Raw genomic sequence first — 71942 nt, 5'->3', positions numbered from 1 at the left:
GTCGGAAAGGCTAACTGATCTCTGTCTCTTTTCCCTCAGACAGTGCCCCAATGATTGCCCACACAGCTCCCAACCAGTCCCTGGTAACGGCTCCTAATCTCAGCGCAGTCAACAGCTCCAATGGCTCACTCATTTGCCCCGAAGGTAATTTCTGGGAGTGGATGTACACCTTTCAGCCGATTTACATCATGGTGGTGTGTGTCACTGGCGTTGTGGGGAACTGCTTTGTCCTGATCGTCCTGTGTTTACAGAAAGGACGTTGCACGAGGCCAGAGGTCTACCTGGGGAGTCTGGCTGGGGCTGACCTGCTCCTATTGGCTGGCCTCCCCTTCTGGGCTGTTAACATTGCCCTCCACTACGAATGGCCCTTCGGAGATTTCCTGTGCCGTTACGTCAACTCGGTGATCTATATGAACTTTTACAGCAGTGTCTACTTCCTGGTGATGGTCAGCATTGACCGCTACCTGGCTCTGGTGAAAGTCCTTCATTACAGCAGAATACGGACACTCTCATGTGTCAAGATCAACTGCTTCATCATCTGGATGTTCGGCTTGCTGATGAGTAGTCCCATCATCATATTCCGAAGAGTGATCTATGTGGAAGATTTGAACATCTCTGCCTGCTTACTTGATTACCCTAATAAGTATTGGGTTCTGAATATGGACATTCTGATGGTTGTCATTGGTTTCCTGATCCCTGCGCTCATCCTCAGTTTCTGCACATTTCAGGTCCTGAAGGTCCTGAGAAACAACCAAATGCAGCGCTTCAAGCAAGTGCGAAGGGAAAGCAAGGCAGCCATCTTGGTGCTCGCTGTCCTTTTGGCCTTTGTCATTTGCTGGCTGCCTTTTCAACTGCTGCGGTTCCTCAGGATCTTTGTGTTTTCAGACATCCTGCAGGGCTGCTCATTAGAAAGAGCGATTAGTAACGGCAATCAGATTGCGAGCTTCCTGGCCTGCACCAACAGCTGCATTAACCCCATGCTCTATGTCCTTGTGGGAAAGCAGTTCAGGAAGAAAGCACAGGAGGTGTGGGTCCGAGCTAGGAGCAGGTCGTTACAGACTTTGAATGACTCCCTCACAAGCCGCACCACAACAGTAAAGAGTTAACATCTGGATATGAAGCAGAGATGGAGCCGCCTCTCCAACTGTGAACCTGTCTTCACACATCAGCTGTGGTTGTCATGCTGTTTCTCTTTCTGCAACTGATAGGAAAGGCTGCTGCAAAATGCATGTCAAGATTCTCAATTATATAAAGGAAGGAATGGGATGTATTACATACCAGTCTGTCCCTGATCACTTTTGCTTCAAACCAGGGCATCACCAGATAGAGATGTGGTGATGTCCAGGGGCTCTGGGAGAAAGGGAAGTAAACTGGACAAGAGCTGTGTGGCTCCTGGTCAATGATCATCTGCTAGGCTCTGGCTGAGGGCGACATCAAGATCAGCTACTGCGCCAACAAGAGGCTTTAGGGCGGCCCGGTGACTCAGTGGTTAGAGCTGCTGTCTCACTGCGCCAGGGGCCCGGGTTCCATTCGAGACTCAGGCAATTGTGTGGAGTTTGCAAATTCTCTCCGTATCTGTGTGTTCAAAGAACAAAGAAAATGCTGTGCAAATCCAAGGAATAGAATTATAAGGATATGGGACAAATCCTTTAGGACTGAGCTGAATAGAAATGCCTTCACTCAGAGTGGGGAATCTGCCACTGAAAGCAGCTGAAGCAAAAACCATTGAATGTTTTCGAGAAGGAGTTAGATCGAGCTCATAGGGACAGATGGGGTTGGAGAGAAAGCAGATTCTATGGAATTGTCACAAGGCAATTGGACAGTCCTGGAAAAAGCCAGTTTTGCAGGATAATGAACGTAAAGACTGATTGATAGCATAGAGCCCAGTTGTGGAACAGTGGCAGTGTCTCTATTGCTGGAGGTCAGGGTTCACGTCCCACCTACTCCAGAGGTATGTAATTACATCTCTGAACATGTTGATTAGGAAAATAGTTTAACAAAAATCTAATTGTATACCTCTTCCAAAAAGCTAGCTCAGGCAGGCCAGGGCACATGGTTTTAAAGAGAGATCACTATTGATTTGAAACATAGTAAATCACCTGCAAGGTAGATAAATGGGAAAACAGGTAACATGGGAGAGTTATAACTCAGGTACTAGAACAAGGTTCAGTGCAGTTTAACAATGTGGGGTCTTCTCAAGAATATTCCAGAAGGCTGGATAAACTTGTTAAAATGATTCAGCAACACAAATAATTTGTAATGTATATAGTACCTTTGATTATAAATTTGGCATGGTATAATGACAGTAATCCTGTGTTCAAGTGATGTTGAGATGATACAATGCTCTGTTTGATCTCATAATTAATAAAATATGCCAAAGTATGTAGGGTAACATTAATCCTTGCTGTTATGATATGATGTGTGTTATCACAGATGTGACAATAAATGAATGATGCTTCATATTTACCTGATTCCTGACTGTGTCTGAGTTCTTTGACAAATCAGTGGGTATTGATCAACTAGGCAGAAGTACAAAGTTAAAAATCACACAACACCAGGTTATAGTCCAACAGGTTTAATTGGAAGCACACTAGCTTTCGGAGCAACGCTCCTTCATCAGATGATAATGGAGGGCTCGATTGTAACACACAGAATTTATAGCGAAAATTTACAGTGGATGTAACTGAAATTATACATTGAAAAATTGATTGTCTGTTAAGCCTTTCATCTTTCACCGCAGGGGCGGTATGGTGGCGCAGTAGTTAGCACTGCTCCCTTACAGCGCCAGCGTCCCAGTTTCGATTCCACTCTTTGTGGGCGGCACGGTGGCACAGTGGTTAGCACTGCTGCCTCATGGCGCCTGAGACCCGGGTTCAATTCCCGACTCAGGCGACTGACTGTGTGGAGTTTGCACGTTCTCCCCGTGTCTGCGTGGGTTTCTTCCGGGTGCTCTGGTTTCCTCCCACAGTCCAAAGATGTGCGGGTCAGGTGAATTGGCCATGCTAAATTGCCCGTTGTGTTAGGTAAGGGGTATGGGTGGGTTGCGCTTCGGCGGGTCGGTGTGTACTTGTTGGGCCGAAGGGCCAATTTCCACACTGTAAGTAATCTAATCTGTTAGAATACAGTGATAGTTTCACTTCTTTCATGTGTAAATCACAAAACCTTTTTTTAAAAAAGTTGCATTCTTGATTAGCTGTTAACAATGAATGATAGCTAGACAATATGTTGAAGGTGTTAGCCCCCTGTGTTTCTATGTCTATACTATGATGTTTAGATTGATTCTAATCTAAAAAGTGAGATAATGGAGTTTTACATGAATGCATGCAGTTTTTGAGCAAAGTACAATGTAACCCTGCAAGTACAAATTCACCCCACAAATATATGTGTGCATGTGGGTCTTTGTCTGTGTGTCTGTCTGTCTGGGTTGGGGGTTGTGAGTGTGAGAAAGTGTATGTATGTGTGTAGTGAATGCAGAGTGTCTTAAGTCTGAGAGGGGGTGCATGTGGGAGTGTGGGAGTGTGTGTGTGTCTGTAAGGGTGTGTGTGGGTGTCTGTGTGCGTGTCTGTGTGTATGTGTGTCCGTGTGTATGTGTGTATAGGGGTGCCTGTGTGTGTGAGAGAGTGTGTGTGTATAGGAGTATCTGTGTGTGTGTAGTGCAATGGTGGTCACCTGTAATGTGACATGAACCCAAGGTCCCGGTTGAGGCCCTCCCTATGGGTACTGAACTTAGCTATCAGCCTCTGCTCGGCCACTTTCCTCTGCTGCCTGTCCCGAAGTCCACCTTGGAGGATGGTCACCCCAAGATCCAAGGCTGAATGTCCTGGACCACTGAAGTGTTCCCCAACTGGGAGGGAACCCTCCTGTCTATTGATTGTTGTGCGTTGTCCATTCATCCGTTGTCGTAGCCTTTGCTTGGTTTCCCCAATGTACCATGCCTCCGGGCATCCTTGCCTGCAATGTATAAGATAAACGACATTGGCTGAGTCACATGAGTACCTGCCATGTACAAGGTTGGAAGTGTCCCCATGCGCAATGGTGGTATCTATGTCCACAATCTGACACGTCTTGCAGTGTCCACCGTGACAGGGTTTATGGAGTTGCCCTGAGAGCAGGGCAGTTTTCTACGAGCAACGAACTGTTTGAGGTTTGGTGGTTGTTTAAAGGCAAGTAGTGGAGATGTGGGGAAGGTCTTGGTGAGGTGCTCACCCTCAGATACCCTCTCTCCACAGATACTGCCAGACCTGCTGAGTTTCTCCATCCTCCAAGGTGGACTTCGGGACAGGCAGCAGAGAAAAGTGGCCGAGCAGAGGCTGATAGCTAAGTTCGGTACCCATAGGGAGGGCCTCAACCGGGACCTTGGGTTCATGTCACATTACAGGTGACCACCATTGCACTACACACACAGATACTCCTATACACACACACTCTCTCACACACACAGGCACCCCTATACACACATACACATGGACACACATACACACAGACGCACACACAGACACCCACACACACCCTTACAGACACACACACTCCCACACTCACACATGCACCCCCTCACAGACTTAAGACACTCTGCGTTCACAACACACACACACACATACACTTTCTCACACTCACAACCCCCAACCCAGACAGACAGACACACAGAGACAAAGATCCACATGCACATATATATTTTGTGGGGTGAATTTGTACTTGCAGGGTTACATTGTACTTTGCTCAAAAACTGCGTGCATTCATGTAGAACTCTGAGCTCAAAAACTGCATGAATTTATGTAAAACTCTGTTATCTCACTTTTTAGATTAGAATCAATCTAAACATCATGGTGTATTCAGAGAACACAGGGGGCCAACACCTTCAACATATTGTCTAACTATCACCATTGTTAACAGCTAACTCGAGAATGCAAAGTTAAAAAAAAACGTTTTGTGATTTCCACATGAAAGAAGTGAAACTATCACTGCATTCTAACAGATGAAAGGCTAAACAGACAATCAATTTTTCAATGTATAATTTCAGTTACATCACACTGTAAATTTTTCTATAAATTCTGTGTGTTAGGATTGAGCCCTCCACTATAACCCGATGAAGGAGCATCGCTCCGAAAGCTAGTGTGCTTCCAATTAAACCTGGTGTTGTGTGATTTTTAACTTTGTACACACCAGTCCAACACCAGCATCTCTAAATCATAGGCAGAAGTAGGTACTGCAGATGCTGGAGATTAGAGTCAAGATTAGAGTGGTGCTGGAAAAACACAGCAGATCAGGCAGCATCCGAGAAGCAGGAAAATTGACATTTCGGGCAAAAGCCTTTCATTGTTCCTGATGAAGGGCTTATGCCCGAAACATCAATACTCCTGCTCCTCGGATGCTGCCTGACCTGCTGTGGTGTTCCAGAACCACTCTATTCTTGACTCTGTGAGTATTGATACAACTGTGACAAGAAAGTGCTGGAGAAAGAGGCCCATTGGGTCTGTACTGTGCTGTAAGGTCTGTTTCCATGCTGTACATCTCTATGACTCTATGTTCTAAACTCAGGCAGTGGAGAGAGAAAGCCATGTTATTTTCGAATCTAGAATCATTCTTCATCATAAGGTTCTGATGAAAACTCAATGGACATGAAATGTGAATTCTACCCTCTCTCCACAGATATTGCAAGACCTGCTGACTTTCTCCACCACTTTCTGTTTATCTATCAGATCTTCGGTGTCTGAAGTTCTTTGTTTTATTCTCGTGTTCCAAGGAGGCTGCCCTGTTTCTGTTTTTGAGATTTGGTAATCTATGTTTTACACTGAGTAACAACACACTTAAGACATCAAATAAACCTTCAACAGGGGATCTAAATTAACGCTGCTCTTTGATGTTGAGGTGAAAACTCAGCTGCTATTTTATTGTCAATGTTTCTTGCCCGTTATTACACAAGGTATCGTCAAAACCTGGGATCCCTTTCCTGAAAATCGGACACTGCAAAAGACCACCTGAAATTTATAAACCTGAGGTTGAGGTTCTTTTGTTGGGTAATGTATCATGAGATATGGAGTGATGGCTTAGACAGATATTTAGTGGACAAGGAGCAGCACGGTGGCTGAGTGGTTAGCACTGCTACCTCACAGTGCCAGTGACCCAGGTTCGATTCCAGCCTTGGGTGACTGTCTGTGTGGAGTTTACATACTCTCCCCATGTTGGTATGGGTTTGCTCTGGTTACCTCCTGTAGTCCAGTGATGTGCAGGTTAGAGTGGGATTGGCTATGGGAAATGCAGGGTAATGAGGATAAAGTAGAGTGGAGGGATGGTATGGACCTGTCAGCTGACAAGGAAAGTTATCAGTTGTATTTTTATACAGCCCATGCACCATGGGGCACAGTGGTAGTGTCCCTACCTCTGAGTCAGAAGTCCCACCTGCTCCAGTGATGTATAATAACAGCTCTGAACAAGATGAGCGGAAAGTATGTCCCTTAAGACGCAGAGGGAGACATCCCATTTCAGCTCATCAAACAGTCTGAGGGAAGTCAAAGGATAGTGTTATGGACCAGGTCAGACCTCCTCAAAACATTTCAAGAAAGTCGCCCAGACTCGAAGCTTGCTGGTTGTTTGAAGCAGGTGTAAAGCAGATATTCCAGGAGGGATGCAGTTGGCTAGACCATGCTTTTTAAAAATAGGCGAGGAGACGAGGACCTGTGGACACAGCCTTAAAATTAGAGGGGGTCAATTCAGAACAGAAACGCGGAGACATTTCTTCAGCCAGAGAGTGGTGGACCTATGGAATTCATTGCCACAGAGTGCAGTGGAGGCCGGGACGCTAAATGTCTTCAAGGCAGAGATTGATAGATTCTTGATGTCACGAGGAATTAAGGGCTACGGGGAGAATGCTGGTAAGTGGAGTTGAAATGCCCATCAGCCATGATTGAATGGCGGAGTGGACTCGATGGGCCAAATGGCCTTACTTCCACTCCTATGTCTTATGGTCTTAAAATGGCATTAATTTACAAGATTACCGAATGAAACACAAACAAAAGGGAACGGAATACAGGATAACCTAACCTGTCAGAAAACCAACCAGATCATCTCAACTTAATGATGTTGTTCCAAATATTTGCAACAATCCCCATAAACATCCCTTGGCACAAAAGGTAAACTCAAACACAGGGTCTTCCAGGAGAGATGTCCGAGGAGGTAGGATTAGCCTGGACTGGCTTCTTTGGTTCCAGCAGCTTTTTCACTGCCTGACAGCCTTCAGTGAACAGCCAGTCTGCCAAACCAGAGGAAAGCTGAGCTAGAAGCACTGGTCACTCCTCTTTCATTCTACAAGTGTTTTTTTTTAACTTGAAAGCCTTCTTTTTCTGTGGCAGTATCTGTTAGCTATAATCGAATTGGCCATAAAACCCTTCAAAGCCCAGACTTTTTGGAGTCTGTGTCTTTTACGACCCCTCGGAAGAAAACAAGGACAGCATAACCTTGTTAAAAGAGCCGCAGCATCTCAGTCGATATGACACTTGAGTGGATAGAAAAGGAAAGGGATTCACAGAATTCCGTCAAAGTGGGTCACCCACAGAAAGGATAACGATCACAGACTGCTTTGAGCTCAGCTCCTGGCATGGCCGTAACAAGGTGATCAGTGCAGATCAGCAGGCTGGAGGGAGAGGTGCTGTCTGGGAGGAATAAGCTACAGGCCCAGCCCAGACACAATTAGATCAATCTGAGTGTGATTATGGTAAAAACAAATGATTCCTTGAAGTAAATAGAGAGAGCAGATCAGACAGGAATATCAAATTTCACTAATACATTCACATCATTTCATCATAATAACAAAAGGGGGACTTTGACCAAAGAAGTATAGAGAGACAAGTCATTGTTCACTTGTTCTCTCAGAAAGAGAATCAAAAAAGGGTCTGAATTAGGGAAGGGAACACATCATGTTCCAGTTGAAGAACTAACAGTCATCTTATATTCAGAGAAACATTGATTCTCCCTCTCCTTGGATGCTGCCAGACCTGCTGTGCTTTTCCAGCACCACTCTCTTGACTCTGATCTCCAGCATCTGCAGTCCTCACTTTCTCCTAACATCCTCCTCAACCTCTTTTGCAATCTCTCCAAAGTCTCTACATCCTTTCTTTCGTGTGGGGACCAGGACTGCACACAATACTCCAAATGTGGCCTAACTAAAGTCTTAGACAGCTGTAACATGATTTGCTAACTTTTATACTCAGTGTCCTGACCAATGAAGACATTTTTGCCAGAAGCCTTCTTTACCACCTTATCCACTTACGATGCCACTTTCAGGGAGCTATGGACTTGTATCCCAAGATCCCTCTGTATATCTATGTTTCCAAAGGTCCTGCATTTAATGTTCACTCTCCTCTTGCATTTGACCTCCCACAATGCATCACTTCACACTTGGCTGGATTAAACTCCATCTGCCATTTCTCTGTCCAACTGATCTGCATCCTTTGACAGCCTTCCTCACTATCCATATCTCCACCAATTTTCACATCATCTTCAAACTTACTAATCAGACCGCTTACATTTTCATCTAAGGGATGTTTATATTTATTACAAATAACTGAGGTCTCAGCATGAATTCTTATGGAACACAACTGACCACTTGAGTTAGAAAACATCCTTCCACAATTGCCCTTGGTCTTCAATGACCAAGCCAATTTTGTAGTTTACTCTGGATCTCGTGTGACTTCATCTTCCAGCCCAACCTACTATGACAGATCTTGTCAAACACTTTAATAAAGACTGAGTGGACAACATCCACAGACCTGCCCTCATCAATCACCTTTCTCAAAAGCAGCAATCAAATTTGTGAGACAAAGCCATGCTGACTATCCCAAATAGGTCCATTCTTTTCCAAACATGAGCAAATCCTGTCACAGAGAATCCTCTCCATCAATTTCCCTACCACTGGTGTATAGCTCACCAGCCTATAACTTCCGGGATTATCCCTGTTGCCCTTCTTAAACAAAGGAACAACATTGGCCATTCTTCGATCTTCTGGGACCTCTCTGGTGACTAAAGAGGATACAAAGATCTTTGTTAAGGCCCCAGCATTCACCTCCCCTGCCTCCCTCAGTATCCTTGGATAGATCCCATCAGATCCTGGGATTCTTTTTAACCTTAATGTTTTTCAAGACACCCAACACTTGCTCCTTTGTAATATCGACATGTCTTAGAATATCAATATGCCTTTCCGTAATAGCATCATAGAGACATACAGCACAGAAACAAACCCATAACTTATCCACGCCAGCCAGCTTTCCTAAATGGAACTAATTCAATTTGCCTGCATTTGGCCCATATCCCTTTGAACCTTTTCTATTCATACGTTGCCTTTTAAATATTATAAAAGTACCCATCCCCACCACTCAGAAAAAACCATCAATTTATACAGGTTCCACGTTTCCCAGAAGCTGTCCCAATGATCCAAAAGTGCAGAGCCTTCCCTGTTCCACCATCCCTTCAGCAACATATTCATTTTCCTATTCCTATACTCTGTAATAGTGCGCAGAACTGGAAGTAATCTGGAGGTTACAACATTAATCCTCTTTAATCCACTGCTTAATTCTAAATTTTAGTTGCAGGACCTATTTTCTTTCTGACCTGTAATATTGGTACCAACATGTACTACGAGCTTACCCTCACCCATATCCTTCGCGTTGGTGAATATTGATGTGGAATATTCTTTAAGGACCTCGCTCACTTCATCTGGCTCCACACATAAATCCCCTCCTTTCTCCTTGACTGGAGCTATCATTTCCAGATTAGAGTAGCGCTGGAAAAAGCACAGCATGTCAGGCAGCATCCGAGAAGCAGGAGAATCGACGTTTTGGGAAAAGCCCTTCATCAAGATTCCTGGGCCTATCCTTTCCCTACTTATCCTCTTGCCTTGGGATTCTTCTTAATCCTACTTGCCAAAGATATTTCTCGACCCTTTCTCACTTTCCTAATTCCTTGATAAGTTTTTTTCCCTACTTTCTCTATATTTTCTAAACAATCTTGTGCAATTTCAGTTTCCTAAACCTTACATATGCTTCCTTTTCCTTTTTGACTAAACTTCCAATATCTCTTGTCATCCAGGGTTCCATAAGACCATAAGATATAGGAACAGAAATTAGGCCATTTGGCCCATTGAGTCTGCTCTGCCATTCCATCCCATTTTCCCATTTTCTCCCTGTAACCTTTGCCCTTGGCAATCAAGAACTTATCTATCTCCATCTTCAATATACTCAATGACCTAGCCTCCACAGCCTTCTGTGGCAGTGAGTTCCATCGATTCCCCACTCTCTGGCTGAAGAGGTATCGCCATTCTAAAAGGTCTTCCCTTTACTCACAGGCTGTGTCCTCAGGTCCCAGTCTCTCCTACCAATGGAAACATCTTCCCAATGTCCACTCTGTCCAGGCTGTTCAGTATTCTGTAAGTTTCAGTCAGATCCCCCCTCATCCTTCTAAGCTCCATCACGTATAGTCCCAGAGTCCTCATACACATGTTAATCCTTTTATTCCTGAGACCATTCTCATGAGCATCCTCTCGATCTGCTCCAGGGTCAATACATTCTCCCTGAGGTAAGGATTCCCGAGTCTCACCATCCTTATCTTTCATCCCTACAGGAACATGCTGGGCCTGGACTCTGATTAACTGGCCTTTAAAAGACTCTCACATGTCAGATTTGGATTAACTCTCAAACAGCTGTCCCCAATCTAGTTCCAGGCTAATACCGTTGCAACGAGTCTTCCCCCCCAGTTTAGCACTTTCACCCATTGGTCAGTTTTATCCTTATCCAAAACTGTCTACTTCTGTGATGTAATTGTCCTGTAGTTACTATGGGACCTGCATTAGAAACTATATTGGAAACTGTATTGCATCAACTATTTGTGTGCAACTGGAACAGACCCTGTGTGCATTTTCCCTACCCTTTGTCTTCACGATGTACCTTTTTATTTCAAACAGCATGAAAGCTATTTCTATATTTTTTTCACTGTAATGGAAAAGGTCATGGACATGGATGGAATGTACTGCCAGTGGTGGGAGTAGAGTCAGAGATATTAAGGACATTTATGTGACTCGTGGATAGGCACATGGAAGATAGTATAATGAAGGGTATGTAGGTTAGACTGTTGTTCGGTACCCATGGGGATGACCTCAACTGAGACCTTGGGTTCATGTCACACTACAGGTGGCTCCACTGCATTACACACACACACACACACACACACACACACACACACACCTAGACTCTTGTAGACACACATGCACACAGACACACACACACACACACACACACACACACACACACACACACACACACTCCTAGACTCTTGTAGACACACATGCACACAGACACACACAATCCTACAGACCCATACACTCACGCAGAACCTCTCTCATACACAAGCTCTCTCTCATCCACTCACACATGCACTCCCACCCTCACACACACACACCCCTTCTCACAGACTTATACCCCTTGACACTCATACACATGCACACACTCTCTCACAAACACTTATTACCCCGCTCCCAAACACACACCCGCATGCACACACACACACACACACACACACACACATGTTTGTGAGATGAATTTGTACATGCAGAATTACATTTTCTTTTGCTCAAAAGCTGCTTAGATCAATGTAAGATTCTGTAAATCCATTTTTTAGATGAGAATCAGTCTGACCAGTGTGGCACAGACAGCCTCACACAGGGAAGCTCACACCTTCAATGCATTATCTGGGCTGACATGGCACCTATTGTTAAAGTTCACTTGAGAATGTAACTCCTAAAAAAAGGTTTTGTGATTTACATATGAAAGAACTGAAACCAACATGGTCATTCCAAAAGATGAGAGATTTAACAAACAATCCAGGTCTTTTTCAATATATAATTTCAGTTACATCACACTGTAAATGTTTGCTATCAATTCTTTGTTTTACGATCTCATATTCCACAACCTGATGAAGGAGCAGCGCTCCGAAAGCTAGTGCTTCCAAATAAACCTGTTGGACTATAACCTGGTGTTGTGTGCTTTTTAACTTAGTACACTCCAGTCCACCACTGGCATGTCCAAATCCAGGTTAATCTCACTTTAGAGTAGTATTAAAGGTTGGTACAACATTGAGGGCTGAAGTGCCTGTACTGTGCTCCGCTGTTCTCTGTTGTATTTTCTATGTATCTCATGATAATGCAGGTTTTGAAGCACATTTAAAAGGACATTTCCATTTTAAAACTCTGCACATTGGAATCATCTTCAATCATTTAAAACACACCTCTCCAAGATTTGGAGACTGCAGCAGGTCATTGCCTGTTGCAGAAGAATGTCTTCAAGAGATTTCCACAGGTTCCTAGTCTCATATCACAAAAGGAAGATGTGGGAATACAGCTAACCTGTCTGAACATTGGAGAAAGAATAGGCTATTCAGCCCCTTTAGCTTAGTCACCACTCCTGCCCCAAAGCCATACTCCTGAGCTATCCACACAACTTGCCGTTCCATCCTCACGGGACTGTGTACGGGCTTTTGGGCCAGGCCTCACCTACTCCCATCTGCTTTCTTTTCCATTTATTATTGCTCTTTGCTGTTCTCCTGTTTCTTGTTCATTTTCTCTTTTCTTTAAAGCCTTTTGATGAGTCGGGTTAATCAGTGGCTCCAGGAGACCAGAGACAGCAGGCCATGTGTAGGACAGCGGGCAGCTTCCCAGTGATTGGCAGCGGGAAAGGGAGCCTCCCGGGGTCAGGAGTAAGAGGATCCTCCCAGGATCAGGGGTAAGGGGATCCTCCCAGGGTCTGGGGTAAGGTAATCCTCCCAGGGTCAGGGGTAAGGGGATCCTCCCAGGGTCTGGGAGAAGGTAATCCTCCCAGGGTCTGGGAGAATGGGATCCTCCCAGGGTCTGGGAGAAGGGGATCCTCCAGGGTCAGGGGTAAGGGCAACTTCCCGGGATCAGGGGTAAGGGGATCTTCCCGGGGTCAGGGGTAAGGTAATCCTCCCGGGGTCAGGGGGAAGGGGATCCTCCCAGGGTCATGGGTAAGGGGATCCTCCCAGGGTCAGGGGTAAGGGGATCCTCCCAGGGTCAGGGGGAAGGGGATCCTCCCAAGGTCAGGGGGAAGGGGATTCTCCCGGGGTCAGGGGTAAGAGGGTCCTCCCAAGGTCAGGGGGAAGGGGATCCTCCCAAGGTCAGGGGGAAGGTAATCCTCCCAGGGTCTGGGAGAATGGGATCCTCCCAGGGTCTGGGAGAAGGGGATCCTCCAGGGTCAGGGGTAAGGGCAACTTCCCGGGATCAGGGGTAAGGGGATCTTCCCGGGGTCAGGGGTAAGGTAATCCTCCCGGGGTCAGGGGGAAGGGGATCCTCCCAGGGTCATGGGTAAGGGGATCCTCCCAGGGTCAGGGGTAAGGGGATCCTCCCAGGGTCAGGGGGAAGGGGATCCTCCCAAGGTCAGGGGGAAGGGGATTCTCCCGGGGTCAGGGGTAAGAGGGTCCTCCCAAGGCCAGGGGGAAGGGGATCCTCCCAAGGTCAGGGGTAAGAGGGTCCTCCCGGGGTCAGGGGTAAGGGGATTCTCCTAGGGTCAGGGGTTAGGGGATCCTCCCAGGGTCAGGGGTAAGGGAAACCTCCCAGGTCAGGGGTTAGGGGATCCTCCCAGGGTCAGGGGTAAGAGGATCCTCCTGGGGGCAGCCAGTGTGTGGAGGACTGCATACTGAGGAAGTCAATCCGTGTGTTCCCCACAGGAAACCCTGGATGAATCAGGACATACAGAACCTGCTAAAAGCCAGGCGTGAGGCCTTCAGATCAGGAGACCCACTCAAATATCAGGAATCCAAGTAAGACCTTCGCAGAGCCATTAAGACAGGCAAGGGTCACTACCGATCCAAACTAGAGACCCAGACAGACACCCGCGACTATGGCAAGGACTGAATGACATCACAGGTTCTTAAAACAGACAGTGCAAGATAGCAGACAATGACACATCCCTCCCAGATCATCTCAACACCTTCGATGTTCGCTTTGAGCAGAATTTCAGCGGAGAGGTTACACCTATTCCGACAAGTCCTGACGAACCTTTCCCAACAGTCACTGCATCAGAGGTCAGATCAGTTTTCTTTCATGTGAATCCAAGGAAAGTGATGGGACCAGACGGAGTACCAGGCCGTGCACTCAGAGCATGTGCAGATCAACTGGCAGAGGTCTTCTCAGACACCTTCAACCTCTCCCTGCAGCAGGCCACTGTCCCTGCCTGTTTCAAGAGGGCCAGCATCAGCCCTGTGCCTAAGAAGGCTCATGCAGTATGTCTCAATGACTACCATCTGTGGATGAGTGCCATGCCTCTAGGAATTCCCTGGCTGTTCTCTGTTTGGCTTGTCCTGTAATAGTAGTGTTGTCCCAGTCGAACTCATGTTGCTTGTCATCTGCGAGTGTGGCTACTAAGTATAGCTGGTCGTGTCGTTTCGTGGCTGGTTGGTGTTCATGGATAGCTGTCTTCCTGTTTGTTCTATGTAGTGTTTTGTGCAGTCCTTGCATGGGATTTTGTACACTCATCCACAGATTCAATCAATAAGCACATCGACCTGGACCCAATATACCGACCACTGCAACGGACAGCTGGAACTGACAATCGGAAGCGGCAGATTCAAATCACTACAAATGCCGGAGGAAAGATCACAGAAGCGCTTCACAGGAGGCTCCCAAGCACTGAGGATATCACCTAGACAGGAGACGAAATGTCTGCAACACAAATTCCCAGCTCGGCGAACAGAACCACAACAACCTGAGAATGAGTCACATAAGCTGGCTCTCAGCTGTTAACCAATCCTCAATCCATGTTGGTATATTGCCCTCGCAAACCTATTGAAATTGTTCACGGACATCCAGTGTCATGTATCAGCACAGTCTTGATGGGCCGAAGGGCCTGTTCCAGGGCTCTACTGTTCATTATTTTTATTGAAAGTCTTTCTGACAATCCAAATACACAACATTTCAATTTAGATATAGGTTTAGATTGAAGTTGTACTGTCATGTGTTCTCAAGTACAGAAGTATAGCCAAAGGTGTATAATATCAAACACACACCGGACCAGCATAGGTAAAAAGGTACAAAACATCACTCGCTCTGAGGAATACATACTCAGGGAAGTCAAGAACAGCAACTTCAAACTTACATTTTCAAACTTACTCTACAGGGATTGTAACAAAGTTACTAATGGAAGATGTATCCTCTGAAATGCTAGATGTAGTTGATGTATTCTGGCAATTCTAATGAGTAGAGAGCAATTGTTGATGGCCTGGATTAGAACTGAAAATGTGTTGCTGGTTAAAGCACAGCAGATCAGGCAGCATCCAAGGAACAGGAAATTCGACGTTTCGGGCCAGAGCCCTTCCTGATGAAGGGCTCTGGCCCGAAACGTCGAATTTCCTGTTCCTTGGATGCTGCCTGACCTGCTGCGCTTTAACCAGCAACACATTTTCAGCTCTGATCTCCAGCATCTGCAGACCTCACTTTTTACTCGGCCTGGATTAGAAACCAAGGGTGTGACAGGCGCTAGTACAAGTCCCTTGTTTAACACAGAAAGGAGCTCAGGCAGAAAGTGAATCATTGTTGCTTCCTGCTCAAACTCAATCTTTGCAAGTTGGAACGGCTCAGCTTCCTTGTTCTTCCACCCAGTCAAAGCCCCCAGGGGTGTTCAAACACTTTGAGCTGTTTTTTATTCTTTGCTCAAATCTGGCAGTGTCCCAGTTTTGCCACAGACCGTCTCTGAGGGAGAGCTTGCTGCCTAATTCTGAAACATCTGTTCTTGAGATCAGGATGCTTAATGCCTTGCTATTTTCCCTGAGCACTCGATAGATAACATGACACAACAAGGAGCTGCTGAAGGAATGAGCGCACTGACCACAGGGTGCAGCCATTTCCAGAAACTGGAAACTTATTGAATTGTTCACTGTCATCTTTGAATTTATGACTGACTTCCTTCCATTCAGAAGGTCATGTCTGGGAAGCATTGAAGAATGCATGCTAGGTAGTTCATCAGCTGTACTTAAAGTGACGACGATCTGAACATTTTACAATCCATGCACAGGATCTGGGTGTTCCTTCACCATCTCTACTTCCATAGGCTGAGGTGCAGAGGGACGACAGCGTCAGGTGCCTAGGTGTGACCATCACCAACAACCTGCTCTGGGCCACTCATGTAGACACAATGATCAAAAAGGCACAACATTGCCTCCTGTTCCTCAGGCAACTCAGGAAATTCCACATGACCATACGGACCCTCCCTAACATTTACAGATGCACCATCGAGAGCATACTGTCTGGGAGCATAACAGCCTGGTACAGCAGCTGCTCTGCCCAGGACCGTAAGGAACTATAGAAGGTTGTGTGCACAGCCCAGACCATCCCGGAAGCCAACCTCCCATCCATGGATTCCATCTGCATTTCCTGTTGCTATGGAAATGCTGCCCATATCATCAGAGACTCCTCCCGCCCCGGTAATGCTCTCTTCCAACCTCTTCCATCAGGCAGGAGGTGCAGGAGATTGAACACACGCTCCAACCGGTTCAAGAACAGCTTCTTCCCCGCTGTTATTAGACTGATGGATAGATTTCCTGATGAAGAGCTTATGTCCGAAACGCTGATTCTCTTGCTCCTCGGATGCTGCCTGACCTGCTGTGTTTTTCCAGCACCACACTCTCGACTCTGATCTCCTGCATCTGCAGTCCTCACTTTCTCCTGATGAATAGACCTCTCTAAGTTCAAATCTAATGTTGATCTTGGTTTTGTGCACCTCCTGTGCAGCTGTAAATTTGTGAGCCTCACACTGTTCGCCCTTTGATCTGTATGTTCTTGTATGTTACGATCTTCCTGTACTGCTCAGCAAGCAAAACTTTTCGCTGTACTTAGGTACATGTGACAACAATAAATCAAACCCAGATGTAAGACGTAGGAGCAGGAGAAGTCCATGTGGTCCAGTGAGCCAACTCCACCATTCAATAAGATCATGGCTGATCTTTCTTGTGGACTCAGCTCCAGATTGTGCGCGTTTTGAACAAGCTAGAATGCATCCACAAATACTATTTTGTTCATAAAGCGCACAGTCTGTTGGCAGTCAGTCCATGTGACATTTTATAAATTCCTACTTTGGAAATAGCGCCAGTCTGACTCCAGCTTGGGATACAGACCAAGTCTAACCTCACACCTTTAATGCATTGTCTGAGCTGAGATGTCACCTTTTTTTAATAAAACCCTAAGTTATCTCAGGAGTGTGACTTGACAGGAGTTCTGGGATTTAATATAAATAAATCGAAACCTGTATCCCCATTCTAACTGATTAAAGAGTCAACAGCAATTTAGGTTTGTTCAATAACGCACCAATTGTATGATACTTTGACCTTGTACTATAAATTCTGTTTGCTATGATCCTGCCCCACTAGCTACCTGATGAAGGAGCAGCGCTCTGAAAGCTTGTCCTTCCAAATAAACCTATTGGGCCATAACCTGGTGTTGGGTGATTTTTAACTTTGTCCAACACTGACTCCTCCACACCATGGTTTATGTGCAGAAACAGTGCCCACTGGCTTTAAAGGACAACAGGGCACAGATTTAAAGTGGAGCTGAAAAACTAAAGCGAAAACTAAAGCGAAAATTGCTGGAAAAACTCAGCAGGTTTGCAGTTATCTGTGAAGTGAAATCTGAGTGAATGTTTCGGGTCCAGTGACCCTTCTCCAGAACACAGAATAGATTTAAAGTGAAAAAAAACCAAGTTGACATGAGGGAAAACTTTCTCTCACTGTGAGTAGTTCGGGTCTGGAATGCACTGGTGGAAGCATGTTCAATGGAGGCATTGAAGATGAACATTGAAAACCATATGGATAAAAATAGTGCGTAGGGACATGGGGCAAATGCAGGAGATTGGCTCTAGGGGATAGAAGCAATGTAGACTCTGTGGCCCGAATAGCCTCCTCCTGCAGTGTAGTCGTTGGTGATGACTTGGTGCAGTCCATATATATAGGAGGTATATGTCAGGTATAGGCAACTGGGATCAATTGAATCCCAAAAAGATTAGAAAGACAGTAGGAGCATAATTAATAGGGAATTCAGGAGGGAAAGAAGGAGACATTAGATCGGCTTTGCAGATAAGGTTAAGGAAAATCCAAAGAGATTCCAAAAATACATCAAGGGAAAAAGAGTAATTAGGGGAGAATAGGACTTCTTAAAGATTAACATAGCTGTCTATGTGTGGAAGCACAGGAGATGGGTGAGATACAAAACATGGATTTCCTGTCAGTGTTTATTGCAGAGAACAGTATAGACGTGAGAAAACTTGGGGAAATAGGCAGTGACATCTTGCAGAGTGCTCATATTACAGAGGAGGAGCTGTTGGATGTCTTCAAATGCATTAAGGTGGAAAAGTCCTGGTTCAGTGTATCCCAGATGTTTGTGAGAAGCTAGGGAAGTGATTGCTGGGCCCCTTGTAGGATATTTGTATCATCGATAGCCACAGGTGAGATGCTGGAGGAGTGGATGTGGCTAACATGATGCCACAATTTAGGAACGGTTGTAAGGAAAAGGCAGGGAATTACAGGCTTGGCTTGTTGGAGAGAATCCAGGGGCAGGATTTACATGCATTTGGAAAGGCAAGGACTGATTAGCAAAAGTGAACATGGCTTTGTGCATGGGAAATACTGTCTCACTAACTTGAGTCTTTTTGAAGTGACAAAGAAGATTGATGATGGCAGGGTGGTTGGCATTGTCTATATGAACTTCAGTTAAGCATTCAACAGAGTTCTGCATGGTAGACTGTTAAGAAGTCAAAGGCATGTACTTTACCTTTAAGAGAGATTGAATACTGTTCTGAACTAAGAGTTTATATGGATCTGTGAGGTGACGAGATGGCAGTCCCAGAGTATAAAAGAAAATTGAAAATACAGAACATTTGGCTGTGAAACAAATACCTGAATTTTGGTTGCTATGTTTTCACAACAGTTTAAATTTAACTAATTAATTTAAGTTATGCCCCAGGATACTAAAACCCAATCAAATTTGAATTTACTGTTTTGACAACATTGAACCAATGAGACGATCCAATGTTTAGGGTGTCAAGAAGCTGGCATTTTGAGAGTTAACCAGAGACAGAGTGAGTAAACTGCTATCTGGAGAGAGATTTTCATTCAAAACACTCTCTATCAAAGGTACCTTTTCATATGAGACATCTTTGCAGCAAGAGACTGGAGATGATCCAGGGAGATCGAGAGCCAGAGAAAGGAGGACACTGGAGACAACAGCTGCTGTGTGGTTTTGAAATTAACTTGATGTAATATTAACATGGGCTCTATTTAGAACAGTATATTGTTATAGAGTTGGAGATAGATAACAAACCTTGAAGCGAAAGGAGACTTAGAGTTGTAAATATTGTTGTTTAATGTTCACTTTTAGGGTTAAAGAATAAATTGATTTTTTTTCTTTAAATCATGGAATTTAGGAGTTCTCTGTCACTCATACTTTAACAGATTAAGAGGCGGGGTGAGCTTTTATGGGGCTTTGGTTTAATTAGCAGAAGAGTTCACCGCAGTGTTGTAACGAGATTGGTTAGCAAAGCTAAATCACATGGGACCCAGAAGGACCTCGCCATTTAGATACAAAATTGGCTTGACAGTAGGAGACAGAAGGTGGGAGGGGGGTTGCTTTTCAGACTGGAGGCCTATGACCAGTGGTGTGCCACAAGGATTGTGCTGGGTCCAATGCTTTTTGTCATTTATATAAATAATGTATACGTGAATATAGGAGGTTTGGTTAGTCAGTTTGCAGATGACACCAAAATTGAAGATCTATTAGATAGTGAAGAAGTTTATCTCAGAGTACAATGCTACCTTTGGCAGATGGAGAAAGTTAAAAATCATATAACATCGGGTTATAATTTATTTGGAGGCACTAGCTTTTAGAACGATGCTCCTTCATCAGGTAGCAGATGGATCAATGGGCCAAGGAGTGGCAGATGGAGTTTACTTTAGACAAATGTGAGGTGCTGTATTTTGGGAAAGGCAAATCAGGGCAGGACTTATTCACTTAATGGTAATGTCCTGGGGAGTGTTGCTGAACAAAGAGACCTTGGAGTGCAGGTTCATAGCTCCTTGAAAGTGGAGTCGCAGGTGGATAGAATAGTGAAGAAGGTGTTTGGTATGCTTTAATTTATTGGTCAGAGTATTGAGTACAGGAGTTGGGAGGTCATGTTTCAGCTGGATAGGACATTGGTTCGGCCACTTTTGGTATACTGTGTGCAATTCTAATCTTCCTACCGCGGGAAAGATGTGAAACTTGAAAGGGTTCAGAAGAGATTTACAAGGACGTTGTGGAACTGAAAGGTTTGAGGGAGAGACTGAATAGGCTGGGGCTTTTTCCCTGGAGCATCGGCGGCTGAGGGGTGATCTTAAAAGCTTACAAAATCATGAGGGTCATGGATAGGGTGAATATCCAAGGTCTTTTTCTTCCCACAGTAGGGTAGTCCAAAATGATAGGGCATAGATGTTAAGATGAGGGGCAACATTTTCATACAGAGGGTGGTGTGTGTATAGAATGAGCTGCCAGAGGAAGTGGTGGAGATGGTACAATTACAACATTTAAAAGGCATCTGGTCGTGTATATGAATAGGAAGGGTTTAGAGGGATATGGGCCAAATGCTGGTAAATGTGACTAGATCAATTTAGGATATCTGATGGAACAAAGGATATATTCTGAGCTGTATAACTCTATGACCCTATGACCCTATGATTCTACATGGTGGAAGTGTTGCCCCTGTGCCGTTGCAGTCAGTCCCTGTGATCTTGAAGGGGCTATGAGACATTAGGGCAGCACACTGGCTCAGTGGTTAGCACTGCTGCTTCATAGCACCAAGGACTTGGGTTACACCACGTTCCTCCAACAGCCCAAAGATAAGCAGGTTAGAGAGGACTGGTCATGCTAAGTTGCCCCTAGGGTCCAGGGATATGCAGGTGAGGTGGGTTAGCCATGGGACATGCAGGGTTACAGGGATGGTATGGGTCTGGGTGGGTTGTTGTTTGGAGGGTCAGTGTGGACTTAATGGGCCGAATGGCCTGCTCCCACACTGTAGGGAATCTATAATTCCAAGTCAAAATATTCTGTATGGTAGGAAATGATGCTGTTCCTGTGCCCCTTGGCCATGTTTATTAGAGAGGCATTGTCCCATTTCACATCTGTACCCTCCCCTTTCTTTGAGGGCTGGATGCTGCCACTGACAGTGACTTCCTTTTTTCACTGAAGGGGAAGTGCTTTGTACAAACTCCGCACAAAACAACAGCTCGTGAAGAGCCAGCAGTGAGAGTGTGTGGAGCTACAGGAGAGATTCCTGTTTCAGCAGCCTCTCTCCCCCGGGGGGAGACAGCACTCCCCACTCCCTCTCAGTCTCCTCGCCTCTGTCTGGCCTCAGCAGCTCTTTCACAGACCCTGGAGTCCCTCACTCGGTAAGTGTCCGCTCATCTCTCCCTGATTACTGTCCATTGTCCTGGCTTCCAGTCCCATGGGACCCCCTCAGCCAGATTCCCAACACCGGATGCAGTGGAGACCCCAGCATTTCAGAAATTTGGGGAAGACTTGCCTTTTCTCCTCCCAGGGTGGGAGAGCAGTAAGACCCCCTGAGAGAGAGAGAGAGAGAGAGAGAGAGATAGAGAGGGGGTGGAGGGAATAGCAAGCAGTGAAATGATCAGTCAGGGCAGGTTTCCAAAAGAGAGTGAGGATCTGGTTCTGATTGAATGAGGGTTTCCGGAGAAGAGTTGCTCCCGTTTCTTCCGCTCCTGCCAGAATTGCTGAGTTGCTGCGTTTTGGATTTCCAACATCTGCAATACTTTGTTGTTGTCAGGAATGTGTCTGAGAAAGTACTTCAGGAAAGGTTGCTTAATGACACAAAAACATGCCATAGAGTCACAGAATGGGGAAGCATATCCTTCAGTCCAACTTGTCCATGCTGTGCAGACATGCTAAATTAATCGAGGGATATGGGCTAAATGCTGGAATATGGCACTAGATTAATTGAGGATATTTGGTCGGCATGCAGAAAATGGACCGAAGGGCCTGTTTCTGTGCTGTTTATTTCTATGACTCTGTAAGTTGATGAAAGTGGTAGTTCAGCCCAGACAGGGTGAGGAAGACAGAGACTAACTGAAGAAGTTGGGAATATGTACTGACCGAGTAACTGCCGCTGGGCCTGGACTGACATTGTCCACAATGAGCTGGGGATGTTCTGCAGATGTGGAGACTATTGGGGGAGGCCGGGCTGAGGGAAATCCCATTGGTTGGCTGTTGCTCTCAGTTCGGAATCAAGTTATTTCAGAGAAGGAGATTTTCTATGATCAGCAGGAGGTTTTCTTGCATGCGTTTTGAAAGATGTTTTTAAGTGATTTATACGCTTTGTGAATTCTTAAACCAATTTGTAAGGTCTGACTTAGCTGTATCTGCCTTCAACATATAACTTATAATTTACTGTCAACTGGAATCTGCCTGTGCAGTCATGCTTAACTGGGGGTGATTCTGGGGTTTAGAATGTAGGGGGTTATCAGGGAGATTCTTCTCTCTGTTCAACGGTTGAAGAATAAGTTTATTTTTAATTCATTCAGGGGATGTGGATGTGACTTGCTGGGTCAGCATTTATTGTTCGTTCCTAATTACCCAGAGGCCAGTTAAGATTCAACCACATTGCGGTGGGTCTGGAGTCGCATGCAGGCCAGACCAGGTCAGGATAGCAGATTTCCCTCCCTCAAGGCCATTGGTGACTCCAGTGGGTTTTTCCAAAACTCAGTGATGGATTCCAGATCATCATTGGAACAGCTCTTCACCCCAGGTATTTTTAAGTTTTTACTTCACCATTTGCCACAGTGGAATTCAAATCCCAGTCCCCAGGACATTAGCGAGAGTTTCTGGATTTTAAAGGGAAGAAGAATAATTCTTCAAAATCTGATTGAAGATTTGTAGCTCGGGTATCCGTTGTTGTGGTTCTGCTCGCCGAGCTGGAAGTTTTTGCTGCAAACGTTTCGTTCCCTGGCTAGGGAACATCATCAGTGCTGTTGGAGCCTCCTGTGAAGCGCTGCTTTGATGTTTCTTCCGGTATTTATATTGGTTTGTTCTTGCTGCTTCCGGGTGTCAGTTTCAGCTGCAGTGATTTGTATGTGGGGTCCAGGTCGATGTGTCTGTTGATGGATGTTCTTGCCGTTTCCGGGTGTCAGTTTCAGCTGTAGTGGTTTGTATATGGTGTCCAGGTCAATGTGTCTGTTGATGGAGTTTGGGGATGAATGCCATGCCTCTAGGAATTCTCTGGCTGTTCTCTGTCTGGCTTGTCCTATGATAGTGGTGTTTTCCCAGTCAAATTCATGTTGCTGGTTGTCTGAGTGTATGGCTACTAGAGATAGCTGGTCGTGTCATTTTGTGGCTAGCTGATGTTCATGGATGCGGATTGTTAGCTGTCTTCCTGTTTGTCCTATATAGTGTTTTGTGCAGTCCTTGCGTGGTATTTTGTAAACTACGTTAGTTTGGCTCATGCTGGGTATTGGGTCCTTTGTTCTAGTGAGTTGTTGTCTGAGCGTGGATGTTGGCTTGTGTGCTGTTATGAGTCCTAAGGGTCGCAGTAGTCTGGCTGTCAGTTCTGAGACGCTCCTGACGTATGGTAGAGTGGCTAGTCCTTTTGGTTGTGGCACGTCCTCGTTCCTCGGTCTATCTCTTAGGCATCTGGTGATAAAGTTGCGTGGGTATCCGTTTTTGGCGAATACCTTGTATAGATGTTCCTCTTCCTCTTTTCGCAGTTCTGGTGTACTGCAGTGTGTTGTGGCCCTTTTGAATAGTGTCCTGATGCAGCTTCGTTTGTGTGTGTTGGGGTGGTTACTTTCATAGTTTAAGACTTGGTCTGTGTGTGTTGGTTTCCTGTGTACCCTTGTGGTGAATTCTCCGTTGGGTGTTCTCTCTACTAACACGTCTAGGAATGGGAGTTGGTTGTCCTTTTCCTCTTCTCGTGTGAATCGGATTCCTGTGAGTGTGGCGTTGATGATTCCGTGTGTTTTTTCTATATCTGTGTTTTTGATGATTACAAAGGTGTCATCAACATATCTGATCCAGAGTTTGGGTTGGATTTGTGGTAGGGCTGTATGTTCTAACCTTTGCATAACTGCCTCTGCTATGAGTCCCGAGATTGGTGATCCCATGGGTGTTCCGTTGATTTGTTCGTATATCTGATTGTTGAATGTAAAGTGTGTGGTGAGGCACAGGTCCAGTAGTTTAAGTATGCCGTCCTTGTTGATAGGTTCGGCCTCCTGTGTTCTGTTATGTATGTCCAGTAGGTTGGCTATTGTTTCTCTGGCTAGGGTTTTGTCAATTGAAGTGAACAGTGCCGTCACGTCGAATGATACCATGGTTTCTTCTTTGTCTATGTGTGTATTCCTGATGACGTCCAAGAATTCCTGTGTTGATTGTATGGAGTGTTTGGATCCGCTGACTAGGTGTTTCAGTTTTTGTTGTAGTTCTTTGGCCAGTTTGTATGCTGGTGTCCCTGGTAGTGATACTATGGGTCTGAGTGGGATGTCTGGTTTGTGTACTTTGGGTAGTCCGTAGAATCTGGGGGTGTTGTTGCTTTCAGGTTTCATTCTTTGCTGGTCCGCTTTGGTTATCTGTCCGTTTTTTTGTAGATTCCTTAGTGTGTTGTTTATTCTATTGGTGAGTTGTGGTGTGGGGTCGGAATCCTTCATTTGGTAGGTGTTGGTGTCTGCGAGTAGTTGTTGTGCTTTACTGATGTAGTCTGATTTATCTAGGATGACCGTCATTCTGCCTTTATCTGCCGGTAGTATGATTATGTTTTTGTCATTTTTCAGTGCTTTCAGTGCTTCCCTCTCCTTGGTGTTGAGGTTATGTGTTTGTCGTTTTCTTATCATCATGGGTACTACCGTTTGTCTCACTGTTTGTTGTGTCTCTTCTGTCAGTCCATTGTTCCTGAGTGTGCTTTCTAGTGCTGCTAGGAAGTCTGCTAGGAAACGGCAAGAACATCCATCAACAGACACATCGACCTGGACCCCACATACAAACCACTACAGCTGAAACTGACACCCGGAAGCGGCAAGAACAAACCAATATAAATACCGGAAGAAACATCAAAGCAGCGCTTCACAGGAGGCTCCAACAGCACTGATGATGTTCCCTAACCAGAGAACGAAACGTTTGCAGCAAAAACTTCCAGCTCGGCGAGCAGAACCACAACAATAATTCTTCATTCTGTTTGTAAATAACTGAGATTTCTTGACTGTTTCTATTTTGTTTTACCAAGTATTACTAGTCTCTCCTGAGATTGGAACATGCAGTTGAGTGCTCAGTTCGTTGAAAGAGAAGAATACATGCCAGCAGGGAGTTACAGCTGAGGCTTCTTCCCCTTTGTTTAAGGTCCCTATGGATAATATAGCTGTGTATCCCTGTGTGGTGTTCTGATGGAGTGATGCTCCATGGTCTGGTTACAATTCTCTATCTTTGTCAGAAAGGCTAACTGGTCTCTGTCTCTTTTCTCTCAGACAGTGTCCCAATGATTGCCCACACAGCTCCCAACCAGTCCCTGGTAACGGCTCCTAATCTCAGCGCAGTCAACAGCTCCAATGGCTCACTCATTTGCCCCGAAGGTAATTTCTGGGAGTGGATGTACACCTTTCAGCCGATTTACATCGTGGTGGTGTGTGTCACTGGCGTTGTGGGGAACAGCTTTGTCCTGATCGTCCTGTGTTTACAGAAAGGACGTTGCACGAGGCCAGAGTTCTACCTGGGGAGTCTGGCTGGGGCTGACCTGCTCCTATTGGTTGGCCTCCCCTTCTGGGCTGTTAACATTGCCCTCCACTACGAATGGCCCTTTGGAGATTTCCTGTGCCGTTACGTCAACTCGGTGATCTATATGAACTTTTACAGCAGTGTCTACTTCCTGGTGATGGTCAGCATTGACCGCTACCTGGCTCTGGTGAAAGTCCTTCATTACAGCAGAATACGGACACTCTCATGTGTCAAGATCAACTGCTTCATCATCTGGATGTTCGGCTTGCTGATGAGTAGTCCCATCATCATATTCCGAAGAGTGATCTATGTGGAAGGTTTGAACATCTCTGCCTGCTTACTTGATTACCCTAATAAGTATTGGGTTCTGAAGATGGACATTCTGATGGTTGCCATTGGTTTCCTGATCCCTGCGTTCATCCTCAGTTTCTGCACATTTCAGATCCTGAAGGTCCTGAGAAACAACCAAATGCAGCGCTTCAAGCAAGTGCAAAGGGAAAGCAAGGCAGCCATCTTAGTGCTCGCTGTCCTTTTGGCCTTTGTCATTTGCTGGCTGCCTTTTCAGCTGCTGCAATTGCTCGCTATTTTTCTGTTTTCAAACATCCTGCAGGGCTGCTCATTAGAAAGTGCGATTAGTAACGGCAATCAGATTGCGAGCTTCCTGGCCTGCACCAACAGCTGCATTAACCCCGTGCTCTATGTCCTTGTGGGAAAGCAGTTCAGGAAAAAAGCACGGGAGGTGTGGGTCCGAATTGTGATCAGGAGAGAGCTGAAACACAATCGCAGTGACTCCCTGTAGACCCACGACACATTGCCCACACATAAGGAGCTGTTTCGTTTGCAGATATAAAAACATCCACGAGTTCTTGTAAATGAGATTGATTGCACTAACCTGTCTGATATGACAATGTTTTTTGTGATATGTGGAAGTGCTCTAGTTAGCAGCTGGAATGATGGGAAAATGAATCCAATCTCTGTATAATGCAAAAGAATGGAATAAAATGTATCAGAAAGCAAGGAGCACTCCCAAGCCTGTCCCTGATGTTTTGAAGTTTAAGGCATGTACTGTACCTTTAAGAGAGAGAATGAATGTTGTTCTAAACTGAGAAATTACCAGCCTCTGTGTATGTCATGAGATGGCAGTCCCAGAGTGTACTGGAAAATTGAAAATGTGTAACATTTGGCTGTGAAATGGATATCTGAGTTTTTGTTGCCATTTTGTTAGCAATTTGAATTTAGCCAATCAGTTTAAATTATGCCCCAGGATATTAAATCCCGCTCGAGTTTGAATGTATTATTTTGCCAACATTGAACTGATGAGATGATCCGGTGCTGTGGGGTGTAAAATGCGGAACTTTTTAAAATTGGTTAGAGAACAACAGCCATTGACACAGAAACATAAGGGGAGCTAATATCGAGCTCGCCAAGAAATTAGGAACCACTCTGTATCAAAGGTACCTTTTCCCATGAAACATACTCACAGTAAAAGGTAAGAAGATGGCCCAGGGAGATCTTCAGTGGAAGACTGAAGTCATAGAAGAAGGCAGCAGCTGTGTGGTTTTGAAATTAAGTGGATGTAACTTTAATAAATGTCTTATTGGAACAGCATATTGTTATAGAGTTGGAGGCGTACAATAAAGTTAAGGGGGGGGGGCTTTGAGTTGTGAATAGTTGCTTAGTGTTCACGTTTGGAGATAAAAAGTAAATTAATGTTATTTTCTGAAAAAGCATGAAATTTGCTAGTTCTCTGTCCCTCCCAGTTTTAACAGATTACAAGCTTTTCTGGGAGTTTGGTTTAATTAACAGAGGAATTCGCATCTGTGTCATAACAGTTTGTGGTCTTGAGTCCGAGATTTGGACAGGTTGAGACAAATTCAGCAGGGATTTGGGAAGTTTGAACTGACTTGGGATACGAAAGACCCCAGCAGATTTAAAAATGTGCTGATTTTTGCCCTAATCGCGAAATAAAACTTGGGTGAGACAACTTGTAAAATTTTGGTTACTTGTGAGTGGTTAAATTAAAAGTGAGGGAAATGGCTCTTAACATTTCCAAGAGCTTCTGGGGTGTGAAGGTGGTTCTCAAATTTGCCAAGAAATTTAAAAAGACAGAAGAAGTGCACACATTTAGAATTAGCAAATAGATTAGAATTGGGTTTAACCTCAGATTAAAGGAAAACTGAAATTGTAATGGAGTTGGTCAAGCACTTTGGTGTATCAGAGAAACAGACAAGTGCAGTAGGGTTAAAAAAAACTTAAATTGCAATTGCAGCAAATGGAGTTAGAAAATTGAGAGAGGAAAAGAAGAGCCATGTTAGAGGAAAACGTGTGTGTGTGTGTGTGTGTGTGTGTGTGTGTGAAAGAGAGAGAAAGAGAAGAAAGAAAGAGAGAGAAAGAGAGAGAGAAAGACAGAAGGAAGAAAAAGAGAGAAGAAGGAGAGAGAGAGAGAAAGACAGAAGAAAGAAAAAGAGAGAAGAAGGAGAGAGAGAAAGAGAGAAGGGAGAAAAAGAGAGAAGAAGGAGAGAGGGAAAGAGAGAAGGAAGAAAAAGAGAAAAGGAGAGAGGGAAAGAGAGAAGGGAGAAAAAGAGAGAAGAAGGAGAGAGAGAAAGAGAGAAGAAAGAAAGAGAGATAAGAAGGAGAGAGATAAAGAGAGAAGAAAGAAAAAGAGAGAAGGAGAGAAAGAAAGAGAGAAGAAAGAAAAGGAGAGAAGAAGGAGAGAGAGAGAGAGAAGGAAGAAAAAGAGAGAAGGAGAGAGGGAAAGAGAGAAGGGAGAAAAAGAGAACAAAGAAAGAGAAAGGACAATGAAGGGGAAGGCAGGCTCTCAGCTGAGCAAAGAAAGAGAAAAGGAAGTGAAAGAGAAGGGGAGGGAAAATTTGAACTTCAGAAGTAGTGAATTAGTCAGCAAAGTCAACTTAACAGGATAGAGATGTAGGGAGAAGATAGTGACGTATCTAAAGACGTTAAAGCATTGCCACATTGTGATGAGAAAGATGTCAAAGCTTTCTTTATTTCATTTGAAAAATTGGCGAGGCAGCTGGATGGGCTGGAGAACATGTGGGTAATACCAGTTCAGACTGAGCTGGGTAGGCAGATCCAGAGTTATCTGTACTGCTGCCAGGTAAGGGGTGGAGAGATTATCCACATGTCAAACAGGCTATTTTAGGTGCTTATGAACTGGTACCAGAAGCAAACAGGCAACCGTTCAGAAACATAAAGAAAGAACCAGCTCAGTCTTACATTAAGTTTGAAAGAATTAAACATCATCATTTTGACAGATAGGTGCAGACCTAAAAAATAAATAGTTGTTAGTTAGTTATTCTATGTTGTGGTTCTGTTCGCCGAGCTGGGAATTTGTGTTGTAGACGTTTCGTCCCCTGTCTAGGTGACATCCTCAGTGCTTGGGAGCCTCCTGTGAAGCGCTTCTGTGATCTTTCCTCCGGCATTTGTAGTGGTTTGAATCTGCCGCTTCCGATTGTCAGTTCCAGCTGTCCGTTGCAGTGGTCGGTATATTGGGTCTAGGTCGATGTGCTTATTAATTGAATCTGTGAAGAGTGTACAAAATCCCATGCAAGGACTGCACAAAACACTACATAGGATAAACAGGAAGACAACTTACGATCCGCATCCATGAACACCAACTAGCCACAAAACGACACGACCAGCTATCCTTAGTAGCCACACATGCAGATGACAAACAACATGAATTCGACTGGGACAACACTGCTATTATAGGACAAGCCAAACAGAGAACAGCCAGGGAATTCCCAGAGGCATGGCACTCATCCACAGATTCAATCAATAAGCACATCGACCTGGACCCAATATACCGACCACTGCAGCGGACAGCTGGAACTGACAACCGGAAGCGGCAGATTCAAACCACTACAAATGCCAGAGGAAAGATCACAGAAGCGCTTCACAGGAGGCTCCCAAGCACTGAGGATGTCACCTAGACAGGGGACGAAACGTCTGCAACACAAATTCCCAGCTCGGCGAACAGAACCACAACAACAAGCACCCGAGCTACAAATCTTCTCACAAACTTAGTTATTCTATGTTATACTTTAAGAAATAAAGTTGTTAATTTTTACTTTAACTAGATTTTGACCTATCAAATTTTCACAGATTACTGCACAGGATAAATCTTTTCTATGTTGTTGGCTTTAAATAAGTCGGAGGGATTACCCCATGTCATAGAGTCATAGAGATGTACAGCATGGAAAGAGATCCTTCAGTCCAACCCGTCCACGCCGACCAGATATCCCAACCCAATCTAGTCCCACCTGCCAGCACCCGGCCCATATCCCTCCAAACCCTTCCTATTCATATACCCACCCAAATGCCTCTTAAATGTTGCAATTGTACCAGCCTCCATCGCTTCCTCTGGCAGCTCATTTCATACACATGCCACCCTCTCGTAATAGTTTGGGGCTCGTCATCGGGAATTGAGCTGGTTTAGATTGATTTGAATAGATATGGGGGTACAAAAAATCCCAATAGGTTTAAACATTTGCAGGTTCGTGTCCTAGATCTTTAAATAAAATGTAGGTGAGATAATTTGTTTAGTTTTGGCAACTTGTGGTTGATTACATTAAAAGTGAAAGAAATGGCTCTTAAAATTGCTAAAAAGATTCTGGGATATGAAGATGTTTCTCAAACTTGCCACGAAAGGTTATAAGGAAAGATAAAGGCCATTCTTTTAGAATTAGCAAATAAGTTAGTTTTGGGATTAACCAAAGACAAAGGTGAACCTGATATTGCCAGGGAGTTACTCACACACTTCGGTGTGTCAGAGAAACAGACAAGTGCAGTAGAGATGTAAAATCTTAAATTACAATTGAGGAAAGTGGAGTCAGAAGATAAACAAAGGGAGAGAGAAAGGGAGAGAGAGGAAAAGAGCGAGAGAGAGAGAGAAAGTTCTTAGCTGAGCAAAAAGAGAGAGAATTTGAACTTGAGAAGATGGTGAGAAAGATGTTGAAACCTTTTTTATTTCATTTGAAAAATTGTTGAGGCAAATGGAGTGGCCCAGGGATTCATGGATAATGGTAGTTGAGACTAAACTGGTAGGCAGAGCTACTGAGGGATTTGCTGCACTGTCAGACGAGGGGTCAAGAGATTATGAAGAGGTTAAACAGGTTATTTTAAGTGTTTATGAATTAGTACCAGAAGCATATAGACAAGCGGTTCAGAAACACTGAGAAGGAACCAGGTCAGACTTACGTTGAGTTCAAAAGAATTAAACATTGTCATTTTAATCGATGGGTGCGTGCTTTGAAAATAGATAGGACCTTTGAGGCACTGAGAGATTGTTTAAAACTCACTTCCAGAGATGGAAAGAATTCACATAGAGGAACAGAAAGTTCAGGCAGTGAGAAGGGCAGCAGAATTAGCAGTCAGAAGACAAGCTTTTGGCCAGAATATCATCCTGTGAGGTATAGAAGTTGGGAGAAGGGGAGATCCGACATTCCGAAAGAACGAGTAGAGAACATTGGTAATAATTTGCCACTTGTTAAAGAAGCCCAAGAGGGTGAAAAGGAGGTGTAAGGCTTCAAGTATTTTCACTGTAATGGAGTAGGACACAGAAAATTACAGTGCCCGTGGTTTCAGGAGGGCACTGGGAAAAAGGTGTTTCCACTGTGAGAAGGTGGGACACGTAAAGTCACAGAGCTGGTCATTAAAGAAAGGCACTGTGGGAAAAGATGTGGTAAAGAGGCTAAGCCGATGGCATTAATGAATGTAGTAAAGGACCCCAAGAAGAGCTGAGGAGCTGCAGGAGAGTGCACAGCCCAGGCAGGGGCTGGGTATGGAGTTAGTACCTGGTCTCTATAAAGAATTCGCCTCTGGGTAAAGTTTATTCAGGAAGAACAGGGGGAGAAGGTCAAGAAGTTACAATTGTGAGAGATACAGGATCTAACCAGTCATTGATAGCAAGGGATGAACGAATATCCTCTCTTTCTGATGTGTTACCCGGGAGTGTGGTAATTTGTGGGATAGATGGACTGACATTTAGCATTCCCCAATGGGAGATCAGGTTAGAATGCCAGCTCCAGACTGGGGAAGTTACAGTGGGAGTGACTGACAGAGTGTCAGTTCCAGGAATTCAGTTTGTTCTTGGGAATGATTTGGCAGGATCCAAGGTGGGAGTGACACCCCTTATTGTGGAGAAGCTCAAGGAAGACCAAGAAACTGAGGACTTAAAACAGAAATATCCTGGTATTTTCCCAGACTATGAAGTAGCCAGATCCCATGATCATAAACCATAGCACGAAGCAAAAAGTAAAGAGAAAGATGAAGGAATTGAGGTTCAGTTAGTGGACACCCGGTATAATGTAATGATGCAGGAAAAAAATGTATTTTTTGCCATTAGAGATGCCTTAAAGAAATCTACTCAGTTCACTCCCTTCGAGTTAAAATTTGGGCATGAAGTGAGAGGCCCTTTGAAATTAATTAAAGAAAAATTGACAGGATCAAACTCGGAGATCTCACACTTACGTTATGTATCAGAGGTGAGGGAGACACTAAATCGAGTAGGTGAGTTAATTAAACAGTACCTAAAGAGGGCACAGTGTAGAACGAAGCAGGTGGCAGATAAAAGCTCTGAGACTCGGGCGTTTTTCCAAGAGAATGACGTGTTAGTCCTGTTACCAGTGATAGGAGATCCCTTCAAAACCAGGTTTAGTGGTCCCTATCAAATTGAGAAAAAGTTGAGTCGGGTGAACTATCTAGTAAAGATGCCAGATAGAAAAAAATGTATCCGATATGTCATGTGAACATGTTGAAACTGTACTACATTAGAGAGAAAGAACTAGAGAAACAGATGTTAGTTACTACCCCGCAGAGTGAGGAATCCAGTCCAGATGATGTAGATATTGATGTGCCTCAAAATAGATTTAAAAATGAAGAAGACCTTGAGGAGTGGGATAGGTTAGAAAGCTGTCTGTCTCAGGAGCACAGAACACAGTTGAAAGATTTGTTACTGCTGTATAAGGACATTTGTAAGAATCAGATGGGGAGGACTAATGCTATTGCACATGAAATAGATGTCATGAATACTGCTCTGATAAAACAACACCCCTATCGGCTTAATCCTCTCAAAGCCAGACAGGTCCAGATGGAGGTGGAGGTCATGCTCAACCTGGACATCATCAAACCGAGCCAGAGCGAGTGGGGTTCACCGATCGTCTTAGTTCCCAAACCAGATGGGACTCAGCGATTACTGAAGGTCAACACCATTACAAAATCTGAGAGGAATTGAGTTCCGGAGTCCTGGGGTCATGTTGCAGTTGTATAAGACTCTGGTGCGGCCTCATCTGGAGTATTGTGTGCAGCTTTGGTCGCCATACTATAGGAAGGATGTGGAGGCACTGGAAGGGGTGCAGAGGAGGTTTACCAGGATGTTGCCTGGTATGGTAGGAAGATCGTATGAGGAAAGGCTGAGGCACTTGGGGCTGTTTTCATTGGAGAAAAGAAGGTTTAGGGGTGACTTGATAGAGGTGTACAAGATGATTAGGGATTTAGATGGGGTTGACGATGAGAACCTTTTTCCACGTATGGAGTCAAATATTATGAGGGGGCATAGCTTTAAATTAAGGGGAGGTAGGTATAGGACAGATGTTAGGGGTAGATTCTTTACTCAGCGAGTTGTGAGTTCATGGAATGCCCTGCCAGTAACAGTGGTGGACTCTCCCTCTTTATGGGCATTTAAACGGGCATTGGATAGGCATATGGAGGAAAGTGGGCTAGAGTAGGTTAGGTGGGCTTGGATCGGCGCAACATCGAGGGCCGAAGAGCCTGTACTGCGCTATATTTTTCTATGTTCTATATTCTATGTTCTATGTCCTATAAAATCAGACTCATGCTCAATTCCTAGTTTGGAGGACTGTATTGAGAAAGTCAGACAAGCCAGTTACATCACCAAGTTGGACTTACTGCGTGGTTACTGGCAGGTACCTTTATCAGAGACGGTGAAATAAATTTCTGTGTTTGTAACCCCAAATAGGCTCTATCAGTTTAAAGTGATGCCCTTTAGACTCATGAACAGAATTGTGGCTGGATTAAGGAACTGTGCAGTCTATTTGGGTGATGTAGTGATCTTTAGTAAGTCCTGGGAAGATCACATAGTACACTTGGCAGAGCTGTTTGAAAGACTAGAAGAAGCAAACTTGGTAATAAACTTACATAAAACGGAATTTGCAAAAGCAAACGTAACATTCTTGAGACATAACACCGGTCATGGAAGGGTGACCTCATGGAACTCAAAGACAAAGGCCATTGAGGAATTTCCATGATCAGCCTTGAAGAAAGAGGGGCTTCGATTCTTGGGACTCAGAGGATTCTATCAGAAGTTTGTTCCAAATGTCAGCAGGGTAGTGGCACCGTTAACCGATTTGGTGAAGAGGAACACAACGTTTCGGTGTACAGAACCAGGCCAGGAGGCATTCGACCATTAGAAATCGATATTAACCACCAAACCAGTTTTAGCTACTCCAAACTTTATAAAACCTTTTAAAGTCGCCGTCAATGCCAGTGACATAGGAGTTGGAGCTGTACCCCTGCAGGAAAATGAGGATGGGATTGAACCGTCAGTTGGTTACTTTTCGAAGATCAACATCCACCAGAGGAAATAGTGCCCGATTGAAAAGGAACAATTGCGTTCGGTACTGGCCTTACAGCGTTTTAATGTGCATGTCACAAACAATGTGTCAGAGATGGTTGTATACACGGATCTTTCTTAGAACGCTTTAAAGACAAGAATGAGACTATTTCATTGGAGTCTTATGTTACAACTTTTAATTTAAAAATTGTACATATTGCGGGTCGTAAGAATGTCATTGCAAATGTGTTATCGCGGATTTAACAGATAGAAATTTGTCTTTATTTAATGTTATGTATTTACACTTATGTGGGAAGAAATTAAGGTGAACTTATATTAAAGTTATCAGTATGTTAGGGTAATGTGTTTAAAAAGTAGAGAAAAAAATGAAGCCATCTTTTCATTATGATGGTTCATTTTTTCTTAATGGGGAGGTGTTATGAAGATATGGGTGTAGAGTAAAAGCTAGCAGTGACAGCACCAAGTGTTCTCAATAAGCACAATGTAACGTGTACCCCAGCTACTGGGGTAGCTAGTTGCCTGGAAATGACAAACAGATTTGAATTAGGCCAATCAGTTTAAATTATACCCCCAAAATTACCAAACACTAATCCATCTGAATTGAGTATATTGACAATCTTAAAATCGAATGACACAGTCCGATGCCTTGGGGTATAAGACTGGGCAAAATTGAACAGTTGAGAGGAGAACTGCCAAGCTACCAGAATGTAAAGACTGCATGAAAAATACGTCTCTTAAAGGTACCCTTATCGATCAATAGCCTGTAAAAGAGAACCCCAAGAAGAAGAAAAGAAGATAGGAATACAGAGAAAACTGAAAACTGCATGGTTTGGAGACAAAATGTTTTATTTTGTAAATCTTAATCGGGACTTTTATCAAACCAGTATGACAGAAAGGAAAGTAAAAGGTAGGTTAGAGGAAGGAGTTCTAAATAATTGTTCGTTAGTTATTATCTGTTATACATTAAGAAATAAAGTTGTTAATTTTTATTTTAAATAGTTCTTGACCTCACAAATTTTCACAGATTATTGCAAGGGATAAATCTTTTCTGTTTTGTTGGTTTTTAAATAAGCAGAAGGGTTTCCCCTGTGTCATAACACTTATCAAATGGAGAAAAAAAATGTTGAGTCAGGTAAACTGTCTGATAAAGATGCCAGATGGAAAAAATTGTGTTGGGTATGTCATGTAAATCTGTGAAAACCTTACTATGGTAGAGACAGGGAACTGGAGAAACAGGTATTAGTTACTGCCCCACAGTGTGAGGAATTAAATTCAAATGTCAAGGAGTTTGATGTGTCTCAAAATATGTTAAATAATGAGGGTCCTTGAGGAGTGGGATAGATTCGTGAGCTATCTGTCTCAGGAGCAAAGAAACATGCTGAAAGGTTTGTTGCAGCATTATGAGGACCTGTGCAGGAATGAGTTGGGGAATACTAATACTATTGCGCATGAGGTAGAAGTTGGGAATGCTGTTCCAATAAAACAATATCCCCAACAGACTTAGTCCTCTCAAAGCCACAAAGGTCCAGAAAAAAGTGGATGTGATGCTTAACGAAGATATCATCGAACCAGGTCAGAGTGAGTGGAGTTCGCCAATTGTATTAGTTTCCAAACCTGACAGGACACAACAATTGCACGTGGACTATCAGAAGGTCAACTGTGTAACAAAATTGGACTCCTATCCAATCCCAAGATTGGAGGCATACATAGAGAAAGTTGGACAAGCCACTTAAACCACAAAGTTGGATTTACTGTGTGGTTATTGACAGGTACCTTTATCAGAGAAAGTGAAAGACCTTTTCTGCATTTGTAATCCCAAATGAGCTATATTAGTTTAAAGTGATGCCCTTTGGAATGGAGAACGCCGCATCCACATTCTAAAGGCTCATGAACAGAGTTGTGGCTGCGTTAACTGACTGTGCAGTCTACCTAGATGATGTCGTGATATTTAGCGAGTCATGGAAAGATCACATGGTCCACTTGGCAGAGCTCTTTGAACGGATTACGAGAAGCAAAATGGGTAATAAACGTAAAGAAAACAGAACTTGCAAAGGCAGAGATGATGTCCTTGGGACATGACATTGGTCATGGAAGATGGACCCCACGGAATGCCAAGCCGAATGTCATCGAGGAATTTCCATGACCATCCTCGAAGACAGAGGTGTCTCGATTTTTGGGACTATGTGGATTCTATCAGAAGTTTGGGGTAGTGGCACCGCTAACTGATTTACAAAAGAAGAACACACAATTTTGGTGGGCAGAACAATGCCAGGAGGCTTTTGAGATTTTAAAAGCAGTATTAACTATCTCAACAGTTTTAGTTCCACCACATTTTTTGAAACCCTTCAAAATTGCAATCAATACAAGCAATAAAGGAGTTGAAGCTATACTGATACAGGATGGCGATGATGGATTGGAATGGCCAATTGGCTACTTTTCAAATAAGATCAACACCCACCAGAGAAAATACTTTTACCATTGGAAAAGAGTTACTGAGTTTGTTCCTGTCCTTACAATATTTTATTGTTTTATAATTTCATATTTTTTTTTGATTTACAACATTTTATTGTTTATGTGACGAACAATGTGTCAGAGACAGTTGTGCACACCGACCATAATCCTCTTATGTTTTTGGAATGACTTAGACAAAAATATGAGACAATTTAATTGGAGTCTTATGTGTCTGACTTTTAATTTGCAAGTTGTACATGTTGCAGGTTGTAAAACTGTGATAGCAGATGTGTTGTCATGGATTTAAAGGCTAAAGTAAAGAGGAAGAAGGCGGCTTATGCTAGGATGAGACGTGACGGCTCAGTTAGGGCGCTTGAGGGTTACAAGGTAGAAAGGAAAGACCGAAAGAGAGAGCTAAGAAGAGCCAGGAGGAGACATGAGAAGTTGTTGGCAGATGGGCATCAAGGAAAGCCCTAAGGCCTTCTATAGGTATATCAGGAATAAAAGAATGACTAGAGTAAGATTAGGACCAATCAAGGACAGTAGTAGGAAGTTGTACGTGGCGTCCATGCAGATAGGAGAAGCACTAAATGAATATTATTCGTTGGTATTCACACTGAAAAAAGACAATGTTTTCGAGGAGAATACTGAGATGCAGGTTACTAGACAAGATGGGATTCTGGATCAGTGGTGCTGGAAGAGCACAGCAGTTCAGGCAGCATCCGAGGAGCAGTGAAAATGATGTTTTGGGCAAAAGCCCTTCATCAGGAATAAAGGCAGAGAGCCTGAAGGGTGGAGAGATAAGCTAGAGGAGGGTGGGGGTGGGGAGAGAGTAGCATAGAGTACAATGGGTGAGTGGGGGAGAGGATGAAGGTGATAGGTCGAGGGCAGGGGGAGGGTTGAGTGGATAGGTGGGAAAGAAGATAGGCAGGTAGGACAAGTCATGGGGACAGTTCTGAGCTGGAAAGATGGGATTGAGGTTCACAAGAAGGAGGTGTTAGCAATTCTGAAAAGTGTGAAAATAGTTAAGCCCCTGGGCTGGATGGGATTTATCCAAGGATTCTCTGGGAAGCTAGGAAAGAGATTGTCGAACCTTAGGCTTGGATCTTTATGTCATCATTGTTTACAGGAATAGTGCCAGAAGACTGGAGGATTGCAAATGTTGTCCCTTGTTCAAGAAGGGGAGTAGAGACAACCCTTGTAGACCAGTGAGCCTTATTTCGGTTGTGGGTAAAGAGTTGGAAAAGGTTATAAGAGATGGGATTTATAATCTTCTAGAAAGGAATAGGTTGATGAGGGATAGTCAACACGGCATTGTGAAGGGTATGTCGTACCTCACAAACCTTATTGAGAAGGTGACCAAACAGGTGGATGAGGGTTGATGTGCTGTATATGGATTTCAGTAAGGCATTTGATAAGGTTCCCCACAGTAGGCTATTGCACAAAATATGGAGGCACGGGATTGAGGGTGATTTAGTGGTTTGGATCAGAAATTGGCCAGCTGAAAGAAGACAGAGGGTGGTGATTGATGGGAGATGTTCGTCCTGGAGTTCAGTTACTAGATGGTGTACCGCAAGGATCCATTTTGGGTCCACTGCCATTCGTCATTTTTATAAATGACCTGAAAGAGGGTTTAGAAGGATAGGTGAGTAAATTTGTGGATGACACTAAGGTTGATGGGATTGTAGACAGTGCTGAAGGATATTGCAGGTTACAGAGAGACATAGATAAGGGGGATACATGCAGCAAGTACTTTACACAGAGGGTGGTAGTTGTCTGGAATGTTTTGCTAGCAGAGGTAATAGAGGCAGACACAGTAGATTCATTTCAGATGCATCTGGACAGATGCATGAGTAGGTGGGGAGCAGAGGGATACAGATCCTTAGGAATTGGATGACAGGTTTAGACAATAGATTTGGATCGGCTCAGGATTGGAGGACAGTAGGGCCTGTTCCTGGGCTGTAAATTTTCTTTGTTCCTTTTTCTTTTTAAGCTGCAGAGTTGGGCTGAGAGGTGGCAAATGGAGTTTAATGCGGAAAAGTGTGAGGATTACAGAGGGACAGAGATAAGCTGCAGAGTTGGGCTGAGAGGTGGCAAATGGAGTTTAATGTGGGAAAGTGGGAGGTGATTCACTTTGGAAGGAGGAACAGAAATGCAGAGTACTGGGCTAGTGTTAAGATTATTGGTAGTGTAGATGAGCAGAGAGATCTCAGTGTCCATATACATAAATCCCTGAAAGTTGCCATCCACGTTGATAGGGTTGTTAAGAAGGCATACGGTGTGTTAGCTTTTCTTGGTAGAGGGATTGAGTTTTGGAACCATGAGGTCATGTTGCAGCCTATACAAAACTCTGATGTGGCTGCACTTGGAGTATTGTGGGGAGTTCTGGTCATTGTACTCTTGGAAGGACGTGGAAAGGGGTTAGAGGAGATTTGCACAGCAGGTCAGGCAGCATCCAAGGAACAGGAAATTCGACGTTTCGGGCCAGAGCCCTTCATCAGGAATTTCCTGTTCCTTGGATGCTGCCTGACCTGCCGTGCTTTAACCAGCAACACTTTCAGCTCTGATCTCCAGCATCTGCAGACCTCACTTTTTACTTAGAGGAGATTTACCAGGATGTTGCCTGGTATGGAGGGAAGATCTTATGAGGAAAGGCTGAGGGACTTGAGGCTGTTCTTGTTAGAGAGAGCAAGGTTGCTTAATGACTTAATTGAGACATACAGGAAGTCCTGGGGTTACAAACGTCCTGTACGTATGAACAAACCTCAACTTCTCATTTATAAAAATTAGTTTAGAAAATCTGACTTACCTGCAATGTTTCATCCTAACGAATGGGTAGACTAACCCACTTACCCATATCTGTTCCAACTTACACATAAAGTTAGCTAATGAACAGCGGAAAAAATGGAAGCCTGGGGAGTTCCGGTATAAGATAATCAGAGGGTTAGATAGGGTGGACAGTGAGAGCCTTTTTCCTCAGATGGAGATGGCGAGCATGAGGGGACATAGCTTTAAATTGAGAGATGATCGATAGAGAACAGAGGTATTTTCTTTACTTAGAGAGTAGTAAGGCCATGGAATGCTCTGCTTTCAACAGTACTAGACTCGTCAACTTTAAAGGCTATTAAATGGTCATTGGATAGACATATGGAGAAAAGTAGAATTATGTAGGATAGATAGGCTACACATTGGTTCCACAAGTCAGCGCAACATTGACGGCTGAAGGGCCTATATTACACTGTAATGTTCTATGTTTTATAAGATTGGACAGATTCCAATGTAATATATATGTGTGTGCAGAAATTAATATGAACTTAGATTAATGACCTATGTATTTCATTGTAATGGGATTAAGAATTGGAAAACAATTGGGCAGCACAGTGGCACAGTGGTTAGCACTGCTGCCTCACAGCGCCAGAGATCCGGGTTCAATTCCCGCCTCAGGTGACTGACTGTGTGGAGTTTGCACGTTCTCCCCGTGTCTGCGCGGGTTTCCTTCGGGTGCTCCGGTTTCCTCCCACAGTCCAAAGATGTGCGAGTCAGGTGAATTGGCCATGCTAAATTGCCCGTAGTGTTAGGTAAGGGGTAAATGTATGGGTGGGTTGCGGGTCGGTGTGGACATGTTGGGCCGAAGGGCCTGTTTCCACACTGTAAATAATATCATCTAATCTAAAACCTTTTCATTCTGATGGTTCATTTTTTTCTTAAAGAGGGAGGTGTTATAAAGTTGAAGGCATGTACTATACCTTTAAGAGAGAGTGAATGTTGTTGTGAACTGAGAGATTACGACCACCTGTCTATATGACTATATGACTATGTCCCAGAATGCACCGAAAAATTGAAAATATGTAACATTTGGCTGTGAAATGGATACCTGTGTTAATTTCTGTTTTGACAACATTTTGAATTTAACCAATCAGTTAAAACTATGCCCCAGGATGATAAAACCCAATCGCGTTTGAATCTATTGTTTTGCCAACACTGAACTGATGAGATGATCTGATTTCGGGGACATAAAAATAGGGGCATTTTGAAAATTGAAGATAGAGCAACTGCCATCAAGAGAGAGAGCCAAGAAATTAGGAAACACTTTTTCTCAAAAAAGGTACCTTGTCATATGAAACATATTCACAGTAAAAGGAAAGATGATGACCCAGGGAGATCATCAGCTGGAAGAAGAAAGACGCAGAAGACATCAGTGGCTGTGGTTTTGAAATTAAGTTGATGTAATTTTAATAAGTGTTTTACAGGAACAGTGCACTGTTATGGAGTTGGAGGCGGGTAATAAGCAGTAAAGAGAAATGGGGGGGGTGCTTAGAGTTATGAATAGCTGTTGTTTAATGTTCACTTTTAGAGTTACAGAATAAATTGATGTTATTTTCTTTAAAAAGTGGAATTTGGGAGTTCCCTGTCATTCATATTTTTAACAGATTACTGGGTGAAGTGAACTTTTCTGGGTGTTTGGTTTATTTAGCAGAAGGGTTAACCGTTGTGTCATAACACAAGCTCAATTCATTGATTCCAAGAAAATGCTGGAATCTTTTATCATTATAAATTCCAATTAACTTTCAAGACATGAATCCAGTTTCCTCCCACAGTTTGGCGATGTGCAGATTAGGGTAGATTGACCATGCAAAATTGTTCATTGTATCCAGGGATGTGCAGGTTAGAGGGAGGATTTAGCCATGGGGAATGCAGGGATATAGGGATAGGGTGGGTCTGGGTGGGACGTTCTTTTGAGAGTCGTTGTGGACTCAGTAGGCCAAACGGCCTGGATCCACCTTGTAGGAATTCCACAAAAGAAATAGCAGACTATGGGATAACAAGACCTGGTGTGTGGGTTTAGAGTAAAGACATGGGAGAGCTCAGGCACCAAAGTTACTGAACTCGATATTCAGTCCAGAAGACTGCAGGGGATTTGTTTTCCAGTTGGCATTGAACTTCACTGGAGCACTGCAGCAAACCTGAGACAGAGATATTGGTCAGGGAACGGGGGAAGGGTGTTAAAGTGGCAGGCAACTGGAAGCTCAGGATCTTTTTTGCAGACAGAGCGTGGATGTTCCATGAGGCGGTCTCCCAGTCGACACTTTGCCTGCCCAATGCAGAGGAAACCACATCGTGAGCAGTGAATGCAGTAGAGTAGATGATGTGAAGTCAAAAAAATGTGCTACTGGAAAAGCACAGCCAGTCAGGCAGTATCTGAGGAGCAGGAGAGTTGACATTGAGAGCATAAGCTCTTCATCAGGAATGTAACATCTGTTCCTTGGATGCTGCCTGACCAGAAGTGTTTTTCCAGCACCACCTTTTTTGACTCTGATCTCCAACATCTGCAGGCCTCCCTTTCTCCTCGATGGTGTGGAGGGCAGGTAAAGTGCTGCTTCACCTGGAAGGTGTATTTGGGCCCTTGGGTACTAAGGAGGGGGGAGGTAAATGGCCATGGGATTCAGAATGAGCTGGCCAATTGGCTATATAATTAGCTTAATAACAGGAGACAGAAAGTAATGGTGGAGTGTTGCTTTTCGGACTGGAGGCCTGTGACTAGCGTTGTTCCACAGGGATTGGTCTGGGTCCTCTTTTGTTTGTCGTTTATATAAATGATTTGCATGAGAATATAGGAGGCATGGTTAGTACTTTTCCAGTTGTCACCAAAATTGGTGGCAGTGTGGACAGTGAGGAAGGTTTTCTAAGATTACAAAGGGGTCATAATTAAATGGGTCAATGGGCTGAAATATGGCGGATGGAGTTCAATCTGAATAGATGCGAGGCATTGCATTTTGGTAAAACAAACAAAGGTGGGGCTGATACTAATAATGGTACTAATAATGGGTAGTGTTGTAGAACAGAGGGACTTAGTGGGACAGCTACATAATTCGTTGAAGTTTCCTCGTATATAGACAGGGTGGGTAGAGAGTTGAGCTGGAAAAAGCACAGCAGGTCTAGCAGCATCAGAGGAGGAAGGGAGTCAATGTTTCAGGTTGGAATGTCTCATGAGGATCATCGCAGAGAGACAGTTTGATTAAAAGGGCAGTTAGCATGCTTGCCTTAGTTACTCAGTCCGTTGAGTGCTGGAGTTGGGGCGTCATGTTGAGGTTGTATAAGATGTTGATGAGGCCTCTTCTGGAATACTGTGTCTAGTTCTGGTCGCCCAGTTATAGGAAGGATAGTATTAAGCTGAGGAGGGTTCAGAAGAGATTTCCCAGGGTGTGGCTGGGTATGGAAGGTTTATAGACTATAAACAATAGACAATAGGTGCAGGAGTAGGCCATTCTGCCCTTCAAGCCTGCACCACCATTCAATATGATCATGGCTGATCATCCTTAATCAGTATCCTGTTCTTGCCTTATCTCCATAACCCTTGATTCCACTATCCTTGAGAGCTCTATCCAACTCTTTCTTAAACGAATCCAGAGACTGGGCCTCCACTGCCCTCAGAGCATTCCACACAGCCATCACTCTCTGGGTGAAGAAGTTTCTCCTCATCTCTGTCCTAAATGGTCTACCCCATATTTTTAAGCTGTGTCCTCTGGCTCGGGACTCACCCATCAGCGGAAACATGTTTCCTGCCTCCAGAGTGTCCAATCCTTTAACAATCTTATATGTCTCCATCAGATCCCCTCTCAGTTTGAGTTATAAGAAAGGCTAGAGAGCTCGCGACTATTTTCATTGAAGGGTAGGAATTTCAGAGGCGATCTGATCAAAGTTTATAAAATAATGAGAGATATAGATCGAGGTAATGCTAGTTGTCTTTTCCCTCGGATGGGGTTTTTGAAGACTAGGGAGTACATTTTTCAGGTGAGAAGCGAGAGATTTAAAACAGCATTAGAGGAAGATGTTTACACAGAGTGTGCTATGTCTGTGGAATGAACTACCTGAGGACATTTGATGGATGCATGAATCAGAAAAGTTTGGAGGGATATGGGCCAGGTGTAGGCAGGGGATACTAGTTCAGTTTAGGGTCATGGACTGGTTCAGCATGGACTGGTTGGACCAAGGGTTTGTTTCTGTGCTGTATGACTCTACAATTCTCTGACTCTATGGCAGATGTTACACCTTTGGCGATTGTAGAGGAAGAAGGCATGGGATCGTGGGGGAGAAGGGGGGGGGGGGTGTAGTGCTGCCGGATGTTGGGAATGAAGGAGCAGTGGGCCAGGGTATCCCATAGGGAATGGTCCCTGTGGAAGGCAGACAAAGGAGGGGAGTGGGATAGGTGTCTGGTGGTGGCATCTTGCTGGAAGTGACAGAAATGGCGGCTAATGATCCCCTAGATGTGGATGTTGGTGGGATGGTAGGTAAGGACAATGGGAACACTATCACTGTTGTAGGAGGGAAGAAAGGGGGTGAAGGTGAATTGTGAAAGATATGATCTGAGGGTCATATCAACAACAGCACTGGAGACCCCTTGATCGAGGAAGAAGGTGGACATCTCAGAGTCTCCCTGGTCAGAGTTGGCAACATCAGAATAGATGCCATGGAAACAGAGGAACTGGGAGAATGGAATAGAGTCTTTCCAAGAAGCAGGGTGTGAGGATGTGTAGTCATGGTAACTGTGGGAGCTGGTGGGTTTATAATGCATGTTGTTGGGCATTCTATCCCCAGAAATGGAAACAGAGAAGTCGAGGAAGGGAAGGGAGGAGTCAGAGATGGACCAAGTTAAGGTGAGAGCGGGTTGGAACTTGGAAGGGAAATTGATAAACTTTTCCAATTCCAGACGAGAGAGATAGGCAGTTGTCAATATACGAGAAAACATTGCAGGTGGGGCCTGGAATAGGATTGGGATCAAGGAATGCTCCACGTCCCCCACAAAGAGACAGGTATAACTAGGGCCCATGCGGGCCCCCATGGCCACCTCTCTGCGCTGGAGGGAGTGAGAGGAATGAAAAGAGAAGTTGTTGAGGGTGAGGATGGGGTCAGCCGGGTGATGGAGGGTGCTGTTCAGGCCTTTACTCCAGGAAGAAATGAAGAGCCCTGAGACCATCCTGGTGGGGGATGGGTGTGGAAAGGGATTGTACCTCCAAGGGAAAGGGGAGGTAACTGGAGCCCATAAACTGGACGTTCCAAAACTGGAGTAAAGCATCAGAGGAATCACAGATGTGAGTGGGCAGAGATTGGGCTGGGGGAGAAAACACAGAGTCTATTCTGGGAGAGCTGAGGTCTGTGGGGCAGGAGCAGGCAGGTACAATGGGTCTGCCCTGTCAGTTCTGTTTGGGAGTTTTAGGATGAGATTGAAGTGGGGTTGGGAGACTACCAGCTGAGTTGGGGGGAGATCACCAGAGGGAATGAGATTAGTGACCATAACTGACACAATAGCCTGGTGTTCAAAGGTGGGCTCATGGTCCAGGGGAGAAAGGAGGCCCTCTGCCAACAGCAACACCACCCTTATCAGCAACTTTCTTTGACTTCTCTCCATAGATGCTGCCAGACCTGCTGAGTTTTTCCAGCAATTTCTGTTTTTGTTTTTGATTTCAAGCATCTGCATTCTTTTGGTCTTTTTACAGAGTGGTGGATGTTGTCTGTGTGGACATCAGCAAGGAGTTCAACAAGGTATCATGTGGCAGACTGGTCAGCAAGGTTAGATCGCATGGAATACAGGGAGAACTAGCCAATTAGGTACAAAGTTGGTTGAATGATAGAAGGCAGAGGGTGGTGAGGGTGGGTTGTTTTTCAGTCTCGAGTCCTGTGACCAGCAGTGTGCTGAAAGGATCTGGCCTGGGTCCATTACTTTCCATCTTACATAAATGCTTTGCATGTGATTATATGGTATGGTGAGTAAGTTTGCAGATGACACCAAAATTGGAGGTGCAGTGGACAGCAGGCAGGTTACCTCAGATTATAACAGGACCAATGGGCAGGAGTGGCAGATGTAGTTTAATTTAGATAAAGGTATGGTGTGTTTTGGTAAGGGAAATCAAGGCAGAACTGATTAACTTAATGATAAGGCTTCTGGGGAGTGCTGGTTCATAGTTCTTTGAAAGTGGAGTCACAGGTGGATAGGTTGGTGTAGAAGGTTTTGGGTACACATGCCTTCATTGATCGGAGCGTTGAGTATTGGAGTTGAGAGGTCATGTTGCAGCTGTACATTGGTTAGGCCACTTTCAGAATACTCTGTTTAATTCTGGTCTCCCTACTATAGGGAAGATGTTGCGAATTTGAAAGCATTTGTAAAAGATTTACAAGGATGTTGCCTGGACTGGAGGGTTTGAGTGATATGGAGAACTGGATAGGATGGGGCTATTTTCCCTGGAATGTCAGAGACTGAGGAGTGAAACTATGGCATTTTATAAAATCATGAGGGACATAGATAGAGTCAATAGGCAAGGTATTGTTTTACAGAGTAGGAGCATTGAAAACTAGAGGGCACAGGCTTAAGGTGAGAGCGAAAACATTGACAAGCGTGTATGGAGTGAGCTGCCAGAGGAAGTGGTGGAGGCTGGTCCTATTACAACATTTAAAAGGCATCTGGTTGTGTACATGAATAGGAAGGGTTTAGAGGGATATGGGCCAAATGCTGGTCAATGTGACTAGATCAGTTTAGGGTATCCGATCAGTATGGGTGAATTGGAACAAAGGGTATATTCTGAGCTGTATAACTCTATGACCCTATGACCCTATGATTCTACATGGTGGAAGTGTTGCCCCTGTGCCGTTGCAGTCAGTCCCTGTGATCTTGAAGGGGCTATGAGACATTAGGGCAGCACACTGGCTCAGTGGTAAGCACTGCTGCTTCATAGCACCAAGGACTTGGGTTACACCACGTTCCTCCAACAGCCCAAAGGTAAGCAGGTTGGAGAGGACTGGTCATGCTAAATTGTCCTTAGTGTCCAGGGATATGCAGGTGAGGTGGGTTAGCCATGGGACATGCAGCATTATAGGGATGGTGTGGGTCTGGGTTGGTTGCTGTTCGGAGAGTCAGTGTGGACTTAATGGGCCAAATGGCCTGCTCCCACACTGTAGGGAATCTATAATTCCAAGTCAAAATATTCTGCATGGTTGAAAATGATGCTGTTCCTGTGCCCCTTGGCCATGTTTATTAGAGGCATTGTCCCATTTCACATCCGTGCCGTCTCTAGCCTGAGGGCTGGATGCTGCCACTGACAGTCACTTCCTTTTTTCACTGAAGGGGAAGTGCTTTGTACAAACTCCGCACAAAACAACAGCTCGTGAAGAGCCAGCAGTGAGAGTGTGTGGAGCTACAGGAGAGATTCCTGTTTCAGGAGCCTCTCTCCCCCTGGGGGAGACAGCACTCCCTCTCAGTCTCCTCGCCTCTGTCTGGCCTCAGCAGCTCTTTCACACACCCTGGAGTCTCTCACTCGGTAAGTGTCCGCTCATCTCTCCCTGATTGCTGTCCATTGTCCTGGCTTCCAGTTCCATGGGACCCCTCAGCCAGATTCCCAACACCTGGATCCATGAGTACAAGATCCTGTATGACGTAAATTCGGGGAGCATCAAGGATGTTGCCAGGGTTGGAGGGTTTGAACTATAGGGAAAAGTTGAGTAGGCTGAGACTGTTTTCACTGGGGTGTTGGAGGCTGAGGGGTGACCTCACAGAAGTTTACAAAATAATGAGGGGCATGGATAGGATAAATAGGCAAAGTCTCTTCCAGAGTTGGGGCGGCACGGTGGCACAGTGGTTAGCACTGTTGCCTCACAGTGCCAGAGACCTGGGTTCAGTTCCCGCCTCAAGTGACTGACTGTGGGGCGTTTGCACATTCTCCCCGTGTCTGCGTGGGTGTGCTCCGGTTTCCTCCCACAATCCAAAAACTGTGCAGGTCAGGTGAATTGGCCATGCTAAATTGCCCCTAGTGTTAGCTGAAGGGGTAAATGTAGGGGAATGGGTCTGGGTGGGTTACACTTTGGCGGGTCGGTGTAGGCTTGTTGGGCCAAAGATTACACTGTAAGTAATCTAATTTTAGGATGAGAGGGGAAAAATATAAAAAAGACTGAAGGGGCAATGTTTTCACACAGAGTGCGTGTCTGGATTGAGCTGCCAGAGGAAGTGGAGGAGGCTGGAACTATTCCAACATTTAAAAGGCATCTGAATGTATTATGAATAGGAAGGATTTAGATGGTTATGAGCTAAATATTGGAATATGGGACTAGGTTAATTGAGAATATTTGGTTGGCATGCAGAAAATGGACCGAAGGGTCTGTTTCTGTGCTGTTTATTTCTATGACTCGGTAAGTTGATGAAAGTGGTAGTTTAGCCCAGACAGGGTGAGGAAGACAGAGACTAACTGAAGAAGTTGGGAATATGTACTGACAGAGTAACTGCCGCTGGGCCTGGACTGACATTGTCCACAATGAGCTGGGGACGTTCTGCAGATGTGGAGACTATTGGGGGAGGCCGGGCTGAGGGAAATCCCATTGGTTGGCTGTTGCTCTCAGTTTGGAATCAGGTTATTTCAGAGAAGGAGATTTTCTATGATCAGCAGGAGGTTTCCTTGCATGTGTTTTGAACATTGTTTTTGAGTGATTTAAATGCTTTGTGAATTCTTAAACCAATTTGTAAGGTCTGACTTAATTCTATCTGCTAACGTATAGCTTATAATTTCCTGTCAACTGGAATCTGCCTGTGAAGTCAGGCTTAACTGGGAGTGATGAGTTTCAAATGTAGGGGTTATCAGGGTAAATCTTCTCTATGTTTGACTGTTGCAGAACAAGTTTATTTTTAATTCATTCAGGGGACGTGGATGTCACTTGCTGGGTCAGCATTTATTGTTCATTCCTAATTACCCAGAGACCAGTTAAGATTCAACCACATTGCGGTGGGTCTGGAGTCACTTGCAGGCCAGACCAGGTCAGGATAGCAGATTTCCCTCCCCGAAGGCCATTGGTGACTACAGTGGGTTTTTCCAAAAATCAATGATGAATTCAGGGTCATCTTCAGAGTTGGTTGGGATCAATTCCAGGTCTGAATGACTATCTCCCTGTTGCACACTCTCCCTGTGTCTGCGTTATTTTCCTCTGGGTGCTCTGGTTTCCTCCCACAGTCTGCTGATGTTCAGGTTAGAGGGATTGGCCATGTTAAATTGCACACTGTGTCCAGGGATGTTCAGGTCAGTTGGGTTAGCTTTGGGAAATGCAGGGTTACAGTGGGGGGGGGGGGGTCAGTCTGGGTGCGACACCCTTCAGAGAGTCAACAAGGGCTTGTTGGGTGGAATGGCCAGGTTCCACATTGTAGGGATTCTATGGAGCTCTTCATTCCAGATGTTATTAAATTCTGATTTCACCATTTGCCATGGTGAGATTCAAATCTGTGTTCCCGGAATATTGGCCAGAGTTTCTGGACGTTGAGGGGAAGAACAATGTTACTTCATTTTGTTTGTAAATTACAGAGATTTCTTGTCAGAAAGGCTAACTGGTCTCTGTCTCTTTTCCCTCAGACAGTGCCCCAATGATTGTCCACACAGCTCCCAACCAGTCCCTGGTAACGGCTCCTAATCTCAGCGCAGTCAACAGCTCCAATGGCTCACTCGCTTGCCCCGAAGGTAATTTCTGGGAGTGGATGTACACCTTTCAGCCGATTTACATCATGGTGGTGTGTGTCACTGGCGTTGTGGGGAACTGCTTTGTCCTGATCGTCCTGTGTTTACAGAAAGAACGCTGCACGAGGCCAGAGGTCTACCTGGGGAGTCTGGCTGGGGCTGACCTGCTCCTATTGGCTGGCCTCCCCTTCTGGGCTGTTAACATTGCCCTCCACTACGAATGGCCCTTTGGAGATTTCCTGTGTCGTTACGTCAACGCAGTGATCTATATGAACTTTTACAGCAGTGTCTACTTCCTGGTGATGGTCAGCATTGACCGCTACCTGGCTCTGGTGAAAGTCCTTCATTACAGCAGAATACGGACACTCTCATGTGTCAAGATCAACTGCTTCATCATCTGGATGTTCGGCTTGCTGATGAGTAGTCCCATCATCATATTCCGAAGAGTGATCTATGTGGAAGGTTTGAACATCTCTGCCTGCTTACTTGATTACCCTAATAAGTATTGGGTTCTGAAGATGGACATTCTGATGGTTGCCATTGGTTTCCTGATCCCTGCGTTCATCCTCAGTTTCTGCACATTTCAGATCCTGAAGGTCCTGAGAAACAACCAAATGCAGCGCTTCAAGCAAGTGCGAAGGGAAAGCAAGGCAGCCATCTTGGTGCTCGCTGTCCTTTTGGCCTTTGTCATTTGCTGGCTGCCTTTTCAACTGCTGCGGTTCCTCAGGATCTTTGTGTTTTCAAACATCCTGCAGGGCTGCTCATTAGAAAGAGCGGTTAGTAACAGCAATCAGATTGCGAGCTTCCTGGCCTGCACCAACAGCTGCATTAACCCCATGCTCTATGTCCTTGTGGGAAAGCAGTTCAGGAAGAAAGCACGGGAGGTGTGGGTCCGAACTGTGATCAGGAAGAGAGCTGAAACAAAATCTCAGTGACTCCCTGAAGACCCACGACACATTGCCCACACACAAAGAGCTGATTCTCTCGTGAATGAGGTGGATGGCACTAACACCTCTGACCTGACAATATTTCTTGTGATACGTGGCATTAGTCTAGTTAGCAGCTGGCATGATGAGAAAATGAATCCAATCTCTGTATAATGTAAAGGAATGTAATAAAATGTCCTGACCCCAAGCCTGTCCCTGATCTCTTTGTAGACAGCTGCTTTCACCCAGGGAATGGGAGGGAGATATTGTGATACCATGTAGCGCCTATCGGTTGGGATGAAAACTCAGCAATGTCTTTGTGTGTCCATACGATGACTCCTGGTCCTTAGTTCCCCTGGTACTGTGTATCAAAAGAGGATAAGTTTGAAGATGCTTGTCTCACCGCCAGAACACTTTACTGGCCTGCACCTCTTTGCTGCCTTGGCTGACATGAGAATATCAACCCTTTGGAACTGAGATGTGGAGGAATTTCTTCAGCCAGAGGGTGGAACTCATTGCCACAGAGGGCTTTGGAGACCAAGTCATTGAGTGTATTTACGACAGGGACAGATATGTTCTCGATTAGTGAGGGGATCAAGGCTTCTGGGGAACAGGAGGGGAATAGGGTTGAGAAACATGTAAGACTTTTGGATGTAGGTTTGCTCACTGAGCTGCAAGGTTCTTTTCCAGACATTTTGTTACCTTACTAGGTAACATTTTCAGTGGGTCTCATGTGAAGCAATGGTGAAAATTCCTGCTTTCTATTTTTATGTTTGGGTTTCTTTGGGTTGGGTGATGTCATTTCCTGTGGTGATGTTATTTTCTGTGGTGAAGTCATTTCCTGTTCCTTTTCTCAGGGGAAGGTAGATGGCGTTATTTACAAAATACCGTGCAAGGACTGTAACAAACACTACATTGGACAAACAGGCAGAAAAGTAGCCATCATGATACATGAACACCAACTAGCCACAAAAAGACATGACTCACTCTCACTAGTATCCTCACATACGGATGAGGAAGGACACCAGTTCGACTGGGACAACACATCCATCCCAGGTCAAGCCAAAACAAAGACATGCATGAGAATTCCTAGTAACATGGCATTCCAACCGGACCTCTATCAACAAACACGTTGAGTTAGACCCCATCTACCACCACCCGAGAAAAGGAACAGGAAGCAACTTCACCACAGAAAATAACATCACCACAGGAAATGACATCACCAACCCAAAGGAGCTCAAACATATAAAGAGAAAGCAGGAATTTTCACCATTGCTTCACATGAGAACCATTGAAGATATTACCTAGTAAGGTAACAAAATGTCTGGAAATGAACCTTGCAGCTCAGCGAGCAAGCCTACATCCAAAACCTTAACCTGAGCTATAAATCTTCTCAAAACTAACATGTCAGACTATAAAGTTAAAAATAACACTACACCAGATTATAGTCCAACAGGTTTAATTGGAGGCACTAGCTTTCAGAGCACTGCTCCTTCATCAGCTTAAACTGCAAAGTGAAACTCTAAGAAATAGGAGTAGAATTAGGCCATTCAGCCCATTGAATCTGCTCCCTGATTTGATCATGGCTGATATGTCTGGCCAAATATACCTCCTTCCATCACTGCTGGGCCATGTGCTTACAAAGATGTGTAATCCAATGGCAACATCCAAATTCAATTAATTGATTCCAGAAAAATGCTGGCAATTCTTCCAGATGGTGGATTACTTTTTATCATCATCATCCAATTAACTTTCAAGACACGAATGAGCAACCCAACTGAATGAATCTTTGAATCAGGACGAGGCCATTCAGCCCCTCAAATCAGTTCCATCATTCAATCTGGTAATGGCGGTTCCATGCCCTAACTCCATCTATCTACCTTTGCTCCTTATCCCGTAATCCCTCAACCAGAATCCACACACAGGCTGCTCTCTCATGGACTCTAGCCACACATATCATCCCCTTCCCCAGCCAACATACACTGTACCCTTGTATGAAAGCTGAATGGATGGGTTCAGTAAGGCCCCACACTGGGAAATCTTCATCGGAATTGAAACCCCATGCTCCAACAGTATCTCCTTTTCTTCATTTAGTTCATCTCTCTCTGTAAACCTCCACTGGAGGAAGATCAGTTCTTCAAAGGAATATCTTTCAGGGTGAGCTTCGCTGGATGAAGACGCTGCCTTGAATGTGAACTGTGTAGGAATGCCAGGTCTGAATGAGTTAACATACCTAAAGACATCATAGTGTCCCCTAACAAGGCCTTGGCCAAGCATGCTGCATGAAGAAATCGGGGTTGAAGTAGAGCAGCCTGAGGGAGGCCACATCACGGTTATTAAAATTGTGAATGAGCAGGTGAAAGCTAATTTCCAGAGGGTGTTAATTAACTAAGCTTCTCAATGAAGAAAATAAATTAACAATTTCTTTTCGCAAAGGAACTTGTTAAGACACTGAGGTATCTGCAGAGAGTTGGGGTCTGGTCACCAAGTCCCCATCAATTATACCCCAACCTTTACATCTCTGTCATTTATACCGTGACCCTTACGTCTCTGTCATTTATGCCAAGACCTTTATGTGTCTATCATTTATACCGAGACCTTTATGTCGCTATCATTTATGGCATGACTTTTACGTCTCTGTCATTTCTACCATGACCTTCACATTTCTATTGTTACTACCATTAACTTTATGTCTCTGTCATTTATGTCCCGATCTTAACGTCTCTGTTCGTTCATGCGACCTTTATGTCTCTGTTAGTTAAACCCTGACCTTTACGTCTCTGTCATTTATACCGTGACCCTTACATCTCTGTCATTTGTACCGTGACCGTTACCTCTCGGTCATTCATACCGTGACCTTTATACTCTGTGTTTCTGTCATTTATATCCTGACCTTTCCATTTCTGTTATGTAAACTGTGACCTTTCCGTCTCTGTTATTTAAACTGTCACCTTTATGTCTCTGCCATTTTAACTGTGACCTTTATGTCTCTGTCATTTATACCATGGTCTTTAAGTCTCTGTCAGTTATACTGTGACTTTTATGTCTCTGTTCTGGATGTAGGTTTGCTCGCTGAACTGAAAGGTTTACTTCCAGACGTTTCGTCACCATACTAGTTAACATCTTCAGTGGACCTCCGGGCGAAGCACTGTTCATGATTCCTGCTTTCTATTTATATGTTTGGGTTTCTTTGGATTGGTGATGTAATTTCCTGTGGTGATGCCATATCCTGTGGTGAGGTCACTTCCTGTTCTTTTTTTTCAGGGGGTGATAGATGGGGTCTAACTCAATGTGTTTGTTGCTAGAATTCTGGTTGGAATGCGTACTTCTAGGAATTGTCATGTGTGTTTCTGTTTGGCTTCTCCTGGGATGGATGTGTTGTCCCAGTCGAAGTGGTGTCCTTCCTCATCTGTATGTAAGGATGAGAGAGAGAGGGTCACGTTGTTTTGCGGCTAGTTGGTGTTCATGTATCCTGGTGGCTAGTTTTCTACCTGTTTATCCGATGTAGTGTTTGTTACAGTTCTTGCACACTATTTTGTAAATGACATTAGTTTTGCTCATAGTCTGTACAGAGTCTTTCAAGTTCCTCAGCTGCTGTTTCAGTGTGTTGGTGGGTTTGTGCCAATGGTCAAGTGTGTGATAAGGCATAGGTCCACTTGCTTGATGATACTGTCCTTGCTGATGAAGTTAGTGATGTTTGGTGTGTCTTATCACACACTTCACCTTCAACAACCTCCAGCAGCTAATGAACTTGAAAGACTCAGGTCATTTATACTGTGACCTTTACGTCTCTGTCATTCATACCGTGACCTTTACGTCTCTGTCAGTTATCCCGTGACCTTTACGGCACTGACATTTATACTGTGACCTTTACGTCTCTGTCAGTTATTCCGTGACCTTTGCGTCTCTGTCATTTATACCGCGACTTTTACCACTCTGTCATTTTAACCCCGACCTTTATATCTTAGTCATTTATACCGTGACCTTTATGTCTCTGACCTTTTTGATTCCCTTTGGCAGTGGGAGGAGTAGCAGGCGGCTTGAATATGAGGAGTTGGAGAACTGAATGAGTGAGAAGAAAGTGAGATGGGCACCAAAATGATTTGAAGCAGCTGCCCAGAGACCAGTATCCCATTCCTAAATGATGTTGTATTTACCTGATTTAGAGGAGCCCGTGTTGGACTGTGGTGGGCAAAGTCAACCTTTGTTGTAGATTTTGTGTTTTATGATGTTATAATCCACAGCCATCTGCTGAAGGAGCAGCACTCCGAAAGCTAGTGCTTCCAAATAAACCTGCTGGACTATATCCTGGTGATGTGCAATTTTTAACATTGTACACCCCAGTCCACCACATGTACAGGCACACACATACACTAACACATACACATCACACAGACACACACACACAGACACACACACACACACACTAACACTAATACTAACACACCACACACACAGACACACACGCACACACATTAACCCACATACACCACATACACACAGACACAGACACACACACATACACATTAACACTAACACTAACACACCACATATACAGACACACGCACACACATTAACCCACATACACCACGTACACACAGACACAGACACACACACATACACATACACAGAGAGAGAAATGCAAACAAACAACAAGCCACTGACAGAAACAGGACTACACACAGCAACAGAGCACACAGGCAATGACAGAGCCCACACACTGGAACAAAAGTGCATGCCTGAAGGTAGAGTTCACACACACTGGCAGCAATCACTCCCGGTGGGGCTGGTGGGGGTAGGGGTGGGGGTTGGGGTTGGTGGGGCAAAGTCCGCTTTCGAAGGTAAATCCACACACAAAACCAAGTGCACACACATGGACAAAGTCTACTCACAGAGCCAGACGCCAATCCTGGAGGCACAGTCCACATATTGAGGATCAGTCTTACTCATGAAGACTCAGCCCATGATCCAACAGCAGCACAGCCAGGTACTTCATCAAGTCATCCCTCCGCTCACCAGAATGCCGTAGTGCTCACTGACTATAGCCAGCCAGCTCAGAAATTAGTCCTTAACTGAGGAGATTCTCATCTCCTGGTAATTTGTTTCTTCTAGGTTTTGTTTCTATTCCTCCATTCCCATGTATGTAGGTACAAGACCCAGTGAAAGCACCAAGTACAAATGACTTTATTAACATTCCACCACCAGGAAAGACCTCCATGTGGCCAATGACAAGCAAAGCTGAAAATGTATTGCTGGAAAAGCGCAGCAGGTCAGGCAGCATCCAAGGGGCAGGAGATTCGACGCTTCGGGCATGCCCGAAACGTCGAATCTCCTGCTCCTTGGATGCTGCCTGACCAGCTGTGCTTTTCCAGCAATACATTTTCAGCTCTGATCTCCAGCATCTGCAGTCCTCACTTTCTCCTCAATGACAAGCAAAGCCCAGAACAAGCAATGCTTATGTGGAAAAGGCAAAGGAGAGGGTGGGGACCAAATCAAAATAGAATCATAGAGGGAAATAAAACACTCCACTCCCCTGGTGCTGCTAGTTATTTCTTTTTCCTAATCCCCTCCGCACACTACTGTCAAACTGTGGTAATCCTTATTCTACCCCAGCACCCATGTCGTGAGTGCGCAGGCGTAGGGCACAGTGAAGAACAACGTGTGCAGAAATATTTGTTCATATTCCACCACCAGGAAGAAAGGAAACACCCAAGTGGCCAGTGACAAGCAGAGCCCTTCACAGAAAAGGGCAATGCTGAGTGATCAAAAAAATAGAGGGGAGGTGTGACGTCCTGTTCCTTTAAGGTCAGGGTGTCCTTGATGTTTTTTCAGAGAGGTTGTAAATGACACAAGGTTCTGACCAGTTTCAGTTTGGATGGGTTTTAGGGCCAATTTGCTAACAGATAACAGATACTGCCTCAGGCAGAAGGCTTTCAAGTTTTCAAAGAAACTTGCATAATGAAAGGGGAGTGGCCTTTCATTTTGGTTTTGGGTTTAATGTAGCAGTGGCTGCTGGAAGCAAGCTCAGGCTGAACCCTGTCTCTCTCTCTGTCTGACTTCAGGCCTGTCAGACCTTGTTTGACGTTTTCTTTTGTGCCAAGGGGAGTTTATGGGGATTGTTGCAGGAATTTTGAAACAGTACGATTAAGTTGGGATAGTCTGTTAGGTTTTTGGATAGGATATGTTATTCAGTATTCTGTTTTCTGCTCTTTGTGTTTCATTCAGTAATCTTGTAAATAAATTGCATTTTGTTTAAAACTAAATAGTGTGACCAGCTGATTCTCTCCTGGAATAACCACTGGACACTTGCTTAAATCAAACAGCAAAGTTAGGATCTGGGCTACCCTCTGGAAATGTTTGGAGGGGTCGGGCCTAGTCCATAAGAGACTGGGGGCTCTTTGTGGGATTTGTTCTATAGTTCCAAAGTTGGAATTAGAGTTGCTGGACTTAAAGGCAGCGAGTGGTGGGTGTTAGTGACTTTTGTTCTGGGTTCGTTTAAACAATGCTTGGGACAGTAATGGCTCTTTCAGTCGCCAAGGTTTTTCTGGGGGTGGAAGAAGTGACTTTGAGGGTTTTACAGAAGGTAGCTAATGCCAAGCTGCGAGAATTAGCAGGCAAACTGGGGTTGGAACTGCCCCCTTCTGTGAGGAAAGGAGAGATAATTACAGCAGTGGATCAGCAGAATCTTTAGAGATGGTTAAAATTCAATTGAAAATGAAACACCGTGAGTTAGAGGCAAAAGATAAGGAAAGGGGAAAAGTAATGAAACTGTTTGACTTACGATTAAAAGCAGAGGAAAGAGAAAAAGAACGAATGTCTTTAGCAGAAAAGAGAGCGCATTTGAACTTTGGAAGTTGGCAGTTAGACAGGAAAGTCATTCCTGAAGAAGGGCTCATGCCCGAAACGTCGAATCTCCTGTTCCTTGGATGCTGCCTGACCTGCTGCGCTTTTCCAGCGACACATTTTCAGCTCTGATCTCCAGCATCTGCAGACCTCACTTTCTCCTCCAGTTAGACAGGAAAGTCAGCTTAAAAGGATGGAGATTAAGGAAGAGAGTGAGCTTGAGCCAACCCCTGGGAGCCAAAGGCCTGGTGGGGATCTATTTGAATATATTCATGCATTGCCTAAATGTGATGACAAGGATGTAAAAATATCGTCTCATTTGAAAAAGTGGCTACATAAATGCAATGACCATGTGGGTTTTGTTATTCAAATGAAACTTGTAGGTAGGGCTAGAGTGGTATTTGCCTCCTATCAGAGGAGGTATCTGCATAGTATGGCGAAATGATGAAAACCATTTTAACTGCCTATGAGCTTGTACCAGAAACCTACAGACAATGTTTCAGGAATGCAAGAAAGGAACCTGGTCAAACCTACACTGAGTTTGAAAGGATCAAACAAAGTAATTTAGACAGATAGATAAGAGTGTTAGAAATAGAACAAACCTACGACACTCTTAGAGAGTCAGTTATTTGGAGGAGTTCAAAATTTCACTGCCTGAGGTAATGAGAACTCATGTGGAAGAGCAGAGAGTTAAAACAGTAAGGTCAGCAGCTGGAGTGGCTGATGATTATGAGCCGGTCCATAAAACACGGTTTGGCTTCCAGAATCAATTTCAGTCCCTGAGAGATAGAAACTGGGGCAAAGAGAAATCCTCAGGTGGAAAGGGAAAGGTAGATCTCAGTGAAGATCACAAGGAGAACTGACCACAGGGTGAAAAAGAAACCCCTGAGGGGGACAAAGAAGTTAAAGCACTTCATTGTAATAAAGTGGGCCACACGAAATCACAGTGTGGGTTAGGAGAAGCCAGATTTAGGAAAACAGGATAAGCCAGGGAATTTTGTTGGAATGGTAATAGAAAGCACAGTGGATTCTAAAAAGCTGTGCCGGAATGTACAACCTGCTTGGTTCAGGAGGAAGTGCCAGATCTGGTTAAAAAATATACCTGCGAATGTAAAACTTACTCCAGGAGTAAGCAGGTATTAAGGGACACAGGATCCTCTCAGTCTGTGATGCTGAAGGATGAGGAGATACGTACTCCTGAGGGACTACTGCCAGGAAAGGTGCTGGTAACAGGAATTCACAGTGAGACAAAAAGTGCTCACTTACATAAAGTGAGGTTAGAGTGTCAGGGGAAGAGTGGGGAATTTGTGGGAGGACAAACTCTCAGCTCCAGGAATACAACTTGTCCTCGCTCATGACAAACCAGGAGTACTGCCGACTGTGGATGAAAAGCCAGTGGAAACTCAGGCAACTGAACAATCGCAGGACACACATCCTGGAAGTTTCCTTGACTGAGTGGTAACGAGGTCACAAAGTCACCAGTTGAAACAGGAGAGATCAAAGGGTACAGATAAGAAAATTGAAGTGGAATTAGCAGAGACCCTGCTCGGTCAGATAGTTGAGACAAACCAAGAGCAAATAGACGGCAATGGAAAAATCTTTAGCTCAGATAAATTAGCTGAGTTACGGCAGAAAGATTAGATTCCCTACAGTGTGGAAATAGGCCCTTTGGCCCAACTAGTCCATACTGACCCTCCAAAAAGTAACCTACCCAGACCCAGTCTCCCTAACTAATGTACCTAACACTATGGCCAATTCACCCTGACCTACACATCTTTGGACTGTGGGAAGAAACCAGGGCAAACCCAAACAGAGAACATGCAAATTCCACACAGACAGTCACCTGAGGCTGGAATCGAACCCAGATTCCAGGCACAGGGAGGCAGCAGTGCTAACCACTGAGCCACCACGCCACCATGAAAACTTAAAACAGTTGTACCAAAAGGCATACACAGAGAAACAATCCGAATGTATCCCTGAATGTTATAACCTTAAACATGATGTCTTAATGAGGAATTGGAGACTATCACATATTCAGGCCGATGAGAAATGGGGCAGAAATGTATCAAATCATATAGCCAGTGGGGTATAGGAAAGAGGTGTGCAAGTTGCACATAAGCTACCACTTACAGGTCAGTGTGGAGTGAGGAAAGCCCAAGCTAAAATACAAAAACAATTTTACTGGCCTGGACATCACAAGGCTGTAGTTGGGTTTTGCCAGACGTGTCATACATGTCATGTCGTGGGAAAACCACAGGCAGTAATAAAACCTGCAACTTTAATACTGATCCCTGCATTTGAGGATCCTTTCACAAGAGTCTTGATTGATTGTGTAGGAACCCTCCCTCAAAAAATCATTGGGAATCAGGATTTGTTCACAATAATGGATGTTTCGACTCGATTTCCAGAGGCTGTTCCAGTCCGCAATATCACAGCTAAAAGGATGGTAGAGGAATTGCACAAATTTTTCACTCAATCTGGACTACTGACAGAGATACAATCAGATCAAGGGTCAAACTTCACATTAAAATTATTCAAAGAAGTTATGGACAGTTTAGGAATAAAACAATTCAAATCTACTGTGTGCAATCCAGAATTACAGGGAACAATATAAAGGTGGCCTCAGATCATGTTGAGAGCTCGTTGTTAGGATTATCCAGATGATTGGGATAAGGGAGTTCCATTTGTGTTTTTTGTGATCAAAGATGCACCAAATGAACCGACTAATTTCAGCCCATTTGAATTGGTTTTTGGGCATGAGCTGAGAGGACCATTAAAACTGATTCAGGAGAAATTGGTGAGTCAGAATTAAGAGACCACCCATTTGGGTTATGTGTCAAATTTTAGGGAATGATTAAATAAAGCTAGGGAGTTAGCTAGACAGCATTTCAAAGTATCACAGAATACAAGGAAACAGGAAGCAGACAAGAAATCAAAAATTGGTAATTTAGCTATCGGATTAAGGTGTTAGTGTTACTTCCAGTGATAGGTAAACCTTTAAAAGCAAGGTTTAGTGGACCTTATGAACTCAAAAAGAAATTGAGTGAGGTGAACTAATTGTTAAGGACTCCAGACAGGAAGAAATCTCACAGAGTGTGTCATGTGAACACGCTCAAAAGGTATTTTGAGAGGGAAGGGAAGCAAGTGGAGAAGGTGTTAATGATTACAGCACTGAAGGAAGATCCAAGTTCAGAGGATTCTGAATTGGACATTCCTCACATCAAATTAGACAATGAGGAAGTTGTCAAAAATTGAGGCAAATTATTGAGCTACCTTCCAGAGGAAAATTAAACTGACCTGAAAGAATTATTACTATCACATGGGGAGATATGTAGAAATAAGCTGGGAAGTACTAACCTAATTGTGCATGATATAGATATAGGAGATGCTGTTCCGATTTAGCAACATCCTTATAGGCATAACCCTCTAAAGTTGGCACAGGTTCAGAAGGAGAGTGAAAGCATGCTCCAAGCCAACATCATTGAAGTGATGTACAGTGACTGGAGCTCTCCCATAGTAATGGTGCCACAACCGGATGGTACCCAAAAGTGATGTGTGGACTATCGCAAAGTCAATGCAGTTACAAAGATGGAAGACTGCGCTGAGAAGGTGGATAATCAACTTATATTTCTGAGTTGCTTTTGCTCAGAGGATATTGGCAGGTACCTTTGTCAGAAAAAGCAAAGGCGACTTCAGCTTTCATAATGCTGAACGGACTGTATAGGTTTAAAGACATGCCATTTAGCATGAAAGATGCACCAGCCACATTTCAGACAGTAACCAATAAGGTCATTTCCGGATTACCCAACTGTCTTGTTTATATAGATGACCTGCTGACTATTAGTCACCCATGGAAGGAACATTTACAACATTTATCAGACTTGTTCAATCGACTCCGGAAGACAAGATTCATGATAACTGGATCAGTGGTGCTGGAAGAGCACAGCAGTTCAGGCAGCATCCAAGGAGCAGCGAAATCGACGTTTCGGGCAAAAGCCCTTCATCAGGAATAAAGGCAGTGAGCCTGAAGCGTGGAGAGATAAGCTAGAGGAGGGAGGGGGATGGGGAGAGAGTAGCATAGAGTACAATGGGTGAGTGGGGGAGGGGATGAGATTCATGATAAACCTGCCGAAAAGTGAATTTGTCCAAGCCCTCGCCACCTTCCTGGCTTGTGTTATTGCACACAAACAGCCCCACTGGATACAATACAAAGTTAATTGGGGAGCTTCCCAGACCATCGACAAGAAGAGCAGTTTTACAGTTCCTGGGATTGAGTGGATTTTATCGAAAATTTGTACCAAGTTTTAGCAGCGTGGTTGCCCCACTCACTGAATTGCTGACAAAAAGCAAGAAGTTTCAGTGGACAGTGAACTGTCAGAAGGCAGGTGACAGCCTGAAAGCTGTGTTACCCACTCCCCCAGTATTAGCCAATACCCGATTACACAAAGCCATTCAAGGTGGCTGTTCATGCAAGTGATGTGGGTGTGGGTGCTGTGCCCTTGCAAGAAGTCATCAAGAAGATAGAAAGACCGATTGGGAATTTCACCAGGACGGTGAACATGCATCAGCAGAAATATTCGACAGTTGAGAAGGAGACCTTAGACCATAAGACCATAAGACATAGGAGTGGAAGTAAGGCCATTCGCCCCATCGAGTCCACTCTGCCATTCAACCAGGGCTGATGGGCATTTCAACTACACTTACCAGCGTTCTCCCCGTAGCTCTTAATTCCTAGTGACAACAAGAATTTATCAATATCTGCCTTGAAGACATTTAGCGTCCCAGCCTCCACTGCACTCTGTGGCAATGAATTCCACAGGCCCACCACTCTCTGGCTGAAGAAATGTTTCTGCATTTCTGTTCTGAATTGACCCCCTCTAATTCTAAGGCTGGGTCCACGAGTCCTAGTCTGCTCGCCTAACGGAAACAATTTCCTAGCGTCCACCCTTTCCAAGCCATGTATTATCTTGTACATCTCTATTAAGTCTCCCCTTAATCTTCTAAACTCCAATGAATACAATCCCAGGATCCTCAGCTGTTCCTCATATGTTAGACCTACCATTCCAGGGTCACCTTGAGCTTAGTGTTGGTGTTACAATGTTCATGTTGCCAGTAATGCATCTGAGACGATCATAACCCACTGAAGTTTGTGGAGACATTTTAAGGACAAAAATGCCAGCCTGTTTAGATAGAACTTGTTGTTACAGCCATTCAATTTGAAAGTTGTGCATGTGGCAGGTGAGATAACATGATTGCCGACGCATTGTCAAGACTAGAATGAGAAAAGGATTACCACAGACTGAAATGGAATATAGTTGTGTGTGTTTTGCATGTTTATAGTCAGTATTATGCATCTGTGTGCTTTCGAGCAGTCATTGATTTTTTTTTAAAGGGGTTTTAAAATGAAGCGATCTTTGGATATTGATGGTTCTGTTTTTTTGAAGGGGGCAGCGGTGTGACATGCCTGTTCCTTTAAGGTCAGGGTGTGCTTGGTGCTTTTCAGAGAGGTTGTAAACAACACAAGGTTCTGATCAGTTTGAGTTTGAATGGGTTTTAGGGCCAATTGCTTACAGCTAACAGATACTGCCTCAGGCAGAAGGCTTTCAAGTTTTGAAACAACTTGCATAATGAAAGGGGAGCGGCCCGTTCTAGCAGCTGTTCATTTTGGTTTTGGGTTTAATGGAACAGTTGCTGCTGGAAGCAAACTCAGGCTGGACCCTTTATCTCTCTGACTTCAAGCCCGTCAGACCTTGTTTGATTATTCCTTCGGTGCCAAAGGCTGTTTATGGGGATTGTTGCAAGTACTTTGGAACAGCATTATTAAGTTGGGGTAGTTTGTTAGGTTGTCGGATAGGATACGTTATTCAGTATTCTATTTTCTGTTCTTTGTGTTTCATTCAGTAATGTTGAAAATAAATTCTGTTTGGTTTAAAACTAAGTAGCTTGACCAGCTGATTCTCTCCTGGAACATCCACTTGATAGTTCCTGAAAATTAAACAGTACAGTTAGAAACTGGGCTACCCTCTGGAAAGGTTTGGAGAGGTCGGGCCAGGTCTATAACAGAGGGCAGGGCTTAAATCAAAACAGAGTTGCAGGGGAAAGTAAAACACTCCGCGGTCTACGGTGCCCACCTTTCCCAGAAACTTTCAAGGGTGTTGGTGGACACTGCATGCTCCTTCTCCAGAGACACCAGGGCTCTGAAATAGCTATGCAAGAGGAGCAGGCAATCAGCCATAGCAACCCCCTCCACGGCCCGCTGCCTGCACCTGTTTATGGCCAGTTTGGCCAGGCCCAGGAGCAGACCCACAAGGAGATCCGCTGACCGACCCTCCTTCCTCCGTACCGGGTGCCCAAAGATCAGAACTGAAGTGCAGCCAAAAACGGAGGAGAAGGTTCTCTAGAAAACTAAAAGGGAGTGCAAGTGCCCACACCTAATATACACATGGTCCACGGACTCCACAGCACCACTGAACAAGCAGTTGGGCTGGGAGTCCGTGAACCACCGCAATCTGCAGTTGCAGGGGACTGCTGCGTGCAGCACCCTCCACCCCAGATCCCCGAGAGAAAGGGGGAGGACTCCCACGCAGAGAGCCCTCCACTGGGGATCCCCACCGCCCGGTGGCAAATGGGCACGCCAAGGTGTGTCCGGGCGGTGGATGAGGGGGAGGAGGTGGATGGTGTGCAGCAGCAGTCGATAAAGGGCCCACCATTTTACGTCCCTAAAAGGGGGAAAGCTAAACCTCTAGAGACAGCTCAGGTTATGGGGTACAGGCTCCCGTATCCCGTATCCCACAATGTGAAATTCCATCTGGGCAGGGGTGAGCGCAGATGGGATTCCACCACACACCTGAGCATCCTCCAACTGGTGCACTACGTCATTGCTGAGAACCACCCCCGTTTTAAGATGTCAAATGGTATTGGCTAGAAATAAATGTCTATCGCTGCACTGCTCCCACCTGGTTATATTTTCTTTCTTTTTAGTAAAGAAAACCAACCAAAAACACCAAAACATAGAAGGGAAAGGAAGCCAATATCTCCTCAGTCAAGGGAACGTTTTCCAGCTGTAACACACTGGCTGTGACCCAGCCAACTGAGGAGATTGGTCTTGGCTATACTGTTCTTGTTTCTTGCCCTCACGCTGCCACCAAACAGCGGGAGTGCATATTCCCCACCCCCTTCCCCAGCACCCGTGTGGTGTGTATGCTGTTGTTGGATACAGTGAAGAAGGAAGCAGCCGATTGGCTAGTGACAAGCAGTGCCCTTCTCAACAATGGCCAATGCTGTGTGATCGAAATGTAACAGGGAGCCTACCTGTTTCTTGCCTCCCTTTTTTTCTTTTTCTTTTTTCTTTATTTTCTCCCAGGGAATTTTAACTTTTCAAACATAGACTGGGACTGCCATAGTGATAAGGGTTCAGATGGAGAGGAATTTGTTAAGTGCGTACAAGACAATTTTCTAATTCCGTATATGGGTGTACCTACTAGAGAAGGTGCAAACCTGACCTACTCTTGGGAAATAAGGCAGGGCAGGTGACTGAGGTGTCAGTTGAGGAGCACTTTGGGGCCAGTGACCATAATTCTATTCGTTTTAAATTGTGATGGAATAGGATAGACCAGATCTAAAAGTTGAAGTTCTAAATTGGAGAAAGGCCAATTTTGACGGTATTGGGCAAGAACTTTCAAAAGCTGATGGAGGCAGATGTTCACAGGTAAAGGGACGGCTGGAAAATGGGAAGCCTTCAGAACTGAGATAACAAGAGTCCAGAGAAACTATTTTCCTGTCAGGGTGAAATGGAAGGCTGATAGGTATAGAGAATGCTGGATGACTAATGAAATTGAGGGTTTGGTTAAGAAAAAGAAGGAAGCATATGTCAGGTATAGACAGGATAGATCGAGTGAATCCTTAGAAGAGTATAAAGGCAGGAGGAGGATACGTAAGAGGGAAACCAGGAGGGCAAAAAGGGGACATGAGATAGTTTTGGCAAAAAAAATTAAGGAGAATCCAAAGAGTTTTTACAAATACCTTAAGGACAACAGGGTAACTAGGCAGAGAATAGGGCCCCTCAAAGATCAGCAAGGCGGCCTTTGTGTGGAGATACTAAATGAATATTTTGCCTCAGTATTTACTGTGGAAAAGGATATGGAAGATATAGACTGTAGGGAAATAGATGGTGACATCTTGTAAAATGTCTTGAAACACATAAAAGTGGATAAATCCCCAGGATCTGATCAGGTGTACTCGAGAACTCTGTGGGAAGCTAGAGAAGTGATTGCTGGGCTTATTGCTGAGATATTTGTATCACCAATAGTCATAGGTGCGGTGCTGGAAGACTGGACCTTGGCTATCGTGGTGCCTCTGTTTAAGAAGGGCAGTAAAGACAAGCCAGGGAACTATAGACCAGTGAGCTTGACATCGGTGGTGGGCAAGTTGTTGGAAGGAATCCTGAGGGACAAGATGCACATGTATTTGGAAAGGCAAGGACTGATTATGGATAATCAACATGGCTTTGTGCATGGGAAATCATGTCTCACAAATTTGATTGAGTTTTTTTGAGGGAGTAACAGAGAGGATTGATGAGGGCAGAGCAGTAGATGTGATCTATATGGACTTCAGTAAGGTGTTCGACAAGGTTCCCCATGGGAGACTGAATAGCAAGGTTAGATCTCATGGAATACAGGGAGAACTAGCCATTTGGATACAGAACTGGCTCAAACGTAAAAGACAGAGGGTGGTGGTGGAGGGTTGTTTTTCAGACTGGAGGCCTGTGACCAGTGGAGAGCCACAAGGATCAGTGCTGTGTCCTCTACTTTTTGTCATTTATATAAATGATTTGGATGCGAGCATGAGAGGTACAGTTAGTAAGTTTGCAAATGTCACCAAAATTGGAGATGTAGTGGACAGCGAAGGGGGTTACCTCAGATTACAACAGGATCTGGACCAGATGGGCCAATGGGCTGAGAAGTGGTAGATGGTGTTTAATTCCGATAAATGCAAGGTGCTGCATTTTGGGAAAGCAAATCTTAGCAGGTCTTATACACTTAATGTTGAGGTCCTAGGGAGTGTTGCTGAACAAAGAGACCTTGGAGTGCAGGTTCATAGCTCCTTGAGTGTGGAGTCGCAGGTAGATAGGATAGTGAAGAAGGTGTTTGGTATGTTTTCCTTTATTGGTCAGAGTATTGAGTACAGGAGTTGGGAGGTCATGTTGTGGCTGTTCAGGACATTGGTTAGGCCACTGTTGGAATATTATGTGCAGTTCTGGTCACCTTCCTATCGGAAGGATGTTGTGAAACTTGAAAGGATTCAGAAAAGATTTACAAGGATGTTGCCAGGGTTGGAGGATCTGAGCTATAGGGAGAGGCTGAACAAGCTGGGGCTGTTTTCCCTGGAGTGTCGGAGGCTGAGGGGTGACCTTATAGAGGTTTACAAAATTATGAGGGGCATGGATAGGATAAATCGACAAAGTCTTTTTCCTGGGGTTGGGGAGCCCAGAACTAGAGGGTATAGGTTTAGGGTGAGAGGGGAAAGAAATAAAAGAGACCTTTTTCACACAGAGGGTGTATGTGTATGGAATGAGCTGTCAGAGGATGTGGTGGAGGCTGGTACAATTGCAACATTTAAGAGGCATTTGGATGGGTATATGAATAGGAAGGTTTGGAGGGATATGGGTCGGGTGCTGGCAGGTGGGTCTAGATTGGGTTGGGATATCTGGTTGGCATGGACAGGTTGGACCGAAGGGTCAGTTTCCATGCTGTGCATCTCCATGACTCTATGACTCTATGACACATGACTGCCCAGCAATAGTGCTTATTTGTCCCCAGCATCCATATCATGTGTGTGCAGGCACCCACCTGGTTATATTTTTAAATGTTTTTCTTTATTAAACAATACAGCTCACAAACAATTAGCATGAACAGCTGTATACAGAGAAACAACAATTTACAGGGGACAGGAGTGGCAAAGCCAGACCCTAAACCCACCCTGGTTATCTATTCGGTTTGTTGCGGTGAACTTTGACACAGCACAATCCTCATAAGTGGCAGCAGAGGGGTTCGAACCCTCTCCTTCTTTCAGACTGGAACCTGAACCCAATGCCTTCTACCACTCACCAATGCTACCAGTCACCCCACCTGGTTGTGTATATTTTTTGCCTGGTAACATTTAAAAAATTTTATTAAACAGTACTCTACCTGGTTATATTTGTTTTCTTTAAGTGTACAGATATTTATTCAATATCCACCACCAGGAAAAATAGGAAAACGCCTGAGTGGCCTGTGACAAGTAGTGCCCTTCACATCAAAGGGCAATGCTGTGTGATCAAACAGTGAAGGGAGGGCAGGGACTAAATCAAAATAGCGTTGGAGGGGGAAATGATGCACTCATCTCTCCCTGAACAACTCCAGGGTGTTGGTGGACACCACGTGCTCCTTCTCCACGGACACCCGAGCCCTAACGTAACTGCGGAAGAGGGGTAGGCAGTCGGCCCTAACGACCCCCTCCACGGCCCGCTGCCTAAACCTGTTTATGGCCAGTTTGGCCAGGCCCAGGAGCAGACCCACGAGGAGGTCTTCAGACCTGCCCTCCCTCCTCCGCACTGGGTGCCCGAAGATCAGGAGCGTGGGACTGAAGTGCAACCAAAAGCAGAGGAGAAGGTTTTTAAGAAAATCAAAAAGGGAGTGCAATCTACCTGGTTATATATTATTTTCTTTTTTTCTTCTTTTTTTTAACAGGTGCACACCCTCTCACTGATCCAGCACTCAAGTCAAGGGAAAACACCCAAGTGGCCAGTGACAAACAGTGCCCCTCACATCAAAGGGCAATGCTGTGTGAACACTCCTGTTTATTTTTTTTTTCCCTTTTTTTAGTGCTTATTATTTTTATCCCCAGCACCCATGGTGTGTGTGTGCAGGTGTGAGACACAGTGAGAGACACAAGGTGTACAAATCTTTATTCAATTTCCACCACCAGGAAAAGTAGGAAAAACACCCGAGTGGCCTGTGACAAGCAGTGCCCTTCACATCAAAGGGCAATGATGTGTGATCAAAACAGTGAAGGGGAGGGCAAGGACTAAATCAAAATAGCACTGGAGGGGGAAATGATGCACTCCACTCCCTGCGGCGCCCACCTCTCCCTGAACAACTCTAGGGTGTTGGTGGACACCGCATGCTCCTTCTCCAAGGACACCCGGGCCCTAACGTAACCGCAGAAGAGGGGCAAGCAGTCGGCCCTAACGACCCCCTCCACGGCCCGCTGCCTGGACCTGTTTATGGCCAGTTTGGCCAGGCCCAGGAGCAGACCCACAAGGAGGTCTTCAGACCTGCCCTCCCTCCTCCGCACCGGGTGCCCGAAGATCAGGAGCGTGGGACTGAAGTAACCAAAAACAGAGGAGAAGGTTTTTAAGAAAATCAAAAAGGGAGTGCAAACTACCTGGTTATATGGGTCAACCAGAGCTTTCCTGATTGGCGGAGATTAACAATGACAGGTATTGGGTAGGGGGAACAGGTCTGAGTAGAATGGTCTTCAGAGGGTTGGTATGGACTCAACGGGCCAAACAGCTTGCTTCCATACTGAAGGGATTCTATGTGAAATTATAATATAAAGGCAGCTCAGCACCACCTCCTGAAGGAGCTGTGGAATTAACAGTAAGAGCTGAGCTAACCTCTGACTCCACATCCCGTGAATGAACAATAACACCATGACACACAAAACTTGACTGAAGTTTTATTCTGGGGCTGTTCATAGAGTGAAGAGGTCGTAGAGGTCAAGAGCCTACAGAATGGTAGAGTGGGAGGGAGAGTTGAAGTGTTGAGCCACGGGGTGGTTGAGTTGGTTGGTCCGGGTGTCCCAGAGGTGTTCCATTTCTAGCTCGGGCGCTCAAATTTACCTGGACTGTCTCAGACTCCCCCCTTCCCTTCCTAGACCTCTCCATTTCTATCTCGGGTGACCGAATCAACGCGGACATTTACTGTAAACCGACCAACTCCCACAGCTACCTAGACTACACCTCCTCCCACCCTGCCCCCTGTAAAAACACCATCCCATATTCCCAATTCCTTCGTCTCTCCTGCATCTTCTCCCAGGAGGACCTGTTCCAATACCAAACAACGCAGATGGCCTCCTTCTTCAAAGACCGCAATTTCCCCCCAAACGTGATCGACAATGCTCTCCACCGCATCTCCTCCACTTCCCGCTCCTCTGCCCTTGAGCCCCGCCCCTCCAATCGCCACCAGGACAGAACCCCACTGGTCCTCACCTACCACCCCACCAACCTCCATATACAGCGTATCATCCGCCGTCATTTCCGCCACCTCCAAACGGGCCCCACCACCAGGGATATATTTCCCTCCCCTCCCCTATCAGCGTTCCGAAAAGACCACTCTCTCCATGACTCCCTCGTCAGGTTAACCTCGTCAACCCCCCACCAACCCCACCTCCACTCTCGGCACCCTCCCCTGCAACCGCAAAAAATGCAAAACTTGTGCCCACACCTCCCCTCTCACTTCCCTCCAAGGCCCCAAGGGATCCTTCCATATCCGCCACAAATTCACCTGCACCTCCACACACATCATTTACTGCATCCGCTGCACCCGATGTGGCCTCCTCTATATTGGGGAGACAGGCCGCCTACTCGTGGACGTTTCAGGGAACACCTCTGGGACACCCGGACCAACCAACCCAACCACCCCGTGGCTCAACACTTCAACTCTCCCTCCCACTCCACCAAGGACATGCAGGTCCTTGGACTCCTCCATCGCCAGACCATAGCAACACGACGGTTGGAGGAAGAGCGCCTCACCTTCCGCCTAGGAACCCTCCAACCACAAGGGATGAACCTAGGTTTCTCCAGTTTCCTCATTTCCCCTCCCCCCACCTTGTCTCAGTCCCAACCCTCGAACTCAGCACCACCTTCCTAACCTGCAATCTTCTTCCTGACCTCTCCGCCCCCACCCCACTCCGGCCTATCACCCTCACCTTAACCTCCTTCGCATTTCCAACGCCCCTCCCCCAAGTCCCTCGTCACTACCTTTTATCTTAGCCTGCTTGGCACACTCTCCTCATTCCTAAAGAAGGGCTCATGCCCAAAACGTCGATCCTCCTGCTCCTTGGATGCTGCCTGACCTGCTGCGCTTTTCCAGCAACACATTTTCTGGAATGTCTTTCCAGGTTAAACTGCAAAAACCACTTCTTTCATTTCCGATGGAGGTTTGTGGTGTCTGATCTGAGAAGGGGTAGATTCTAGGCAACCATTCCTAAGTTTGGGTGCGTGATGACTCTTTTTAACCTTCAGAGTGGCCTCACCAGTACAAACACAGGCAATGCCAGAGAAACTCAGCAGGTCTGGCAGTGCCTGTGGAGAGAGAGAAACAGAGTTAGTTTCGAGTTTGAGGCATGTTTCCATCAACTCCCCTGGGGAGATGAAGGCTCTGAGGGTTTACCTGGGTGACCAGGGCAGACTTCACACTGATGGTACCCACCACAAGCTGCCCAGAGTCAGGGGCACTTTAGGTTGGACTAGATTAGATTACTTACAGTATGGAAACTGGCCCTTCGGCCGAACTAGTCCACACCGAATCTCTGAAGAATAACCTGGCCAGGCCCATTCCTCAACCCTATATTTACCCCTGACTAATGCACCTGACACTATGGGCAATTTCCCATGGCCAATTCACCCAACCTGCATATCCTTGGATTGTGAGAGGAAACCGGAGCACCCGGAGGAAACCCACGCAGACACGGGGGGAATGTGGAAACTCCACACAGACAGTCACCCGAGGCTGGAATCGTACCGGGGTCCCCGACGCTGTGAGGCAGCAGTGCTAACCACTGAGCCACCGTGCCACCCATTTGGTGGGTGGAAGAGCAGGTTTCATGGCTCCACCACACTAGGCCAACGAAGGGGCAAATAAATGAAGCAGACATTGGGAAGTTTGAGCTGCATGCAATTTGCACTCATTTCATCATTCATGGCAATCCTGAGGGCAGAATGGCCATGCTTAGGGTTCACAGGCAGGTCAGAGGCAATGTGCATCAGGCTGTTGGCCTTTGTTGGCATCTCAATGGTGGTGAGGTTTGTAGCAATGTCTTAAAAAAAGGCCAGTCTGAGCCAAAGGTGACCCATAGTGTGTGAGACAGCAACAGGAAGCTGTGGGAGATGGACAGTATCACTTTGTCATCTGCCAGGCACCTTTCACGTTGGTCTGTTCTGAATGCAGTGACAAGTTGAATGGTCAGTGTGGGAGCAAGATGTTACCTCTAGTTGTCTTGGGTTTGTTTGCTTTTGTCGCTGTAAATAACAGCTCATGTTTGGAATGGCCCGATTACCTGCTTGCCTGAGGTGACCCTGCACTGGACAAAGAGAAGCTGTGGGTCTCTAGTGGACATTGGAGACAGAGGAGTGGTGACTTAGAGAGGGTGCTTAGACAGAATGTAGCTAAGGTCAGGTAAACAATGCGGTCTGAATGTTAAATAACTATGAGGGTAAGGGAGTGGGAGCGCGCGTGTGATGGAGTGCCAGCCATGAGCAATGTAGTTGGATCATGACATTGCTGGTGACGGGCAATGCCAGATTGCCAATACTTGTCCAAGATGGTGGCAGAATTGGGGTCCCCAGCCTGTCTGCTTCTCTTGACGTTCCTTCTCTTTATTCCCTCTTTTTTTCTCTCTCTCTTGCACTTATCTCCTGTGAAGAGCTCAGTCATGGTGAGAGCATTGAGGTAGTGACTGAGCATGGTGTGGCCTTGAGCAAGCCGAACGCAGATCTGTGGTGGAAGATTCCTTTAAGACGGTGGCAGAGCAGTTGGCAGAGGGGCAAACATGGAACCCGGTATCAGCAGCAACAACTGCTATGTTAGCAA

General features: G+C 45.0%; 2 protein-coding genes across 4 annotated transcripts in view; both read left to right on the top strand.

Annotated features, from left to right (window-relative positions):
- Window positions 1–2449, top strand: part of LOC132818010 (B2 bradykinin receptor-like) — a 10703-nt gene extending 8254 nt beyond the window's left edge. The window contains exon 2 of the mRNA XM_060828596.1: window positions 40–2449. Within this exon, the coding sequence (XP_060684579.1) occupies window positions 51–1106 (1056 nt within the window). The 5' untranslated portion in view covers window positions 40–50 and the 3' untranslated portion in view covers window positions 1107–2449. The remainder of the gene's footprint in view (window positions 1–39) is intronic.
- An 18840-nt stretch (window positions 2450–21289) lies between these two features.
- LOC132818435 (B2 bradykinin receptor-like) lies at window positions 21290–50455 on the top strand. Of its 3 annotated transcripts, none has more exons than XM_060829487.1 (3): window positions 21290–21456; window positions 25535–26094; window positions 49220–50455. In XM_060829487.1, exons 2-3 carry the CDS (start codon window positions 25542–25544, stop codon window positions 50254–50256), a joined length of 1590 nt encoding a protein of 529 aa, XP_060685470.1. In that variant the 5' UTR covers window positions 21290–21456; window positions 25535–25541; the 3' UTR covers window positions 50257–50455. The 3 variants fall into 3 exon arrangements, with proteins under 3 accessions (XP_060685470.1, XP_060685469.1, XP_060685468.1); XM_060829486.1 differs by having other exon boundaries at window positions 25531–26094; XM_060829485.1 differs by lacking the exon at window positions 21290–21456 and adding an exon at window positions 22667–22829 and having other exon boundaries at window positions 25531–26094.
- Window positions 50456–71942: the final 21487 nt, after the last annotated feature.

Source organism: Hemiscyllium ocellatum, chromosome 8 (assembly GCF_020745735.1).
Source record: "Hemiscyllium ocellatum isolate sHemOce1 chromosome 8, sHemOce1.pat.X.cur, whole genome shotgun sequence".
NCBI classification, from domain to species: domain Eukaryota; kingdom Metazoa; phylum Chordata; class Chondrichthyes; order Orectolobiformes; family Hemiscylliidae; genus Hemiscyllium; species Hemiscyllium ocellatum.
Note: the sequence above shows the minus strand (reverse complement) of the source record. Positions and strands in the feature narration are given on the sequence as shown.

Coding starts and splice junctions, on each gene's coding strand:
- LOC132818435 (XM_060829485.1), top strand. CDS start 22,706: ATGCAGGCCAGACCAGGTCAGGATAGCAGATTTCCCTCCCTCAAGGCC. Junction 22,830..25,530: donor GGAACAGCTCTTCACCCCAG/GTATTTTTAAGT, acceptor CTTTTCTCTCAG/ACAGTGTCCCAATGATTGCC. Junction 26,095..49,219: donor AAGAGTGATCTATGTGGAAG/GTTTGAACATCT, acceptor CTTTTCCCTCAG/ACAGTGCCCCAATGATTGTC.